This window comes from Zingiber officinale, chromosome 7A (genome assembly GCF_018446385.1).
Source record: "Zingiber officinale cultivar Zhangliang chromosome 7A, Zo_v1.1, whole genome shotgun sequence".
NCBI lineage: Eukaryota > Viridiplantae > Streptophyta > Magnoliopsida > Zingiberales > Zingiberaceae > Zingiber > Zingiber officinale.
The window spans coordinates 105,165,904-105,237,992 of record NC_055998.1 but is presented as its reverse complement, the minus strand read 5'-3'; the positions used below and the strand labels follow the sequence as shown (position 1 = coordinate 105,237,992).

The window sequence follows — 72,089 nt, the reverse complement described above, 5'->3', positions numbered from 1 at the left end:
GTCCGGAGGATGTCCCGCCTTGCTAACTTCGCTTCTGAGGTGCCTTCGTGGAGCTCCAGGAATTTATCCCAGAGGTCTTTAGCGGAGTCGTAACTTCCGATCCGACTTACCTCCTGGGCAGCAGAACGTTGAGCAAGTAAAATTCTGCCTTTCCATTGGCCACAAAATTGGCTTGCTCCTTCTTCATCCAGTTGTATTCCATTTTGTCTTTTGGTGCTGCATATCCATATTTCATTATTAAAAATATATCAAATTTAATCTTAAAGAATACCTCCATTTGGCGTTTCAACGTAGCGAAGTCTCCGTCGAACTTCGGGGGATGAATGTTCACGCCAGCCATCATCTTGATCTTTGTGCTTTTGTCTGGGGTTAGTCCTTCTGAGGTTGTCAGGCTCTGATACCACTTGTTGGTGCAGCGGGGCTGACAAGAGGGGGGTGAATTTCCTGAAAAATAAAAGAGTATACCCTCCTCAAGACTTTCAACTCAAAAGAAAAAATGCAACAGTAATAAAGTAAACTAAATGAAAAAGACTCAGCAATTTACTTAGTTACAACCAAGAAGGTTGTTAATCCAATGCAATAGAAAAAGCTCTGAAAGATCTCCTTCTTTGAAGGCAGAGAAATCTTTTACACACTAGAAGCTCAGAACTATTGCTAGAAAATGAATACAGAGTTGAACGCTTGATTGATGTCTGATTCCTAGGTCCAGGGAAGTCTATCCCGTAGGTCGAAGGCGCCTCTAACTGAGGTCCAATGCGCCTCAGCTCGGGTGAATGGATAGAATTCTATCCGGTCGACAACGGTCATTTTGACCAGGGCTGAGGCGCCTAAAACAAGCATGAAGGCGCCTCCAATACTTGATGAAGGTGCCTTGAGCTTTATTTCCAACTTGCTTTCTCCTTTGTTTTGACTTCCGAAGCTTCACGCGTTTGGGTGATTCCAGCCAACCGAAATAGGGCTCACCCGAACCCAATTTTTGACTTTCTCCTCGAGCAGTCTTCTATCCCGGCTTTACGCCCCTCGAACGTCATGCACGTTCTTCTTGCCTACCGGTGTACTCTTCCGCAGCTCTCTCGTCCTTCGGACGCACCGAGCCCGTCGGCTCCCTTCCCGTGTCGTCCTTCTCACTAGCTGCGTCTTCCACTCGACTTCCTGCGCTCCTAAGTTCCTGCACACTTAGACACAGGAATAAAAAAAAAACAGGACCTAACTTAAACTTGGTTGATCACATCAAAACAACCGCGGGGTCTTACAATCTCCCCCTTTTTGATGTACATCAACCCAAGTTTAAGTTAGGGTAAAAACAGACAAATAGTAATTTAAAGAAATTACAAAACTAACATTTAAAGTCTAAATTTGCATAAAATTTAGTTCTAATTCCAATTGTTGAAAAGCAAAAAAAAATAACCAAAGGTTGTTTTAATTTCCCCTAAGCTTAACTTCTACCTATTTCTCCCCCTTTGATCACAGCAAAAAACGGGGTATAAAATTTTCTAAGTTAAAATTTTAATATTTAAATCATTTTATGAAAAACTTAGTTAAGACAATTTCCAATAAAAATTTCTAATTTCAGAAGAAATCATAACTTGGGGAAAAAATATTAGTTGAGAATATTTCTGAAACAGAAATTTTATCCAAGAAAAAAAAATTCTAAGTTCAAAAATATTTTTGATGAATATCCAAAAAAATATATTTTTTTTAAACAAAAATTCTAAAGCATTATTTTAATTCTAATTTTGATGCTTTATCAAAAAGTTAATTAAATATTTTTATTCTAATATTTTGGCTTCCAGGTCGTAACGAGACACTAGGCCTTCTTGGTTATTGGAGAAACAACCACTTCCTTAGACAAAGCCTCATAAAAAAATTTTAACATTTAATTTTCTCGCTGTAAGCTCTAACTTAAAAAAAAAATTAATCTAATAAAGATTTTGGAAAACAGTAAAGGTTCCTTCCTACTGGATTAACAAAAAACTTAGGGAGTATATAGTTTCTAGGAACTCTTCTAAGTTGTCCCTGATGTTTTCTAATATACCAATTTAATTTTCCATAAGTTCTAAGTTTTGATTTTGGAAATTTATTTAAGCATGCATGATTATTTTTCAATTTTTCAATTTCAATTTTCAATTTTTTATTTTCTATTTTAAATTATCATACATTTCTTGGGGACATGCTTTTGCTAATTTTAATTTCAATTCAGCATTTTCTTTTTCTAATTTTGCTAGATCTTTCGTAAGCACTTTGATAAATTGAAATGACTAAGTAGGGGTTAGAGCACGTACCTTACTTACCTCACTTGGTGATGCTCCCCCTTCATCACAGCTTTCTTCTTCTAATGATCCTCCTCCTTCATCTATGCTCATCTCCGAGCTGGTTTCTTCAAAAAGGTGGTTGGCCATCAGTGCTACTCCCGAAAAGGCTTCGACTTCATATTCCGAGGATGAAGATTCATCCCATGTAGCCTTCAAACTCTTGCGTTTAGAGGGTGTCGGTCTTCGAGACTTTTCCTTGTCCATTTTCTTTAATTTGGGGCAGTCATCCTTGATGTGCTCTTCCTCGTTGCAGTTGTAGCATCGAACCATCCTTTTGTTGCCTTGACTCTTCCTTGACTGCAATCGAAATTTATTAGTTTTAAGAAATTTATTGAAACGTCTTACCAGTAGCGTCGCTTCGGCTTCGTCGATCGACGCTTCAAAGTCGGGATCATCCTTTTCGGCTTATAGGGCAATATTGAGATTCGACTTCTCTACTTGTTTAGGCTCTGCAAGTCGAGACTCGTGAAGTTCGAAAGTAAAAAATAAACTTTCTAAACTACTTACCTCAAAGTCCTTAGAGATGTAGTAAGCATCTACTAAGGACACTCACTCTGAAGTTCTAGGGAAGACGTTGAGCGCATACCGAATAGAGTCTCGGTTCGTTACCGATTCGCTGAGATTTGTCAGTTGCATTATCAGCTCCTTGATTCTCGCTTGGAGTTGCGCTACCTTCTCGCCGGTGTTCATCCGGAGATTCGTCAGTTGAGTCCGGAGGATGTCCCGCCTTGCTAACTTCGCTTCTGAGGTGCCTTCGTGGAGCTCCAGGAATTTATCCCAGAGGTCTTTAGCGGAGTCGTAGCTTTCGATCCGACTTACCTCCTAGGCGGCAAAACGTTGAGCAAGTAAAATTCCGCCTTTCCATTGGCCACAAAATCGGCTTGCTCCTTCTTTGCCCTGTTGTATTCTATTTTATCTTTTGGTGTTGCATATCCATATTTCATTATTAAAAGTATATCAAATTTAGTCTTAAACAATACCTCCATTTGGCGTTTCCACGTAGTGAAGTCTCCGTTGAACTTTGGGGGATGAATGTTCGCACCGGCCATCGTCTTGATCATTGTGCTTTAGTCGGCGGTTAGTCCTTCTGCCGTTGTCGGGCTCTGATACCACTTGTTGGTGCAGCGGGGCCAACAAGAGGGTGGTGAATTGCCTGAAAAATAAAAGAGTATACCCTCCTCAAGACTTTCAACTCAAAAGAAAAAATGCAACAGTAATAAAGTAAACTAAAAGAAAAAGACTCAGCAATTTACTTGGTTACAACCATGAAGGTTGTTAATCCAAGGCAGTAGGAAAAGCTCTGAAAGATCTTCTTCTCTGAAGGCGGAGAAACCTTTTACACACTAGAAGCTCAGAACTTTTGCTAGAAATGAATACAGAGTTGAACGCTTGATTGATGTCTCATTCCTAGGCCCAGGGGTCCTTTTATAGCCCTTGGAAAGTTTATCACGTAGGTCGAAGGTGCCTCCAACTGAGGTCCAAGGCGCCTCAGCTCCGGTGAATGGATAGAACTCTATCCGGTCGACAACGGTCGTTTTGACCAGGGCTGAGGCGCCTCCAATACTCAATGAAGGCGCCTTTAGTTTCATTTCCAGCTTGCTTTCTCCTTTGTTTTGACTTTCGAAGCTTCACGCGTTTGGGTGATTCTGGCCAACCGAAATAGGGCTCACCTGAACCTAATTTTTGGCCTTCTCCTCGAGCAGTCTTCCGTCCCGGCTTTACGTCCCTCGAACGTCACACACATTCTTCTCTTCCACCGGTGTACTCTTCCGCAGCTCTCTTGTCCTTCGGACGGGCCGAACCCGTCGGCTCCCTTTCCGTGTCGTCCTTCTCACTAGCTGCCTCTTCCGCTCGACTTCCTACCTCTTAAGTTCCTACACACTTAGACACAGGGATCAAAAACAAACAGAACCTAACTTAAACTTGGTTGATCATATCAAAACAACCACGGGGTCCTACAGAGGATCCTCAACTGTGACCCCAGGATGGAGGTGATGCTGATGAGGAAGTTTACCAAGGAGAGTTGCTAGTCGTCGAGAAAGAGAGGGTCCTCAGTGAAAGGGTGAGTTGTTGATCAAGCAGTTCTGGTCCGATGCTGACATCAACTCTGGCGACACAGGTCCTCTTCTTCAGCAGATGCAGGCAGGCCGCTTCTTATGGGAGATGCTTATTTGTGGCGGTAAGGAGGAGGTTGTAGGTGGCACTCATGGGGCGAGAGGAGGGCAGCAATGGCCATGGCTATGTAGACATGGATGGCCTCAGAGACTATGCGACCCTTGACATAGAAGTAGCGGAGGGTGTTGAGGTGTGGTTCGGTTGGGGGAAGGGAAGGAAGGGAAAGACCATAACATCCATATCAGAGTAGAGGCGAGCGACTCCGAGGCGCTTGATGGCGGCCAGAAACGTGCATGATCTCCAGCGATGCGGCGGCGTCTTTGTCGATCCAACGGAGGGGGGTTTGGCCATTTCTCACGACATCTTTCTCAATTGCCAACTAAGGGAGGGAGAAAGATGGAGGAAGTTGCGACTCGACGAGGGAGGACGAAGAGAAGAGGGGGAAAAATTAAAGGCTAATTATGAAAAAAATTGTTAACCCCGGAATCATGAAAAATTCTATGCATCTTAGGTTTTCTAATTCTAGGGTGTATTCCCAAATTACTGGCATGGCGGGAATTGCTTATTACTAAGAATCACTCATTACCTAAATCAAATAAGGTTTGATTGATAACCTACCAAGGTTGTTAATAATAACCTTGAACCAAACACATCCTATGGGTTTACTTGTTGTATTGGTATTATTATCTTCAGATATTTAAGCTTTTAATAGAATTTTTCCTTAAAAAAGAAACTAGACAATGCCATTATAATGATTATCACAGGTATCAAAGTTAATGAAATTTTGTTTTTTTTTTGTTATCTTGTGAGAATATCTATTTTGGCTACAACTATTTGTTGGACCCCATGATTATTTTGATATGATCAACCAAGTTAGGTTAGGTCCTGTTTGGCTTTGATCCCTGTGTCTATGTGTGCAGGAGCTTAGGAGCATAGGAAGTCGAGCAGAAGACGCAGGTAGCAAGAAGGATGGCACGGGAAGGGAGTCGACGGGATCGGTGCATCCGAGGGGCAAAAGGGTTGTGGAAAAGTACATCGATAAACGAGAAGAACGTACACGACGTTCGAGGGACGAGAAGCTGGAGCGGAAGCCTGCTTCAGGAGAAGGTCGGAAATTGGGTTCGAGTGAGCCATATTTCGGTGGCCAAATCACCTAGAAGATCGCAACAGTAAAGGAGCAAAATGGAGCTACAAGTGCTGTTGGAGACACCTTCAAAGGCTGTTGAAGGCACCTCCATGCCTTCTGTGGAAGGCACCTTCAATGAACAGTGTGAAGGCGGCTTCCAAGGTTATGGAAGGCGCCTTCAGCCAATCAAACTAGACATTGGCAGTGGATAAAGCTTTATCCACTGCGCCTCGCTGGAGGCGCCCTCCAACCCCTTTGGAGGCGCCTTCAGCGTTCGGATAAGATTTTCCAGAGGCTATAAAAAGACCCTGGACCTAGGAAATATGTATCAACTCTAGCTTTCATTTCCTAGCACATTCCTGAGCTTTTTAAGAGTGTAATAGGCTTCTCCTCCTATACGAAGGAGATCTTTCAGCGTTTTCTTTTGCCTTGGATTAACAACCACCTAGGTTTTAACCAAGTAATTCCTTTGTGTCTTTTTGGTTTATTAGTTACTTAATTTATTTATATAAGTGTGTTGCTAATCTGAGTTGAAGAACGAGGAAGTGTTTTATTTTTCTATTATGGGCAATTCACCCCTCCCCTCTTACCAACCCCGCTACGCCAATAAGTGATATCAGAGTCTAACCGCCTCAGAAGGAATAATCACCGACTGAAACATCAAGATCAAGACGATGGTTGGACCAATGATCTACCTGCTAAAGTTCGAAGGGGATTTCACCTTATGGAAAAAACGTATGGAGGTATTTTTTAAAACTGACTTCAAAATTTTGCTAATAATTAAATATGGTCTTGTAGCTCCCAAAAACCCCCAAGGAAAAGAAAAATAAGAATATCATTGGTCCAAGAAGGAGCAAGCAGACTTCGTAGCAAACGGACGAGCCGAGTTCCACCTACTTAGTGTACTTCCACCCCAGGAAGCAAATCGAATCGGAGAATACAACTCAGCAAAGGAACTTTAGGAGAAGTTCTTGGAACTACACAAAGGAACTTTCGAAATAAAGCTTGCGAGACAGGATGTGCTCTGGAATCAACTGACAAACCTCCAGATGGAAGAAGAAGAGTTAGTAGTACAACTACACAGGAGAATCAAGGAGTTGATCACTGGACTAACAAACCTCGGAGAAACAGTAACGAATCGGGATGCACAAAGGTATGCTTTAAATGCGTTCCCAAGAACACCTGAATGGACATCAATAGTAGACTCCTACTATATATTCAAGGATCTTGAGATAAGTACTTTAGAAAGTATGTTCTCTACTTTCGAATTACACAAATCTCAGTGTGTAGGACAAAGAAAAGGACCGAGTCAGAATGTTGCCCTGAAGGCAAGAATAAACAATTCAGACTTCGACAAATCTATTGATGAAAACGAAGCAGCCCTAATGGTAAGAAAGTTTAATAAATTTATTAGATCTAATAAATTTAAATCGCAGACAAAGAAGGATTACCAAAACAAAAGAAAGGTCCAATGCTACAACTGCAATGAAGAAGGGCACATCAAAGATGAATGTCATAAACTAAAGAAGAAGGAAAAGAAAAAGTACAAAAGACCAACATCCTCTAAACACAAGACCCTGAAGGCCACATGGGACAATTTATCATCCTCTGAGTCCGAGGTTGAAGTCTTCTCAGGACTAGCCCTAATGGCTAACCATCAAGTGGAAGATGAACCAGTTTAGAGATGAGCATTGGTGAAGGGGGAGGATCATCGAAAGAGAGCAGCGATGAAGGGTGAGCATCAGAAATTGAGATAAGCGAGGTACGTGCTCTATCTTCGAAGTAGTCCTTTAATTTTATTAAAATTCTTACTAAAGATCTAGTGAAATTAGAAAAGAAAAATGTTGAGTTAAAATTGAACTTAGCAAAGGTATGCCCTCTAAAATTGTATGATAATCTAAAATTAAAAAATGACCATACATGCTTAAAACCAAATAACTTTCAAAAATCAAAACTTAGAATTTATGGTAGATTAAATTGATATATTAGACATCACCAAGGACAACTTAGAAAAATTCTTTGAGAATATGTACCCCCCCCCCCCCCCCCAATTCTTAGTTAACCCAATAGGAAGGAACCTATATTGGGTTCCAAAGTCTTACTTAGATTAAACATTTTTTCTAAGGCTTTCAGAAAAGATTAAATGTTTACATTCTTTAAAAGACTTTGTCTAGAAGTGGTTGATAATCCAATAACCAAGAAGATCTAGTGCCTCGCCACATCTTAGATTATTGAATTAAATATTTAATTAACAAATTGATAAGCTTGTGAAATTAATTATGATAATTGTTTTCAATGTTTGTCAATTTTTAGAAAACTCCATAAATTAGAACATATTTTAAATTTCTTTTACTTGTTTTTATTAAATCAAGTTTTTTTTTCTAAAACTTAAACTTTCATATTTTTTGATGTGATCAAAGGGGGAGAAATAGGTACAAATTTAGGGGAAATAGGAGGAGTTAGGATTTTATTAAATTCTGACTTTTGCTAACTTGATTTTTCTGAATTTTGATAAATCAGTTTATTTTATACTTAGTGTTGCAATTTCTTTTATTGCAAACTTTTATTTGCAATTTCATTTATTACTACTTGATTGTTTTTACCCTAACTTGAACTTGCGTTGATGCACATTAAAAAGGGGAAGATTGTTGGATCCCGTGATTGTTTTGATGTGATCAACCAAATTAGGTTAGGTCCTGTTTGGTTTTGATCCCTGTGTTTAAGTGTGCAGGAGCTTAAGAGCACAGAAAGTCGAGCAGAAGACACGTCTAGCAAGAAGGATGGCACGGGAAGGGAGTTGACGGGCTCGGTGTATCCGATAGACGAAAAGACTGTGGAAGAGTACACCGGTGGATGAGAAGAATGTACGTGACGTTTGAGGGACGAGAAGCTGGAGTGGAAGCCTACTCCAAGAGAATGTCAGAAATTAGGTTCGAGTGAGCCCTATTCCAGTCGCCAAAATCACCCAGGAGATCGCAGCAGCAAAGGAGCAAAATGGAGTTACAAGTGCTGCTAGAGGCGCCTTTAAAGGCTGTTGAAGGCGCCTCCACGCCTTCTGTGGAAGTCACCTTCCATGGCTATAAGGCGCCTTCGATGAACAATGCGAAGGCGCCTTCCAAGGCTATGGAAGGCGCCTTCAGCCAATCACACTGGGCGTTGGCAGTGGATAAAGCTTTATCCACTATGCCTCATTGGAGGTGCTCTCCAACCCCTTTGGAGGTGCCTTCAGGCTTCAGATAAGATTCTCCAGGGGCTATTAAAAGACCCTTGGACATAGGAAATATGTATCAACTCTAGCTTTCATTTCCTAGCATATTCTGAGCTTTTTAAGAGTGTAATAGGCTTCTCCGCCTACACAAAGGAGATCTTTCTGTTAGGGTTGCAAGGTTGCAAACATAGTCCCATATTGAAAACACATGGAAAAAGATCATGGGTTTAAAAGAGAAAAGATATCTACATTGGCTTGAGGCCTTTTGGGTAGAACCCAAGAGCAAAACCATGAGGACTTAGGCCCAAAGTGGACAATATCATGCAATTGTGGAGATATTTAAATTCTTTTCGATCCTACAATTGATATCAGAGCCCAGACTGTCATAAGGTTTAACCGCCGACTGTGCACAAGAGCTATGGTCTGATTAAGCCATGTGGTTATAATATTGACCTCAAATAAAGAAAGTGGGGGCTCCTATGTTTAGATCAAGAGGACCAGATACCAGGCAGGAAGTTCTAGTTGTGACTAGGCAAGGAAATCCTAGTAGGTCAGGTGGACCGAGGGGCAGGAAGACCTGGTGGGTCAAGGATCGGACATGGGAAGCCTATGGTCCTTTGTTTGAGGGGGGGGGGGATTGTTGGGGTTGCAAGGTTGTAAACATAGTCCCATATTGAAAACACATGGAAAAAGATCATGGGTTTATAAGAGAAAAGATATCTCCATTAGCTTGAGCCCTTTTGGGTAGAATCCAAGAGCAAAACCATGAGGACTTAGGCCCAAAGTGGACAATATCATGCAATTGTGGAGATATCTAAATTCTTTTCGATCCTACACTTTCAGCGTTTTCTTTTGCCTTGGATTAACAACCACCTAGGTTGTAACCAAGTAATTCCTTTGTGTCTTTTTGGTTTATTAGTTACTTAATTTCATTTATATTAGTGTGCTACTAATCTGAGTTGAAGAATAAGGAAGGGTTTTATTTTTCTATTACAGACAATTCACCCCTCCCCTCTTATCGGCCCCGCTGCACCAACACTATTATTAATCAATCCTTGTAAGAGGTATATCCTACTGGGTAGAATTGTTATACTAGAAAACTATAATCTCTTAGAGACATGCATTATACTATGTTTTTACATCTTAATCATCATTGGATCAAACATGAAGCTTACCATTGTTTTAGGTCTCTCATGAGGATGAAGGAGCTTCAAATGATTGCTTTGACACTTTTGTGAGCTGGCGTTGTAGGAGTTAAGCATACTGCAATTAATGAATATATACAAAATGACTTAGTTGACAAAACTTCTTAAACTATTGTCCTTATTTAGTCTTTTTTTTCTATCTTTTTCCTTGTCTTTTTTTAATGTCACATATATAGAGAGAGAGATTTGATATGCTAAGTGACGCTTTATGCGTGACCGTGAGCGATGCGCAGATGTGGCGTTGCCAGTTCGATTTCTTTATAAAAAATATTTCATTTATTTTCTACCCCCTTCGGCCTTCTTTTCAAAACATCACCGAGCGAAATTTCCCAATTTCTAAATTTCCCTTGTCGTTCTCTCTCTCTCTCGCCTTCCTTCTCCGTCATCCATCGGACCACAGGGAAAGTATAGCAAAGGCACCACAAGCTACTTGACTCGCCGCTCTCTCTCTCGCTCTCATCTCTTCCTTCACCAACAACGCCACGTCTGACAGCTGCTGTTGTGCTTACCACCTCTCTCCATTCTTGATCGTAAGGACAACGTCTTTAATTCCTTCCATTTCATACCCAATGGTAATTCATTTCATTTTAATTTGTTATTCCCCATCATGATCCGAACATATATTAGAAGGATTAATGTTATAACGTGCAAGGATGATGCCTGCTACAAATGTCTGCAGGCTATAACCACTTGGAAAGGTAGCTGCTACATGTTGTAGGAGTTACTTCGACAGTTAACTACTACACCTTGTAGTAGCTAACTATCCATGCAGCTGCTATACAATGTGTAGCAGTCACTTGGTAAGTTGTTTTTGTAGCAGCTACATTTTCTAGTAGATATTACCCCTAAAAATATTTAAGTTGATGTCTATCAACTTCATAAAAAATTATTTGAAATTATTTTTGCTGATGCAGCTCATTTGCTTTGTTGCTAAACGTTGCAGCAGCTACTTCGCAGCTAACTATCCATATAGCTACTACAACTTGTAGCAGCTAACTTGGAATGGTGGTCGTAGAAGGAAGGATTCATGCTACGACGTGCAAGGCTGACACCTACTACAAACGCCTGTAGCCACTTAGACATCGAATGTTGCTACAAGTTGTAGCAGCTATTTCGACAGTTAACTGCTACACCTTGTAGCAGCTAACTATCCATGTAGCTGCTACAATGTGTAGCAGCCACTTGGTAAGTCATTGGTTTAGTAGTTACATTTTCTAGCAGATATTACCCCTAAAAATATTTGTGTATCTGTATATCAACTTGGTAAAAAATTGTTTAAAATTGTGTAGCTGTTGCGCCTTTACTTTGCTGCTATACGTTGTAGCAGCTACTTCAACAAATAACTGCTACACCTTGTAGTAGCTAACTGTCCATGTAGCTGCTATAACTTGTAGCAGCTAACTTGGAATGTTAGCTGCTATAACGTTGTACTAGATCTTTCTTTGTTTACACTCAACAAGATATTACTCTGTATTTTCAACCATTAATAGATCATAGCAATCTCAGTTTTTTATTTAGATCAATTAAATGAGGTTCTACACATTATATCAGTTAATGTATAAATAGTTAGAAGCTGCTACACGTTGTAGTAGCTACTGTAGCATGTTGAAGCTGCTACACGTTATAGCAGCTTCTCAATAGTAGCTGCTACACTGTGCAGTAGTTGCTACAGATTAGCTGCTACACATTGTAGCAATTACTACAGAATGGCTGCTACAACACCTAATAGCTACTACTGATCTCCAAATAACCTTTTCTTACCAATTATAATTTTGTAATTATTATGCACAAATATAATGTGCAATTATCTTTTTACCCTCATCGATCAAAGTTTTACTCCGAAACTCATCGTGTGATAAATTTTTTGAAAGAATTTCAATCATCGTAGATCAGCGCCCACACGGTGTCTTCATTAATCAATCTCACCGCGACGACTTGTTTCTCATCCAAATCTTTGCCTCCATCGTAAGTATGGTGTTAGGTTTAAAGTTTTGATTCTTCTTGTTTTGTTTAGGGGTTTGAATTTTTAGGATTTTCATTCATCTCCTCGCTGCTACAATGGGGTTTAATGATTTTAGGGCTGAGGATTGAAGATTTTATTTGAGAGAATAGAGTGTTTAAAAAATGTTTATTTTTGTTGTAGCAGCTATTGTCGTGTAGCTACTACAATGTAGTTAAACCCTAATGATTGATACAACATGGTTAAACCCTACAGTCCCTATTGGCTTCTCATTATTGTAGCAGCTACTTGACTCTAACTGCTACAACATGATCAGTACTCATGTTGTAGCAGCTACTAATCACATTGCACTACCTAGGAGAAATTATAGACATTGTAATGTATCATATTATGGTTACAAAATAACAGTGTAATGTATCATAGTATGGGTGAAAACTAACTGCATTGCAATGAAGGCAACTGAGTATCACTAAGATCTTATGTATTTGTTTGACAGAATTAAATGGAGAGCCAGAGAACTTCTACTTCTCGTGCATATCATAAGAAAGTGCATTGAAAAAGTAATTACCCTCACTTCAAGGTTTTTTTTATCATCACTACACATAAACGACCAGCAGATGGAGTTGATCAATGCAAGCCCATTTGCTTGGGAAGTAGTCATGCCTAAAATTGCAAATATCCAAAGCCTTATACAAAATATGTTTGACAATTGGGGTGTTTAAGTCAGTTATTTCATCTTTCATAATAAGGAGATCAGCTTCACAAGGAAAGATGTTTCACTAATTCTAGGACTCCCAGACCAAGCGATGAAGTAAATTTACAGCAGCATGTAGCCACCACCCCACTATTTCTTCAATACTTCAATAATGTGGAGTGTACACAGAAGGAGTTAGAGAACAAGATGATTTGCCTCAACAAACAACCTTCATCTACTAAATTTGATACTCTCTTTTGCTAATTTTTAATATTATATTTTTTTTGTTTCTATTTTATTTACTACTACTATCAGTATATCTAGATTATTAGTACAATCACTAATAGATTGTGTAAATGATTTTGCTAATTTAGGTATGTATAATTGGTGTAAGGCTATATATGACTATATGAGTCCACAGTTGGGGGTCATTGGTGTGATGCTTTCACAGAGGCCGAAACTAGATGGTCTTGAGGGAAATCAAACTCCCATGCTCAAAGAGTTCACACATCTCCTTGCTATAAGTGCTTCAATTTAATGATAGACTCATAAGATTTATGCAGAAAATTTCATATTTAACTATTTGTATTGTATTACAGGTATGGATGTGTGAACATGCCAGAATAATGGATCCTTACAGACAACATGCTCTTCCAAGAATATGCAGATGGAAGTGGTCAGGCTTTCATGTGGAGACAATAAAGTCTAGGATCACAGAATTACCTGCTGCCAAAATACTTGTTGATTTAAGTCTGTCATACCTAGAGACACATCTGCTCTCAAACGATTCCCTAAAATATGTTGTAAAGAATATAGATCAACAAATTGCTCAAGGGTTATACAATCAGTTTCTAAGGGAAATACTGAACAAGTTCCCGAGCAATTTCCTGAATAGGCCGCTAAAGTTCAGGAAAATCCCCAACAAGTTCCTGAGCAATTTCTTGAATAGGCAGCCGAAGCTCAGGAAATTCCTAAACAAGTTCTTGAGCAATCTACTGCAAAATGTATTCAGGAGAAAGAGACTTGTACAAATTGTGAAGCAAGAGAGGCTAAAATTGTTCATTTAGAGTCTGTGGTTGAGGGCAAGGACCAGCTCATTGCCCAGATGGAGGCCAATATTAGTCAGTTAATTGTTGAGAATAAAATCTATGCTAGTGATTTAAAAACTTCAATAGCTTCCAAGGACAAAACAATTGAGGAGAAGGACATAATTATAGATGAAAAATATCAAATTATAGAAGAGTAAGATAGAAAAATTAAAGATCTTCAAAGTCAGTTGCTTGCCAAGGATATTGTGGAATTACTTACCAATCAGCTAATAACAAGGTTAAAGAGGAGTGCTACAAATAGAATCACATCCCCACCTGTAAAAGAGATTGAGTGTCCTTGGTCAAAAGGATTAAAAAAAGTCACTTACCAAGATAAGCATGAGACAAAGATGGCCAAGGCCAAAGGAGAGGAAAATATTGAGCCTCCTATTAAAGTACAAGAAGCTCCTGTCTCATCTATTGATGTGGTTGCCACATCTTCATCAACTAAACTCTTGTATACGCTTGTCAAACAAAAATCCAAAATCATTAAGGTACGGTTTAGGTTGGTTTAATGTTTTATCTTTTATTCCTATATCACATATAATTACTCACACAAAAAACTTGTCTCTATATATTTGTTCAACAAGTGAAGTCATATTTTAAGAAAAATAAAGATAATGTGGTGGTAGAGGCATTGTTGAAACTGAGTCAGCTCAAATGAGTCAAATATTTGTTGAGTTATACACTTACTGTAATATAAATATATGATGAATTATCTTAATACTTCTATTGTGAACACAAGGATAAATTACATTGGAATTATCTTCTTATTGTCTAGTCAAACAAACATGTCATATTGTTAAATAAAATCAACCATAGCTGATTTAGAAGTTGCTATAACACATATAATTTCCGTAACTACTCCAATTATAGCAGCAATAGACCCTATTGTTGAAAAACATAATTTATGGACATGTTTAATTTTTTTTATGTAGGGCTAAGACAAAGGCAATATGGTTCAACAGAATGATCTCATTGGATATGTCATCTTTCCTATGTGTTCTTGATTGGACTGTGGGCAGAGATGATGATTGAATAAATGCATATTTTGTAATCATTGCAGAGGAAGCCAAAACTTCTGGCATACCTTATTGGCCATCTATATTTTGTCTTGTTGGTTTTGTTGTAAGTATAACACTAACTGTTGATGTGGGAAGCATCAAACGATTGAACATATATTTTGATAATGACAAAGGGTTCAAAGTTAGGTTACTTATTGTCAAAAAATTTTGAATGAGCTTGCAAGAAAGTCCTAAGTATTCTTATGCAAAAGTGTTAGGATGTATACTAAAAGCCTAGCTTTTGGTATAAATATTTATCTAGAAATAAGAATCATATTGGTCAAATATCTACATTTATGATAAATGTAAATTGTTCAATTAATTTATATTGTAGATAACATAGTGTGTGGTGTCACACACAGAGGATCATGTTATCAACACCTTATAAATTATAAACAGTAGCTCACGACCAAGATGGAAAGGAGCAAACCATTGGAAGGTCGTAGTATAATTAGGTATTAATTTATCTTAATTATATAATTACACTAGTACACTTAGAGTGTATTGAGTAGGACCATTAGAGGTCGTTTCTTTTTATACTAACTTTATAAAGGAACAAAGACCTCAGTTATTATGGAAGTATGTGCTCTTAATCCTAATATAATAACAAGCACATATGTTTGATATTTATTTCTTTAATTTATCAATGGGTGAGATTTAGTTTGATAAATCAATAAGCCCGATAAGTTGGGAAATGATATCACTTATAGTGTATGTTGTTGATTATAGAAGGAAACTGTGTCCTAGTGATCTTGGTTGATCATGTCCCCAAGAGGAGCTCATAAGGATTGTCATGTTAAACCCTGCAGGTGGACTTGGTCCGACATGACGATAAGGTTGAGTAGTACTACTCTTGGACTAAGATATTAATTAAGTGAGTTGTCAGTAACTCATTTAATTAGTGGACATTTGACATCTTAAACACAGGGAGACTAACACACTCATAATAAGAAGGAGCCCAAAATGTAATTTGGGATTGGTGCGGTAGTTTAATAATAATTCTTTAGTGGAATGAATTATTATTGATGAAGTTAAGTTGTGTGTTCTGGGCGAACACGGGAAGCTTAATTTTATCGGGAGACCAAAACCAATTCCTTCTCTCAGTCCCTATCGTAGCCTCTTGTATATAGAGATTTATACCCACCACATACCCACCTTCTTACCCATCCAAATGGGGCCGGCCAAGCTAGCTTGGAACCCAAGCTAGGGCCGGCCAAGACCAAGTGGATGAGCCAAGTTAGTGGTCGGCCAAAGCTTGGGTTCCAAGCTTAGGTGGTCGGCCACTAGAAAATTAAAAGGAATTTTTATTAAAATTATTTCTTATGTGGATATCATGGTTTTAAAAAAGAGTTTAAAATTTAAATCTTTCCTTTTATAGCTTTCTACAAAAGATTAAGAAAAGATTTGAAATCTTTCCTTATTTGTAGATTGAAAGGAGATTTTAATTTTGAGAAAACTTTCCTTTTTAAACCATGTTCATGATTTAAAAGAGAGTTTAAAAATTAAATATTCTCTTTTATTAGTTTCTACAAAAGATTAAGCAAATATTTGATATCTTTCCTTATTTGTAGATTGAAAAGAGATTTTAATTTTTAGAGATAACTTTCCTTTTTGAAAATTATCCACATGTTTAAAAGAAAGATTTTAATTTATAATTTTTTTTTACTAACTAATCATGAAGGGATAAAAATTATTGGAGAAATTTTTATAAATTTATGGAAACAAATTAGGAAGTTTTAATTCTTGTTTTAATTAAAACTTTCCTTATTTTGGGGAGAAAAGTGGCCAGCCAAATAATTTGGAGAAGAGAAAATTATTTTTAATTAAATAAATTTTCCTTTTCATGGCAAAAGAATTAAGAAAGTTTTTATTAAAATTTCCTTATTTGCCAAGACCAAGGATTATAAAAGAGGGGGGGGGTAGAGGTGCTTTCATGGTAAACAACTCTATTCTATTCTTCCTCTCTTTTCCTCCTTGGTATGGTCGGCCCTAGGGTCTTCTCTTCTTCTTCTTTTCTCTTCCTCCTTTGTGGTCGGCAGCATCAACACAAGAGCTTTCCATGGTGGCCGGTTCTAGCTAGGAGAAGAAGGAGAGAAAGGAGACTTTGTTTCTAGCATCCCTTGGAGCTTGATGGTGGTGGCCGGACCTCTACTTCTCATGGAGAATTCTTGGTGGCCGAATCTAGCTTGGAGAAGGAGCTTGGTGGTTCTCATCTCGGAAGATCGTTGCCCACACAACGTCCGAGATTAGAAGAGGAATACAGTAGAAGATCAAGAGGTTATTTTTTCTTACAAAGAAAGGTATAACTAGTAATTATTTTCTGCATCATACTAGTTTTCTTTATATAGTTATTTTTGGAAATACCAAACACAAGAGGCATTAGATTCTAGAGTTTTCAAATTTATTTTCAAGTTTGTGTTTTTTCCCTTTGTCGAATTTGTGATTTGATTGTTCTTTTTGGTTAACCTAGAGTTATTTAAGGAATTTAAATATTTGCTTTCCTTAAAAGGCTTTGTCTAGGCGGTGGTGGTTGCTCCCATATCTAAGAAGGTCATGTGCCTCGCCATGCAGTCCTGGAAGCTAATTTTAGAAATTAATATTCAATGGAATTAGTAACGTAGGTGGATTTGGATCAATAGTGTTAAGTTCCGCTTGCGATCCAAATCTAAACCATTAAGAACAAATAAGTTAAATTTGGAATCAACAATGTTAAGTTCCGTCTGTGATTCCTAATTTAACTTCTAAAGAACACAATAGGTTATTTTAGGAAAGGTTTGACACTTGTACAAAAATTTTATATAGTGAAACCGGTACGTTTTCCTATGACTAACCAACAAAAAGTCCTAGTGTAGTTAGGCAGGTGGAAAATCCTAGGGGGTGGTAACCCTAGGTGGAAAGTCTTGGCGGGTCAAGTACTTTGGGCGAAATCCTAGAGTCGAGAACTCTAGGTGAAAATCCTAGTAGAGGACACTGAGCCCCACATCGATCCCTCATCATCTGAACAACCATAACTATCTGAACATTCAGAACCTGCTAGGCATTCTTTTTCTATAGTACGGGTCCTTCCAAATTTGATTTTTTTTTTTTTTTATTTCTATGCCTCTTTGGATTCGCTTCATGAGAAGCACAGTTCCCCACAATAAATGTTGGAGGGGCGCTTCAAATTATCGAATGACTAGTTCAAGGAGGTACATGATCATTTTTAGTTCACAAGGAATTTTCAAGGCCAGGTAGCCGAGTTTGTTAAGGATTACAATACCGACCAGGCAAGAATGAGAGAGTTTATGGAGGTCATGGACATCACTAGACATCAGGTAGACCCCTATCATGAGTACCTTGGTCAGACCCCTAGTATGCCTAGTTTTCCTTCTGGACAAGGTCCTCGTTTTCCCCCCACCACCTCCACTATATTGATTTCATTATGACAATGAAAAGTTAAAGTCCGGGGGGGAGGTGTTTACATAACCTGAGCCCTTTGCATTCCTTTTCTTTACATTTTTAGTACTTTTCATTTATTTTTCTTGTTTTTAGTTATATGCTACATTTTTACTTATTTGATTGTTATTGTTTGCTAGTCTTTATTCAGTTTATTTTGATTGTTGCTTCGACTATCTTTTTAATTACTTTTTGGCATGTCGAGAACATCATTCCTCACTTACTGCTGACTTGTCTAATAGCAAAATGGCAAGCGTGTTTATTTCTTGATTCATATTGCTGTGGATATAATGCTAGTATATTTAGTGTACCTCTTTTTCCTATCTCTAGTAGCATGCAATGAGCTAAGTATTGTATAGAGATAAGTTTAAATTTTGGCCTAACCTTAAGAATCTTACCTTCACTTCACTTAAGCTTGGATATTGGATAACTTTAGAATAGTCATTATTCATTTGAATTATTTAGTACTTTGGTTCCCATGGTGATTTTTTAGATTGCATTTAAGTTACTGGATGACTTCGGATCATGTCAACTCATTTGGAAAAATTAAAATCCCAACATCTGCATTATACTTACATTTGTGTTAGTGCTACACCTTTAAAGCACCAAAAAAATGAATAAGGAATAAAAAAAAATAATTATTGTGAGTGGAAACTAACAATTTATTCCTTTGAGACTGAGTTAGATTACTAAAAAAATAAATGTTATGTTTCTCTTGATTCTGAGTAGTCCTTTGAGACCTTATGCGGTTTAAGGAATATGAACCAAGTGTGTGGCAGGTAAGTGTCTATCACCGGAAATGTTAGGAACTTAATTGGATGACGACTTGACTAGGACAAAAATTAAAGCTTAAAGAGCTTGAGTCATTTATTGTACTGTGCACAAGAACTTATACTTAGGTCATGCTTAAGTTACTCCACAATCATGCTTACCAATAAAACTAATTGATAGAGTTAGAAAGTGCACTAGGGATTATGATGCATTATAGGAGCACATGAATTTAGATTACGGTATTTTGCTTGAGGACAAGCAAAGGTTCAAGTCTAGGGGTGTTATGTGTGTAGATTATATATACTTTTATGCATATTTTGACGCACATTCATGTACTTTACGTATGCTTGATCTATGTATTTTTACACCTCTTGTCATATGTTTACTATAATTACTCTTCTTTGTCAAAAATCTACTTTTTGTGTGTTTTTCTGTTGTCAAGAGCCGCTTTTGGGTGAAAATAGTGCTCGTAGACGATCCGGAAAGTAAACGAAAGAAAAAGACCCTGGTCGTGTGATCTCACATGGTCATGCTAATGAAATAGAGGAGAAGATGGCCATAACCGTGTAAAGCCACATGATCGTGTGGCCTGACTAGAGGAAGAGTGAGACACGACCGTGTGATCCCACACAGTTGTGCCACTTGTCCAGAGAATAAGCAAGACATGGCCATGTGATATCACACGATCGTTTCATTAGGCCCGTGCCCCACACTATTTAAGGGGATCGCTTCCCCTTTTTCAAGAGAGGAAGGCTCTCCCTTTGGGAGATCTATCTTGATGCCAATTTACATCCTTCTCGGGCTCCATTCATCGATCCAAAGTCGTTTCCATCACCTCATCGACTCTGAAAGCAAAGAATTGGATCCGAAGATCTACTCGATTGGATAAGCTTCTTTTCCCTTCTTCTTCTAGTTAGATTTTGATGCTTGTAATTCATATATCTTTGAATCTTTTTCTTCTTGCCATGAAGTAGATCTATTGTTCTAGGATTAAGGGAGTAATTATGGTATGGATTAATGTAAAAACTCATGGATATTCCAATTTTCTATCTAAATGATATTATCATGCTTTGTATCTATTTGATCTTATGTGTATGTATTGTGTTTGTGCTTAACTCTAATGTTTGATTAAATAGTTGTGTATAATTGTTGATCCCGTAGGGAGGATGCCCTAGATTGTATGACCGAAGTGCCCTTGTGACAGGGGTAACTCCTTTCCGGACGTCTAGGACTTCACCTTGAAGAGAGAATCAATTCCCCATAAGGAAGTATGGAATTATACGAAATTACTATCTTTATCGCTATGATTATTAAGTATGAGTGTGTACTTATAATTTATGACTGAGGGGCCTAGTGACAGGGGTGACCCATTATCGGATTGCATAGGAATTATTCCTATTCAATAGCAAGGGATATTGATCCAAATATCATGTCGGCTTAACCACTGCAGGGGAGAACTGGTAATGAATCTAACTTCCTATGAATGCATGTAAATTGAGGATAGGCAAATGGTGGACCATAATCCATTGATAAATATCACAATGAAATTGAACTCCTAGAACATTTCATAAAGTAAGTTTATATCTCTCTTTCCTCCTCTCAGTCTTACTTCTCTTTACTCAAGCCGTAACTTGCAACAAACAATTATTTAGCTAATTCTCCATGAGAAATTTATAGTGTTTATAATCAGTTCTTGTGGAATTGATATATTATTACTTGACGACAACCATGCACTTGCGATAGCATAACAAAAGGCAAATCAAGCGACTGCAGTTGGTAAGTGGATGTAAGCAATTGGAGAAAAGATCCAGTGAAACTGAAAGTGAGGTTTTTATTTGCTAAGAATGGCATTCATATTTCTAAGAAGATGTAATATTACCAAAAAGATTCAATCCGAGAAGCAAGATATGTTGGAACTTATATACATGTATAGTATGTAGGATTTTTACTTTTATATGGACTTAACATTGATCCAAAGTTTATCGATTATGTCTATATAATTTCTATATATTTTCTGTTTAAATTGTATGGCATATTTCTAGTTCAATAGTAAGAAAATTGATCCGTTATATTTTTATTATATTTTAATTGGTGTTATTTATAAGTATTTAATTAAGTAATTCATGTTATAAATATAATAGACAACAGTTTTATAAATAGAAAAAATAATTTTTTATAATTTATTAAAAAAATATATTTTAAAAAATATAATGTTTTTTTATCTATTAAACAAACGTTGTCTTTACTAAAATAAACAATGTTTTTTATACATTGCAAAAGTATAATCTTTGTAAACAAAAAAAATGACAACACTTTTTAAGCATTGTAAAAGCGTTGTCTTTATAAAAAATATAAAAAAATGACAACTCTTTTATATGTGTTGTCTTTGAATGAACTTTTAAAAATAATACTTTTAATAATGATTTTTTAGTCGCACAGACAACGCATACAAAACTTTGTATTTCAATTTTTTTTTCTTATAGTGATTCCATCCTTTGGGGTGATTGACGGTTTGCATAATGGTCACGTCTTTTGGGGCCGTTGGCATGAGTAACAACCGCATCTCTCAGGGCCACTAGCAGCTTGAGTAATGGTCGCGTCCCTTAGATTCTGGCTCGACTTAGATATGACTCAGATTGACTCAGGTTTAGCTTGTCCAGGACCAGGAGTCAACTGACCCGGTCCGAATTCAGGCCTGAATAAGCTATTCAACCTAAGTTCTATCTCGAATCCAACAGATTAAAGGCTATGTTGACTAAGTCATAAAAAGGATGCGTTGACCAGGTGATGGCCCATGCTACGTGGCAGTGTTGTCTCTACAACATCAAGGGTCAACACCAACCTTACATGCATCAATTGAATAATGGTAATTGCCTACTTGTGTGCTAAATAAAATAAGGATCACCACATAACATAAGTTACAAGTATATCAAGCAAATATTTTAATGGTTAACGTATGAGATATTATCATCATAAAATTTAGAGATCGAATTTTGATAAAATCAGGGTAAATATTTTTCTTATGTATTAATCACTATTCCAAAGGTTAGTAGCATTCCATGATTTACCTTCTCCGTGTTGATCATAAAACGAATTGACGGGAGCACTAAGACGAATGTATTCATCTTTTACTACCAAATATATCAAACAAATAAGACTAGAGCAAAAAGTAAAAAAAAAACAGGCATCTCTCATATGGTATCGTCAAAAGGACACCATTTTTTAAAATAATAAGAAACGGATATGCCATCCCATTTTTTCTAAAATAAGTGGTTCTTTGTTCTTACTATCAATTAAAATTGCTATTGCATGAAGCAAAATTACTTTAATATGGTTAAAATTAATACATATAAAATATTATTATATCAAAATATAATTATACCAAGTTGATCAAAATTGCTCTAATTTATTTAAAATTACTCCAATTTAATCCAAACTGTTACAATCTGTAATAATTTTAATCAAAAATTTTATAACGTAAGAGTAATTGATCAAAGTTGCTTTTAACTTGGCAGTTTTGGTCAAAATTAGCTAAACTTTGTATCTTCAATTACAAAAGTGTTTAAATATTATGATCACATATTGAGAAACTCAACACTATTGCAATGCTTAGCAAAATAAAAACTAAATTATTTTTATTTTTTTCTGAATTCACATTCACATAAATAAACTCATGTATCTAGGCAAGTCGCTTCACTAACATTATAAAATTTTAAAGAGTGAACTCTAGACATATGTTCAAGTCATAGAGGAGTCTAGATAAGTGTTGGAGTCTTAGAATGAAGTGAGCTTTAAGTAAAGTTGAAGTTATGAAGGAGTAAACTTTAAACAAGCGAGGAAATCCGATCAGATCAAGGGTAATATGAGATTAAGCAAATAAAACTCTTAATGAGTTAAAGGGTAAATAACATTAAACAATGGGAGAAGTCCTAGAGAATTCGTCTCTAAGCATTGAAAGTCCTGATAAGTCGAGATCAATATATACTAGGTAGATAAGGAAATTTCAAAGGCATAGGATCTCTTGAACTCGGTGTGGTTGTAGCTAGAGTTTTGGTACACCAAATGATGAACCTAAAATTTTAAAGTTTTAGTATGATCGAATTTAGAGGTACAATAGTTGATTGGTGGTGCAATTGAGTAACAACACAATTAGAAAAAGATTTGGTTAGTAGATAAGCAATTGTTTTAAACTCAAATTTGTTGGTGCAATCGTCCTTGATCAAAATTGATCAATTTGACTAAACTCAAGTTGGCTTGAACTTGAGTTTTGATATTTGACAATATGTGAAAGAGAAGTCTTAACTCAAGGTTTGGCAACAGGTGGTCCTAATTAGAGATTAGGTAATGGAGAAGCTCTAGTGAGTAAAGCTAGGCATGAAAGTCCTAACTTGATGTTAGACATTGAAAAAATCCTAGTGACTGAAGTTAGACAGTGGAAGTCCTAGTGGGGCTAGACAGTGAAGACTTAGTTAGGAACTAGGCAGTGAAAGTCATAGTAAAGCTAGACAGTGAAAACCTAGTTGGAAACTAGGCAATAGAATTCCTAGCAAGACTAGACAATGGAAAAGTCTAAGTGGGTCAAAAATTTATCGGACACTTGGTGATCGAAAGTCTAACGAGAAGAATTGGCACAAGATGGAAAGTCCAAGTGGGTGAAGGGTTGACCAGATGCTTGGTGTCGAAGCCTTGGCGGGTCAAGGTTGACCGGATGCTAGGCAACAGGAAGTCCCAACGAGTCACGGATGACTCGAGGATTGGGCAAAGGAACCCTAAACTCGGATTAAGGGAGTTAGGGTTGGGTAATCGATTGACCCAAAGCGATCGATTGAGAGAGTGTCTCCCGAACAGAAGGTGCTGGATTGATTAGAAAGATTGCCTAATCGATTGAGAACTGTTCTAATTGATTAGACTAATTGCATAATTGATTGAGAGTTGTTTTCATTGAGCATAGAAAGGTATTGAATCCATTCAGCATGACCCAATCGATTACCCTAATTGATGGGAGATTTGTTGCGACAATATAGAAGATGTTGGAATCGATTGGGCAATCAATTAAGATCAAATCAATCGATTAGGGTAATCGATTAAGGGTATTTTTGCGACAGCACAGAAAGCCTTGGAATTGATTACAGCAATCTATCAGAGACTTCCTAATCGATTGGTATGACTCACCAATCGATTAGGGATTCAAAAAAAAAAATCGTTCTACAAGTTTTTGAACGATCGTCGTCTAATGTGACAACCAATTAAGGGTAAGTCTAATTGATTAGGAGGTGTCGAAGGAACCCTAAAAAAGGGTTTCGTGAAGATTTAAAGCTTAGTTGTTCACACTGGTTCTTGGTGATTCAGGAGCAAAGTGTTGCTGTATTTCCAAGTCAACATGAGTCATTTCCTAACAACAAGAGTTCCAAACAAGGTGTTCATTATATTTGTATTTATTTCCTTGTTCTTGTTATATTCTCGTGTTATCTTTTTATATTCTCATACTTGAGCTTGTACGAGATTTCTTCGCTTCCGAAAAAGATATTTTCATAATGTATCTGTGAGAATGAGGAGCGAACCCTTAGAATAGTCATCTCAAGAGTGTGAATATCAAGTAAAATAAAGATGTTAACGTTATTTCAAATTTTCCATTACAAATTACATTTAAAAAATAAACGAAGTTTTTCATCCTAACTCTTTATATGTCTTAACAAAATTAAGTCGATTGATGGTGAATTACAAATCAACTTATGGCACCATCGACAAATGACGTGTTCCACTGATGTGGATGATGGCAGTGGCCAAGCTCCACTGCTGTGAAGCCTCCTTCAGAGGGTCACAGCCAAGCCTCCTCTGGCCGCCGCAACCGCGAGTGAGGTCACCACTTCGTAATGCGGCGAGGCCTATTGCAGTGCTGGGAAGCAAGGTCTCATCATTGTAAGGCCACCTATTCTGGATGGATCTAAATCCATTATTTCTTTAATTTTACATCAAAAACTTTTTACAAAAGAAAATATTCCCCAATTTCTCCTTCCACGCTTACAAGTGAATTAGGGTTAGACAAAATAAATCATTTTTATGAAAAAAAAATAATTGATGAGTCAAAATTAAATCCCTAAAACAATTTGAGCAATATATTTTATAAAAAGAAAAATTATAAAGATTAATTCACGCATGGTATCTTTCTAATAAATTGTGTCTTTTTATCTTATTTACGACTGCATAATAATGTTAATGATTGTTTTATATAGAAATATAGGATTGCAACTGAATAGCATATTAGTGAATAAGCTCTATGCATAATCCGACAAGATAACATTTATGTTATATAGGATGAACAAATAAAAAATAAAAAAGTTTTTTATAATATATAGTATAAACAAATATAAAATAAATAAGTTTTGAACATATTTTTATATATACTTAACAAGATAAACAAACAAACTTAAATATGGCATTCATGAACAAACCTAATGAGAAGTTAAGGAACCAATCGATCTAACAATCTTTTATAATTTCATTTACTAATTTTATACTCAGAATACATAAACTATATTACAAATATATTTGTACCTATGTAATAGATGAAAATTTTGTTGGTTATTATTTCTAATTGATGAACTTAATTATAAGTTGTGCATATGAATACAAACCGAATCCATTAAAGTGATCTAACTTAAATTTATTAATTGGACTTTAGGTTATCGAATGTTGATTGAATGTGTATAACCCTTTAGTCCGATCCGTTATCATTTATGGGATGATAACGGATTGATTGTTTATATAAGAAGAGGTTCCCATGGGTTTAGAAATAATCTTGGCAGAACCTTTAGTTCTCCATTGACCTAGAACTTTTTGGCACCGCGTCCCCTAAGCTCCTTGGAAGATCTTTTCGTTTTGCTTCCACTGCTTCTTCTTCTTCCTTAGATATTATTTTTGAACGATGTTAAAGACAAGAATGACTCTTCAATCAGGTTCCTTATATTTATATTTATGTATTACTTTTTTTATGTCATATTTAATTAATGAAATTAGATCTTCTTGTTCTTGTATTTCCTATATATGAGTTCTTCGTGTATTAAAATTAATGCGGCTTAGGTTTTACAAGGATTAACAATTTTAGCTTATTTACAAGGATAACTACATTGTTTTAGTTGAGCTCATTGAAAAGTTGATTTTCATTGTTCATTCATTTTTTTAATAAATAGACTTGAACATAGTCGACTCAACTTAACTTGAGCTCGCTTAGCATGCTAGACAAAATGGTGGACCGCAATCTAATGCTAAAACTACTAGCTTTGTGTCATCATTTATCACCATATGAAAAGTAGTGGTGCCATTATGGACTTGTGTGGTCTTCTCCTGTCTTTCATTCAAGCAAACAATTGCAGCACAGGATCATGATGCTGATGTCCTAACTACCTGTCGGCCACCAGCTTCAGAACACTAACACATGCTCATGGAGACGGAAGCTTCACTCGGAAAGGGGGAGAGAACAAGAGATCTTCAGCTAAATTCTCTTGTGCAATATAATTCCACCGTCAACTAGTTTTTACAAACAAACTCTTCAAGATCTCTCTTCCTCAAGCATGGGAAAGTTTTGCTGCAGCAGCATGTCAGAGGATCAAAATGGAGGGAGTGGCATAGACCTGATGGGAATTCTGGTGCTTGTTGTTCTTGCATTGCTTGCTTTGCTCGCTTGCTTGCCTCCCCGTAGGCGAAAGGTGATCACTCTGTATCCCTGCAGGTGCTGAGAATCAGATCTGGATTGAGGAGCCGCATCTGCTAGCTTCAAGATCTTCGAAGAAGTTAATGGCTAGCTAGCTCTTTGTTCTTGGATGTGCACAATTAGAATATGTTGCTAGCCATATCCCTTGTTAAATAATTGTAATTCTCTCAGCTGTTTAAGTATTTTTAATTCTTGTGTATGTTAAGTAGCACTGCACTTATACAATTCATGCCGAAGTAGATCTGGTGGATGGAACAAGAAGCCAGAATTATCGATGTTTGCATATTCTACCTTTCTTTTAAAGTTAAGTTGCGTTGTTTTTTAAGCTCTAATTAAGTGCTAGTTTCTGTTTTCATGGATATGGATTAAGTAATTGTAGTAAATGATTGATGAGTGCTATGCATCTTCTTGATCAAAAGGATTTGGAACAACTGAATGAAATGGATGAATTAGGACTATACAAGTATTTTGTACATTATTGTTATCTGTTTTGTTGCCCATTAAGAATGATCAAATAAGACATACTTAAACTTTTATAAGCTCTAATGTGTATAGGCTAAATTATTTTATTGTATTTTATTTTATTTTTATGATGGACCAAAAATAAAATAAAATAAAATAATAAAGATAAGGTTGCCCTAATTTGAAACTTTGTAAACTCAACTCTAAATTCTATGCTATTAATTTTTCTTAATGATTAACCATGAGATCTTCAATATGTGTCCGTTGATTTCTTCCACATTATGATTTAGATGAAGTTGAAGTTTTTGAATATTATGATAGTTTTCTTGATAATTGGAAAAGAGAGTTTTCAAAATTAAATTTTTACTTTTGAAATTTGTCATCCTAACGACCCCTTATGATTATCCTATATTATTAGGAGGGAGTAACTAAGAAATCTAAATTAGTCATCACATAGAATGGAAAGATAATTTCTCAAATTTTACTGGGATGTAATGAATTTTAGTTGTGGATGGTAGCACATTCTTTTGAAGTTGAAAGTATCGGGAAGATTTTCTAATTTAAAGGAGTTCGTTTCTTTTAAATTTTTGAATCTTACAAAGTGGTTGGATAAAACCCCATCAATGTCTAGAAGAAAAAGGATAAGAATTGTGTATTAAGTTTACCTGACATGAACTTTCAAGTAAATATTTAAGGAAGTGGTTAGATAACAATCTAGATTGGGTTTGACCCGATATTCTAGTCTTGGATTTGCCCATGACCTTGTTGACCATCAATCATCACTGACCACTGACCACTGACCACTAACTACTCACCACCGCCCATGACCAACCACCAGTGATCATTGTCGATGACCTACCACCAGTGAACAGCATCACCTGTTGATTGACATTGATCAGATGTGACTAGTGTTGACCAACAACCGATGACCAACAATCAGTGATCGAATTTAAAGACATTGATCACAGATTGTTGATATCTACGTTAACTAGTGACAATTGATCCATGTTGAATGACACTGGTTGGTACAATTGATTTTTGATCAAGGTTGGTAATTGGATTTTGATAATTGATAAAATATATTTGATGATAGAGAGATATCAAACAAAAAGGAAAATTATTGGAGAAAGAGATTGTTAATGCAATCGACCTTGGTCCAGTTGACCGAGATTGATTTAGGTTTCTATGGTTGACCGAGAGAGTCAAGGTTGATCGGATATATGACAATGAAGAAGTCTAAGTGAGTCGCAATTGATTGGATATTTGACAATTGAAAATTCAACTGAGAGTTAACAAGGATAAAGTCCAAGTGTATCATAGTTTATCAGAAATTTGATTGTTGAAAATCAAGAGTTGACAAGGATGAAGTCTAAGTGAGTTAATAATGATCAAACACTCGACAATAGTAGAAGTTCTAACAAGTCATTAAAGATCGGATGTTAGATGTGAAAAGGAAAATCTAAATAGGTCAAAAAAGACTAGATGTTTGGTAATAATGAAATCCATATAAGTAAGGATCGTATGTTTAGACATGAGACGAGGAGTGCAAATAGATCAAGGAGGATCAAATGTTTGACAATGAAGAAGTCTTTGTAGATTAAGGTTGACATAATATTAGCCATGAGATGAGAAGTCCTGATAGGTCGAGGTTGGTTGAATGTTAGGCATATAAAGTCTCGACAGATCAATATTGATCGGATATTAAGCGGGTAAAATTTTAATAGGTTGAAGTCAATCAGATACTAAGTAACGATGAGACCCCAGTAAGACAAGGACGAGACTCTAGTAAGTCGTGATTGATCTGGGTCTCTTAGCATAAGAAAATTTGATATAAATAATATTTTTAACGATATGAATGATTTATCAACCGATTGCTTGGACATTATATGTCAACTATTGTTAATAGTATTTTCTACGATAATATTTTCCAATCCGAAATTGAACAATGAGGATGAAGGGACTATGATGGCAATAAACAATGAGGATCAAGAGCCTCACAAATGAGGAAGATCCATTCACGTTGTACTTTACTCTTGTTCTTCCACATGACTTGGAAGAAAATCAAGCCCATCAAGGTGTTTGGTAAGAGAAAAATGCAATAGAGATTGTTTCATAGAAGAGCCTAGAACTATAGACCGAAGGCACTGTAACAACAAACATGAGGATCAAGAGCCTCACAAGAGAGGAAGATCCAATCAATAGAAAACGTGGGTCAATCGTGTGCAAGGACGGAGCCAAAGGGGGGAGATGGCAGTGACCCCCTCTTCAATTTCTAAAGATAAGAAATGTATGAAGTATATGAATATGGGGTGAAAGAGAGGTGAATGGGAGGCAACGACATGGTTGTCTCCCTTCAACATAAACGCATACATTTCGTCCCCTCGATATGAAATTCTTGGCTCCGTCCCTCATCATGTGAGGATGCCCAGAGTTAGTATATACCCTTTGCCAAATTAGAGCGGAAGATAGGCTAGTCAATATGCTTTGCTAAGAAGGTAAAAAACCTAAAGGGCAAAGGGATTACAATAACAAACACGAAGATCAAGAGCCTCATTAACGGAAAGATCCAATCGATGGGAAATGAGCACTACCTTTTTGGAAGGGATTGAGGAGGTCCAACTCCCACCAAATCTTCAACCACCAACATTCCACACTATATAGAATGTCTCAACTGATCGTGAGGAACATCAACGGGATTTTCTTGGCCCAAATCACACTCTACAATTATTTTACTGCTAACTAGTTGGTAAAATTTTGTAGATGTTCTTGTATCATATTCTTTTAAATATACATCTTTTGGGGACCTTTCCAAACAAAAAGAAGTCTTACTAAAGCTTATATCTGAATAAAATAGTTCAGTCGTTTAGGACTTGCTAGTGAAAGATGATTTCATCAGTTCATGTTAATCATATCTTCACTAGTAAAACAAGGTCATTGATTCGAAGCAAAGGTATTTACTTCATTAACATTGTTGTCAATTTTTTTTTTCACAACTTGTGTTTCTACAAACACAACTCTAGAAGCAAATCTATACTCCTGTGGTAAATGTACAAAAACATACAACCCTATATAACATCAGCCAGATAGCTAAAAGAAGTCACAGGAACAAATGCAGCACTGGTTTCAAATGCATGACAAATATAAGTTGATAAAGGACTTTAGTACAAATCAAACTCCAAATGCATATTTTATGGACAAAATCAAATGGCATTTTGTTGTACCTTAAGCTACAAAATCCCTACACAGAAATGTGCAGCAACTTGCACATGGAAATGCCTATATATATCCTAACTGGAGACCTCTACAGTTTATAATGCTTTCTTTTCGTACTTTTTAGTGTGCCATCTTTAGAAAGCTACCAGAAGAAATATATAACGTGAATGCAGCAACACTGAGAGCATCCAACTGTATGCACAAGAAAATTCAGCACCATAGTGAAACCAGTGATGCCTCAACTCCTGACTGGCTAACTCTGACCATATCTTTCCACGGATGTATGGTGCACAGAGTGGCATTCAAATGAATCGATCTGAGATGGCCTCTAGTCATGCGTACCATCGAAGCTACCTGGTGGATTCTTGCGTTGTCTCTCCCTCCAATTTTCACCCCATACTTTGGCCTCTGCAACGGCTTGCTCTCTGAGAAGATCATGGTCATAATTCTTGGGGGAGTCTCTTGCTCTCCCTACATGGACAGGACTATCCATCTGAGACCCCTGTCCGATCCCCAACTCTTCCAAACCCCACTTCCGCCCCGAGCCACCACCAGAACCATCTCTGCCAACTTTTCTGCCCCTATTTGCTCCTTTGACTTCTCTTTGCCGAAGATCTGGAGAATTTCCATGTGAACTGAGGTTGTCAGAACCAGCCCTAGACCTTGGGGTTTGAGGCTGAGTATTAGAGGCATTAGGATCATAAATTTGTGAAGCTAAATATGAAAGTGCAGTCACAACATCCCCAATGAGTGGGCGAGTAGCTGCTTGCTCCTGCAAGCACATGGCGGCAACAGCCAGCGCCTGATATAGGCTTCTCATTGGATACCGGCCTTGTAGCAATGGGTCAGCCATTTTGGGAAACTTTCGACGATCTTTAAATAATGGACGAGCCTGTAAGCGATGTTAAAGAGTACATGTATATTAATAAAGAATCAAATATTTTCAATATATTATAAAACTATAATATCTAAAGTTAAGAATCAGGTTCCAAGCATCATGCCCTTAACATGACTCGACACTAATATCATACTAATAAACAAATCATGATAGCAAAGCATGGTTTTGTTGTGTAGTTTGAGAAAGTGAAAGGACATACCCATGCAACAAGATTTTGTTCTCCAGAAGGCCGACTGTTATCAATCGCTTTCCGACCAGTAATTAGTTCAAGAAAGACGACACCAAAACTATAAACATCAGATTTCACTGTTAACTGTCCCGTCATAGCATACTCAGGGGCACAATATCCATATGTTCCCATCACTCTTGTCGATACATGAGTCTTATCTCCAACAGGACCAAGTTTAGCAAGCCCAAAATCAGACAACTTTGGATGATATCCTTCACCCAAAAGTATGTTTGATGACTTGAAATCTCGATAAATGACAGGAGGGTTTGCCTTGTCATGTAGGTATTCCAAACCTTTAGCTGCACCAGCTGCTATCTTCATTCGGATATTCCAATCAAGTGGTTTCTTATCAGTTGGGAGATCTGCACAGCAGAATGGAAGAGAAAATTTAATATCATAAAGCTGATTTATCAAGATCTCAATCATTTGCTAATTTTATCATGACATCAGTTAAAAGTAACGTAATAATTTCATTATCATGTTCTCCAGAAACAGAGAGAATTTAAAACACATACATATAATTGGAAAACCCTTTCTGAGGAACTATCAGCAGTTCGCGCCTACAAGTATAAAGAAAAATATAAACAAATAAATTGATAGTGTATATTCAGACGCTTCACAATTGATCATAAATCTTAATTTAATTAGAGCATGCCATGTTTAAATGAATTTTTTAGGAAGATTGAATCCAACAGAGCGATTTAGTAAACCTTACTATGAACTAATTGAAGGATATTTTAATTCATTACTATGATTTGCTTAAATCAAAGCAGTTTTTCATTTCCTTTTCTCGTTTTTCTTACTGAAATTCTCCTCGCTAATGAAAGGTTTACAAAAACAAGAATAGAAAGATACACAAAGAAGGTTTAACCTGAAATAATACAGCATAACACAATGCTTAACCCATTGTAGTAAGTTTCCAGAAAGATAAAGAGACAGCAAACAAGAGTCAAGGAAACAAAGCTATTCTAGGGAGCAACTCAAATCTTCAGTCAGTGAAGTCAAAACTAACAGCAACCCATAGACATTGAGAATGCATGCACATCTGAAGATTTATCAGTGAGGTCATTGAATTACATGAAACAGAGAACAAAATACCGGTAACAAGAGTGGCATGGTTAATTTAAAAAAAAGAAAGAAATTGAAGAAAAAAGGCAATAATGTAAACTGCAATATGGACCTAATAACCTAGAAAGAAAACATATGAAGATAACATCAGCTAATTCCTAGCAGCCTAAAGTCTAAATACATGGAAGAAATATACATTAGCCTAAATCGATAGTTATTGTACAAAAATTTGACAGCAAAACCGATCAAAATTGTAAATTACACAAACTGTGGTAAAGTCAAAGAAGCATGCAGGAAAAATCCAATTACATGAACATACACTCCATAAAAATTGAACAGTGCACAGCAGTGAATAGAACCCTTATTAATGTTTTGGTCATCATTTTACTTGTAAATCTACTTAATTTGTTGACCGCATAGACAATATCCGGACATGTGCAGTTAGTGATATACATCAAACTGTCAATTATCCTCGAATATTCCAATTAGGATACAGGTTCACCATAGTTCTTAGCTAAGTGCAAACTTAAGTCCATCGGTGTTTTTACAAGAAAAAGATCATATACATTAAATTTTCTTAGTACTATCTCAATATAATGAGATTGTGAAAGGATAATTTCATCTAATGTCTTATTGATCTTAATCCCGAGTATAACGTCTGCTATACCCATTTCTTTCATATCAAAGGTTTTGGTCAACATCTTCTTAATAATCATAATTATATCATGATTACTATCCATGATGAACATATCATCTACATATAGATAGATAATGACAAACGAGTCGAGTGCGCCTGTGATATATATGCATTTATCACACTCGTTGATTTTAAATCCATTTGACAACATAATTTTGTTCTCATGCCACTATTTTGGTACTTGTTTTAGCCCATATAGTGACTTCACAAGTCTGCACACCTTATTTTCTTATCTTGGAGCCACAAATCCTTCAGGTTCCTCCATATATATTTCTTCTAATTCACCATTTAGAAAGAATGTTTTCACATCCATTTGATGTATCTCAAGGTTATGTATTGCAACAATAGCAATGAGTATTACTAGTGAATAGGTATCAAAGAAGTCAAGGCTTTTCTTTTGTTTAAATCTCTTTGCCACTAGTCTTGCCTTGTACTTTTCAATAGTTCCATCAGTCTTATATTTCTTCTTTAGAATCCATTTACATCCTAAAGGCTTGATTCCGGATGGAATATCCACCAATTTCCAAATATGGTTTTGCATGATGGAATTTATTTCACTATTGATGACTTCTTTCCAAAAGAGAACCTCGAAACTTGATAAGGCTTCACTTATTATCCTTGGTTTATTTTCCAACATATAAATCATGAAATCAAAACCAAATGAATTTACCATTTTGGCGCTCTTACTGCACCTTGGTTCTTCATTTTTTCCAAGATTATCCTTTCTCACAGTTTCGTAAGTTCTTTTATTTGAACTTTCTTCTTTCCTATCTTTACAAGGAAAGATATCTTAAAAAAATACAACATTCCTTGTTTCAATTGTTGTTCCAACATGAACATCAGGAATTGTTGATTTGTTCACTAAAAATCGATATGCACGCATATCCAATAAAAATACAATCGATTATTTTTTGTCCTATCTTGGTTTGCTTTGGCTTAGGCACTTCCACTTAGCCAAACACCCTCACACTTTCATATATTTATAAGAAGGTTTATGACCCTTCCATAACTCATAAAGAATTTTATCTTTCCTTTTGTGAGGGATTTTATTGAGAATATGGTTTGCCAATAAAATAGCTTCCCCCCACAAATTCTGAGGTAAGTCAGAACTTATCAACATAGCATTCATTATTTCTTTAAGAGTTCGATTCTTATGCTCAACAATTCCATTTGATTGAGGAGAGTAAGGAGTTGTCGTTTGATGAATAATGACAGAGTGCACAAGATTCATCAAATGAACCATCATATTCTCCTCCCTGATCACTTTGAATTCTTTTAAATCGTTGACCAATTTGATTCTCAACTTCATTCTTATAATTTTTAAATGCTTCTAAGGCTTCATCTTTGTCTTTCAATAAATACACTTAACATTATCTAGTGCAATCATCAATGAAAGTAACAGTACTTTTTGCCTCCTCAAATTTGCACAAATTTTAAGTCACATATGTCACTATGAATTAATTCTAGAGGGGTCATGTTTCTTTCTACTGAATGGAAAGACAACTTTGTCATTTTAGCTTCAACATATATTTCACATTTATGTGTTGGATCAACATTAAATGTTGGCAATAAATGGAAATTCACAAGTCGTCACAAAGTGTATTAATTTACATATCCAAGTCTAACATGTCATAAATTGGAACACTCGACCAAATAAGTAAAATTTATAATTTTATTGTCATTGAATTCAGTGTATAGCCATTACATTCATTTTGAATAAATCGTTCTCCATAAACCCTCTATATAGGAATTGACCGTTTTTTGTCAATACATATTTATTTGACTCAAACACTAGCCTGAATCCACCTTTGACAAGACCGACCCTAACAATAAATTCTTCCAAATGTCGGAAATATGAAGCACATCAATTAATATCACTTCTTTGCTTGATGTCATTTTTAGTACCACCTTGCCAAGACTAACAATGTTGAAAGTTGCAAAATTGCCCATGATTAGTTTTCTCCCATTAATAGGGGTATAAATTGAAAACTAGGTCTTGCCAGAGCAAATGTGTCGTGTAGCGCCAGTACCGACCCACCACTGCCTTGGATTATCCACCAAGTTGGCTTCAAATACAATGGCAGGTCTAATTCTGACATATCTATTGGCACTGACTTATCTTCAGTCATATGCACTTGAGTGGCTTTCTTTGGACGTCGACAGTCTTTGGCCTTGTGATTCGGTTTGCCGCAGTTATGGCATGTTCCTTGGAACTTCTTGATCCTCCCATGGCTCTTCCCTTTGTTGGAATATTTTCTTTTCTTGCCAGTGTTTGGTTCCATCGGACTTGTCTTTGCAAATATATGTATTTTTATCGATTCTGATTGCTTGCGAATGTCTTCTTCAATCCGCAGTCTTACAATCAGATCCTCAAGTCTCATCTCCTTTCGCTTGTACTTTAGATAATTTTGGAATTCCCTCCACGAAGGTAGAAGTTTCTCGATTATCATGACTGTGAAGACCCGATTTTGGACATGGTAATAGACACTAGTGGGCATACCTTTGAAGGTTAAGTCAGGTCAGACTCCTAGAAATCTTAATACCATAAAAATTGAACCCAAGTTTATGATTACTTTGTGTCATATGTCGGTTTGGATCTTAGGGATTTCGAATGTTGGGTCTAGTTACTCATATGTTTCTTCTATGCTCTTCATTATGATAATTTAATGAGTCACATGTGGAGCTCTTATCTATCTATGATTTCATGATGGTTTATAGTTTTATCACGTTGGGTGACTAAAAAAAAAACTGTTGCTAGACGGTTACTTTAGTCTATGTATGGATCCTTCGTGTATAAAACCTAGAGGGTCGCACGCATAGCACGTAGAAATAAACAATGGCATTGGAAGCTAGTCGAGATCAAGATCAAATATGGATTTATTTGGTACAAAGAAGAGAGAATTCGAATAGCCATAATCATTATGATTAATGGAGAATTCGAAAAGTCATCATAATATTAATTAATGGAGAAGTTGAAAAGTCATCATAATGAAGGTCATAAATGAAGAATTTATGGAACATATAACTCTTCATCTTCTTAATTAATGAAGATCATAAATGATGAATTAATTGAGACTTTAACCCTTCGTATTCCTTGGAGGCTATAAGTAGCCATACTCGGAAAGACACAAAGGCGAATTCCTTCTCTCCGAGTCTCACTCGTCAGATTCTTCTTCGTTTTCTTCTACCGGAAGAGATCGGTAGTGCTTCCAAGACTTTGTCGATCCAAGAGGCTAACACCTAACGGATCGTATCAAGTTCAAGTCTCGTAAAGTTTCTGTCCAAAGCCAAAGAAGTTGCTAATTCTGTAAGTGGGCTTTTCATTTCGAGTATAGCTACGGAATATGTTTATATTTCATTATTTTATATTACAAGTTCATTTCTTTTTGTTCCAAGATGCACTGTTATGACTCAAATTAGATATGATAACGGAAATTTCCAAAAATATGATAAGATATGACAAGTTATGGCCTAATGCGGTGGGTAATAATAACCGATATATGGCCCTGATGCGGTGGGTAATAATAACCGATATATGCCCCTGATGCGGTGGGTAATAATAACCGATATATGGCCTCACCCCTTAGAGGAATTACATATAGGGGACTGATCAGTAAAAGGAAATTTCCGAAAACATGATAAGATATGACAAATTATGGCCTTGATGCGGTGGATAATAATAACCGATATATGACCTCACCCCTTAGAGGAATTACATATAGGGGACTGATCAGTAATACCATGGAAAACAAGATGATTAATACCATGAATTCTGAATGTTTTGTTAGAAGTATATATTTTTGTTTAAGTTATGTTTCTATCATGAATTCTGAATGTTTTGCTAGAAGTATATGTTTTCGTTTAAGTTGTGTTTTTGTCATGTTTCATGAAATATGTTTTCGTCATGCATTCCGAATGTTTTGCTATATTTTGTATTCTGTCATGCTATGTTTGATCGATCCCACTTACTAAGTGTTTTCCCAAGCACTCACCCCCCTTACTCCCATCCCAGATAAAGACGAGGAACAAGTTGAGAAGGAGAAGCAGGAGATGTTTTGGGGTTGGTAATGAAGCCGTGTCCAAGTGATTCGTCCTTTTAGTTCATGTTATCCTTATTTGTACGCTTTCGTTTTTGGATTGTAAAGACAATATTTTCGTTATATTATTACTAGTTTGGTATACACTTTATGAGGCTTGTTGTTTTCGAGTATTTATATTCGCGAGCAACGCCGGTGTCACGCGCCTTGGTCACGGGGCGTGACAGTGACAACTTGTAAGGACTCATTCATTGTCATGCCCTTGGCATGCAGATTATGTAAGATCAACTGCAACTCTTGAACATGAGTTGTCACAGTCTTGAAATCAATCATCTTGAAGTCTAAGAATATACCGACGATGAATTTTTTCAATCTGACATCTTCTGTTTTGTAGTTCCTTTCAAGAGATTCTCATAACTCCTTTGCAGTGGTCATTGGAATATACACGTTGTATAATGTGTTATCCAAGCCATTGAGGATATAGTTTTGACATAAGAAGTCACTATGTCCCAGGCATCATATGTCGCCCTCTTTCCTTTATTAGTCTCGCCTTGAGATATAGAGGGGGCATCTTCACGTAAGAACCTCACAAGGTTCGACGTGGTTAGGTAAAACATCTTTCGTTGCCACCTCTTGAAATCTGTGCCTATAAACTTCTCCGATTTTTCGCCATGCACCGTTGGAACAGGAGCCGTCAATGATGAATCATCAAGATTGCACAAAGAGATTCATCTTAAAATTGTTGGTGTCTGGTGGTGGTGCAATCTAAGCGCGGGTAGAATGATGATATGGCACCGCTTTGGCGAAGTCGAGACTAAAGTTAAACTCTATTTCTATAAGACGAATTTATCCCGCACATGGTGCTCACAGAATACGACAATCGTCTGCTAAGATATAACGACTTTATCTTGCGATAGCAGCACTACAAATCACAAGACCTCCGAACCGAAAAAGCTTCTCAAACTCTCCAAATGCAAGTATAGAATGCAATGCTTGCTTTGAATTGGAATGAATTGAGTGAGTGAAATGATAAGAGAGGAGTCTTATTTATACTAAGTGAAAGGCTATAAGAACCTTTTGGTTCAATTAGATCTCAATCATCCAACTTGAATTGGATGGTTTAGATTGCATCCCTTCCTAAGAGATACAATGTCTCTTCATTTGGATGTCAATTAATGTGTTCCTATCTGAAAGCGGGAGATGGTGCACTGAGCATATGGTTGCAACGTTGACTGGGGCAAAGACCTCCGGATTGAATCAAAAACTATAGGTCGATGCGCTAAGCTCCCTGCACAAACTTAAACAAGCCAACAGAACGTCAGCGCCAATAACCAGGGAAGGGGTCCCTAGCGAAGGCTCTCCGACATTTAAGTCAATGTATTGCCCGAGTGGGAAGTAGAACAGTAGATGAATAGTAGAGCGTATGTGAACGTAATAAAGAGTTTTTTTTTTTTTTGCATACCTTGTCATCGTAGAGGACCCCTTCATATATCACTTCTATAACCTCTGCAATCATGAGATGACAGGAAATGTTAGGTGTCAGAAATTATCGAGTAAAAGAATATGTGCAGCCTGGAAGGCATATAATCACCATCCGAGGAATATTCCATTACCCGTGTGCACCCTTTCTATAACTAACATCATTAATGAGGCGATTGGAGGAATATGCTATAATAAAGTGTCGGATAACGGAAAGTGTAGAGTAACATTTGAGGAAGGTTCTATTGAATGCTCATGTTATAATGGAGGAATATTTTCTAACACATGATTGTTATTCTATGACAAACTGTTGTGATTCTCTGACAATGTTACCTCCTGAATATATTTCCGCCGGATGTTTAGCTAAACCAGTCATATATTAGCAGAGGATGATAAATGGAACCCTGAGTTCTGTAGGTTGATCAACCTTTTAGGACTGCCCTGATCTTTATATTATATGAGGTCGGAGATCTGATAATATAGTAAGGGAGGACCAAGTCTCCCAGGTCCAGGCGGTTCCATGACCGACCGACCATTTATAGGGATTCAGGGCTACTCGTTCCTGAAGAGCGGGATGTTGACCCTTGAAAGGCCCGACCAGAACTATCAACCAGCCAGATATCTTCTGAGATTTGCCTTGTATACTTTGTGAAGACCAAAATATGGAGCTAACCTTAGTCGATTTTATGCCCGGTCGCCCATATGTAGAAGGACGAGGGAACGAACAGCGAAAGCCCATATACTTGTCCTGCCATATATTTTTTGCCGAGAAGTGCGTAAGTTATGTTCTAAGTGGAAAGTTAGACTACTGAAACTTGGACAAATATATTCCACGGTCTTATGGCAAACCGGTATATTACTGAACGGACTTACCAAACTCAAACATCCCAAGGGTCAACCATCTATATGCCAAGTATTCTATTATCAGCACGACACACCAAGTTCCTTTGGCTCGGCCGATCTTAAGGACCGGTCGACCTTGTCTTGGGGACTTTTGCGATGAGCAAGCAGTCAAGCCCCTTGAAAGGCGGACCATTTGATTACCACCTCCCTAGGATTTTGACTTACCACCTTTTCTTGACTTGGACCACCACCTCACCTTGACTCTATCTTCTACGTTAGCCTAGGGTCCGCATTTAACACTTTATATCACAATGGTTGCGATTGAGTCATCCAAAGGGCACTTATTCCTTCTCAAATCGACGATCCAAATTTTTCCATCTTGATCCAACAATTTGGATTTAATTCTCATTCATATTATGTTTCCAACATAAAGCACCTCACACATTGGTTTATTCATGTTTTGATCTTTATATAGCTTTTTTCAACTTGTTTCTTCTAGATTTCCATGAGTACACAATCACATTTAAGAATTTCAGATATCAGGATTACTAGTCCCAATCATTAGTCTATGTTCAGCTAGAATGATGGTTGTCCAAAACTACCACATACCTGTTTTCCTTTAAACCAATCATGTTTGATGTCAAGCCCCGATTTCCTTTAAACGAATCATCTTTGATGTCAAGCGATGGTGTATTTACTAACTAACGCAATAGTAGAGTCTAAGTGTAATTTCATGCATACTAGAAATTAATTTATTTAGAATTTCGAATTTATAGTTGATTGTGATAATTATCCTAATTTAGGTGTCAAAGTTTTAAGTAAAGATTGGTAACCTTAAATTTGATAGAAAATTTTTTAATATGGTTAGAGTTTAATGGGTATCTTTTACAATGGCAGGAGTTCTTTTTATTTTTATTTGATAAGATTATTGTGTTTTTCAATTAATGGTAAGTCTTTCCTAGTTTAGTTGATATTGAATCTGTAAAAGTGGTGTCATTTTTATATAATATTCAAGCTTTGATTAATGAAATTTCCGCTTTAATAATGTCTTTGTGAGGTTTTATTTTCTCGTCAGATAGTTACCACTTAGCTTCATCAATTTTTGTCCTAATTTTTGTGGTTCATCAGTTCAATATTGGTGTTGCAATAATGAATATCAGAGTTGAAAGCTAGTTGTTCAATTTAGGAACTAGTTATCCTCATTCCCTAATTCCATCTCACAAGTCAAACTAGTCCTATACCTTCATGCCAATGTCATCACTTGGTTTTTAATATTATAAAACTCCTCTACCCCGATCTAATCGTTATCCTATGATTTCCTTTTCCTTTATCTTCCATTGGTCACCATCTCATCATCCTCTTTCAGATCCGTGATGTCATTATCCAAGGACCTCTTTTTTCCCGTGCCACTGGTGTTACGGGCAACATTGTCCCTCCACTCCTCACTCCAAACCAATGTTATCACCATACTCTCCAAAGCACCAAAATCATCTATCAACATCGCCTACCACTTGGTTCCCTTGTCATGCTGCCACAATCGCATCCAGATACAATGAGCACATAAAATGCACCTCTGCCTCAAAACTCAATGCCACTTCAAAGCTCGCCCCTTAAGGTGATACCAAACAACCTCCTCAGGAAGCATCTCTACACCATTACTCACCCTTCGATCAAGCCACATCATCAATATCTCCAACCACCCACGACAATCATAGTTCACCCACGAATTGACACCACTTTGTCCTCCTCCGAACTTCTTATGCATGCACCAAGCTGTGTTTGGAGACTCATCTAGCATTCACACCCTATCAACATCTGACGACTTCAGCAGCAAACTTGCAGCTTCTCAATGAACTGAGCCCGCTTCACATCTCCTATCAGTGAGAAGATGAACCAAATCTCAACTTAGGAACCAATTTAATTAGAACCAAAATTTTGCAATTTAGCCTACCTACTTTGTAATTTCACAAGTTAGTCCCTTACTGTGAAAAGAAAAAAAAAAAGACAGTGAGGAAAAAATAAAGAGAGAGAAGTTATAAATTGGGATAAAATCGAAGATTTGGATATGCTCCACAGAGATTAACCCCTTCACCCGTTGATGTTCCTGTCATGGCTACTTCAACATAGGAACATCTCACCATCATCTCAGTATAATTGCTTTATTTACTTGTACTTGTTTTTTATATTTTATTTAGCTTTACTTGCCTTAAAATGTCAATACTTAGAGGAAATGTAATAACTACCACAAAAGATACTTGAGATGTAGATTTTAGGAGTAGCATGCATTCTAATGATTCTAATGGTTATTATTCCTCATACACTCTTCAAATTCAGGAATAACATATACATGAAGTTACAATAACATTATCTGTAGGGAATAGTCGAATTAATTTTTAAAACATAATAATTGTTGTAAACCTAAGCTGAACTAAATATGTTGGAGTTTAAAAGGGGAAAATATCTATATATATATATGATGGGGGTAAGAATATAAATAATGCTATTTTGGGCTACATAAGAGAATAAAATTGGCGAGCTTCATAGTCTTATCATCCTCTTAGGGATTTTACACTCAAGCGTATACTTGAGCTAACTATTTGATAACAAAGTAACCTATAAAAGAAATAAGAACTTAAAGTAGTCTCTTAAGTGAATAAAAACGTGATTGAGAACATCTAGAGAAACTAACAAGTAACAACTTATACGGAAACAATAAAATGAAAACGGTGAAAGCTTTAACCCCTATTTACTTGGAAGGACGAAAATAAGAACTAGAGAATGTTTTCCACGAGGAAAATTTTTCAGCATTTATTTCGTGAGAAAGAATGGATCACTCATCCTTTCTGTTGCTTACCTATTATAAAATAATGGCAAACAGATTTAAGAATTCATTTCCAAATCATTTTCTAGAATTTTTTATTTGCCCAAATCAGACGGAACGAACATTTCCTTCCTCCATCACAATTTTTTTTATTTGCCCAAATCAAACAAAGTGACCTGTGTGGCCATAAACGATTCTACGGCGACCCTACGCGAGTGCCCTCTTTCCTTTTCTTTTTTTTCTCTTCCTTTTCCCTATGGAATTCTTTTCTTTTCCCTTCTTTTAGTTTTATATTCTCTTCCTTTTCCATAAGAATTTTTTCCCACCTTGGATTCCTTTCCTTCCTCAATTCACACCCCAAAGTAAACAAAACATAAGTCCAATGATGTGACTAGGGCTTTCATGCTCAAGAGGAACTTCGCCCATTTGCATGCTATGAGATATATTGGTCCAGACAAGGTTTAAAATTCAAAAAATATTAGAGTTTAGTTCTCTACCTGAACAATACAATTTCGGAATTGTATCATATCGTGCCAGTAAAAATTTAATATGTATTTAATTAAATTAAAAATAATAATATGATTAATTTTACATAGCATAAGTTGTATCTTTTATTTCATTGCAATTAAGTATTCCTTCGTAGTTATAATTTACTTTTTTTTATAATTATTTACTTACAATTATAATTGATTATTTCTTTAATTTACTAATAGTAGATTTATAATTATAATTTAATGACAATTACAACAACAACGAAACATTTATCCCACTAAGTAGGATCGGCTATATGGATCACCTGCATCATTAAGCTCGGCCCCTTACTATATCATCAATTATATTTAGGTCGGCTATATAACATTGGTTAGCATAATTGGTACCTACATGAGTGGTTGCTCCAATAGGTCTTGGCGTCAATTCTCAACAGGTGGAAAAAAATATCTAGTTGGATGTCTAACCTCCCCATGCAAAGGGTCAGTGCACTAGGGCAAATGTCTCCCATGATTTACCCCTTCTAGAAAGTATGGGGTCACCTTAAAGGGGTCGCTAAGTGACAGTTTCACCTTTTCTTCAACTATATTTAAATAAATTTTATCATATTTTATTATTGCTAACTATGTCTTCTTTAATCTCCGTCTTTCTCAATTAATGTGTATTTGTCACAGTCTCACATTGCCTAACTAATACATGTAAATATTATCTTAAATGTATCTTTCGTAGTTTCTCTCAATGAATACAACCTCAACATTTTCTCTAATGTTCTTATTTCTTATCGTATCCATCCTCATATGTCCGCACATCCACCTTAACATTCTCATCTCTATCTCTATGACTCTCATGTTTTGCTAGTGTGTTCGCTTTATACCCAACATTCAACTTCATATAATGTAGTAAATATAAGCTTCATTTTATAGAATTTCCCTTTAAGGTTTACCAGTATATGATCACAAAGAACATCATTTCAACATTTTGCTTGTATCTTATGAAAGCATCTCTATCAACCCCTCCGTCTTTTTACAAAAATGATCATAGATACTTGAAAGTTTTAATTACAAGCAACTTATCATCTCCTATCTTAATAATTATCTTATAACATCTATTACTACTAAACTTAAATTTTAAATATTGTCTTTACTAAGTCTAAAACCTTTAACTTCAGCATCTCCCACCAAGATTTAAGCTTAACATTTGACTCCTTAACGAGTCTCATCGGCCAAAATATTATTTCTACAAACAACATGTATCATGGTAATTTATCTTAGATGCGTCTAGTGAGTTTATTCATAACTAGTGTAAAACAATATGGCTTAGAGTTTATCCTTGATATAACCCTATTTTTATAGGAAACGCTTTAGTTAATTCACCTAGAGTCTTCACTCTTGTCATTATATCATGCATATCCTTAATTGTCTCAATGTACATTACACTAACACCTTTATTTTCTATAATTCTCCACATAATTTCTCTTAGGACTATTTTTCTATGTCAATGAATGTCATGTGTAAATCTTCCTTCTTTTCTCGACACTTTTCAATTAATTATTTAAGATGTATAACTTCTATTGTCGACCTTTCATATATAAATCCAAATTAATTTTTCAATCGCCTTAGTTTTCTTAATATTTTTCTATTATTTCATGGTATGACTCATTAACTTAAACCCTTGTAATTCACACAATTTTATATGTCTCCTTTATTATTATACAAGACTAAAGTACTTACTCTACTGATGAGTCATTTTCTTCATTTTTAATATCAAATTGAATAACTTTATAAGTCATTCAATACCCTGCTTCCCTAGACACTTCCATATTTCTATAAGAATATCATCTGATACAATTGCTTTTACATTTTTCATCTCATTTAATGCCTGTTTTACTTTTGAAATTTGAGTTCTCCGATAAAAATTTAAATGTCTATGCTCTCTCTGACCTACTTAAATTTCCTAAGTTAAATTGGACACCTAACCCTTCATTAAAAGTTAATGAAAATATCTCTTTCATCACTTCTTTATCTCCTCATCTTTCACTAGTATCCTATTAGATTGATCTTTAATGCATCTAATTTGGATAAGATTCCTCATTTCCTCTCGCTTTAGCTATTTTATAGATGTTCATTTCCCTTTTTTTTTTGTATCATGCTGTCGATTCAAGTGTTTGAAAGCTTTATTCTTAGTTTAACTCACTGTTTTCTTAGCCGCCTTCTTGTCTACTACATACTTTTTTTAAATTTTGTTTGTTCTTCCAAGTGTACGATGACTTATAGGTTGTTCTTTTTACCTTCAATTTCTTTAATTATTGTCTCATTCCACAACTAAGATTCTTTATTTGGTAGTGTATGTCCTCTTGACTCACCAAGTACGCTCTTGACCATTGTTTTTAAATTTGACGTCATCTTATCCTATGTTGTATTCGAGTCACCGTATATTTCTTATACTTGTGCTTGTATCCTCTCCTTAAATATACTCACCGAGTACACTTTTGGTCACTTGATCCTAAGAGTCATGCACACTTCTACTAATATTATACTGTGCGCAACTAACATCACTAATCTATGTTAGATAATTAAGTTTTCTCCAGAGATACTTTACGATCTTTACAAATTTTTCTATCCTTCTTCCTAGTCATAAAAATAAAAATTAATTTACGACTTATGGTTTCCACTTTTGAAAGTAATCGGGTGTTATTCTCTCTTTTTTAAATCATATTATTTATTATATGTATATGCTATCATGAAATCAAATATGGTTTTTTCTTTTTCATTTCTTATTCTAAAATCATAGCCTCTATTGCACACTATCATATTCTTCTTTTCTTACTTTTACATGCTCAATTAGATCTCTTATTAAAATTATATTGTTTATACTACCACATCTAGATCTTCTCAAAATATATATTTAATGTCTTAATCTAATCCTACATGAAGTGCATATATACTAATTATATTAATAGATACTTTTGTTATTACTATTTTATGAGTTATAATCCTATCTCCCTTCCTAACTACTACTACTACTACTTCGTTCTTTAACAAACTATACATCTACAACAATTCCTACTTCATTTCTCATTTTATTCTTTCCTCCATATTATAACTTAAAATTTGAGTTCTTTATTATCTTTGCCTTCTCTCCTACTCATTTTGTCCCTTGAAAATATAAAATATTAATTCTTTTTCTATTATTTATTACTTTCATTGCTTTGCTAATAAGTGTTCCTCTATTCCATATTCCACGTCTAATTCAATTGGTATTCTTATAATATTTCTTCCTAACTAACATATGGTGTGAGAATTATTGCATATTTAACAATATATCTAAGTTCTCATGCAAATATAGCGGAGCAGGCCTTACCAAAACGTTGCAATCACACCCCGCAACACATTCTTTCATTATCACAATAGTTTGATGAATTCATATATAATATTTGCTTAAGTTTTAACGTTGGCTTACAATCTAAAACAACCCTCCTTTATCCGAGCTTGGGACCAATCATGATAGAGTATTCGCCTGGGGCGAAGTTTAATTTTAATGACAATTACAAGGAAATATTTATTATGAGATATAAGTGAATAATTGCATGTAAATAATTTATAGATATTTACTTGTTAATATAATTATTTGTTTAATTTATTCATAAGTAGAACTATTTAGTTATAAATCATAACAATAATAAATTAAATTATTATTTACTGATATAAAAATAATAATTATTTACCTATAAAATATAGCATTAATTAAATAATTTGATATTTACTAATATATAAATATATTATTTATTTATAACAGTAATAAATTAAATTGATATATGATTTATAAAATGTAAATTAGTGTTATGATTTATGCAAACAATCTTGTGAGCCCTGACACTGAAGCCCATTTGCAATCCATAACTTGCAAATTCACAATACGAATGTCAGAGTCAATATCGGCAACAATGGCCTCCAAATTTGTGGCAAATTACAACCAAATCCATGTGCATGCCCACTTGAGTTCTCCTACAAGATTATCTAGCTGATTCATCCACAAGTCGATCAGAAAAATGTTAGTGCAGCGGAGCCGACAAAAGGGGGTGAATTGCTTGCAAACTAAAATAAACCTCTTCTCATTCTTTTGATTTGATTAGCAGCACAATAATAATAAATAGAATAATAAAACTAAACAAAAAGTAAGAGGACAATCTATTTACTTGGTTACAAACTAGGTGGTTGTTAATCCAAAGCGTTGAAGAAAGCTCCACTAGAAAAACTCCTTTGTTGAAGGCGGAGTAGCCTCTTATAGACGTTTACAGCTCACAAAATGACTAGGAAGTGAATACACGACTTATAGTTCAGTTGTTATTTATTTCCCAACTCCAGAGATCATTTTATAGCTCCTAGAAAATCTTATCTGAGGGTCGAAGGCGTCTTCAAGAGGGTTTAAGGCGCCTTCAATCGGTTAAGTTTTATCCGTGCGAAGATAAAACTTTATCTTCGCTAACGGCTATCGAAAGGCGCCTTCAAGGACTGGAAGGCGCCTTCGTACTGTTCATCGAAGGTGCCTTCCAAGCCTTTGAAGACGCCTTCAGCACTGTTCACAGAAGGCGCCTTCAAATCCTTTGAGGGCACCTCAGCACTGTTCATCCGGAAATTGTTAACTTCCCTTGTTAATCATTTTTCGCTTCGTTCGCTTGGATGATGCTCCGGCCATCCGAAATTGAGCTCACCCGAACCCAACTCCGGTCTTCTCCTCGAGCAGCCTTTCTCCCCGGCTTCTCGTCCCTCAAACCGTCATGTGTGTCCTTCTCGTCTGCTACTGTACTCTTCCGCGCACTTTGTCCTTCGGATGCACCAAGCCCGTCGGCTCCCTTACTGTGTTATCCTTGTCGCTAACTGCGTCTTCCGCTCGACTTCTTGTGTTCCTAAGCTCCTGCACACTTAGACACAAGGATCAAACACAACAGGAGCTAACTGAACTTGGTTAACCACATCAAAACTACCCGGATACTTTAAAAAAAACCTTCTTCAGTTGAAATAACCCTGAAACTACAAGGTATCTTTGTGAAACTCTTGACACTTTATGACACATGATAAACTCTTGACACTTTAGATGATAGAATGAGTACTAAATGATTTGTGTTTTTATGCGAGACACAACTTTTACTTGGATGTCAAAGAAACAACCTATTGTCTCACTTTCTACTTGTATGTACATGGTTGCAACTTCTTGTGTTTGCCATGCTATTTGGCTCATAAATGTATTGAAGGAGCTAAGTTTATCACAAGAAGAGGCAACTAAGATTTGAGTTGATAACAAGTATGTAATATAACTAGCAAAGAATTCAGTCTTCCATAATAGAAACAAGCACATTGATGCACATAATCACTATACCAAAGAGTGCATCATAAAAAAGGAGGTGCACGTGGAATACATAAAGTCTCAAGATCAAATTACCGATATCTTTACCAAGTCGCTCAAATTTGAAGACTTTATCAAAATGCGAAGTTGCTTGGAGTAACAAAATCAAGTTTAAGAGGAGATATTGAAATTAAACTTGATTTTGGACTATTAGGCTAAAATGAATTGGATTAAACAAGTAAGCTCTTGATCTAGAATAACTATGATCTAGAATAGAGTAGCATATTTTAGAATGTTCCAGAGAATTATCTATAGTAGTAGATTATAATGGAATAGTTTAGAGAGTTCTAAATAGGATTTAATAGCCATTAGATTGAACATGTGTTGACATAATCTTAACCATTGGTTAGGAGGTGTAACTAGTATAAATAGGGGTGAACTTTCATTTTATAGCCAAGCCAAGATTTCAATACAAGTTCAAGTTCTCTTGTTCCCTCTTCCATCTAAGTGCAATTCCTCTTCCACAAGATTTTCATTCAACATATTGTGGAGATGCATACAGTAATGTTTTCTCATTCGTTGGAAAGCATTAAGGTGACCAAAAAAGAAGAGAATAAGTCGAGGTTTAATTTCTTAAGTATCAAAAGGAGAAACAAAATACACCAATACCTCACTTATAGTAAGGGGCAACCAATAATGAAAAAACTACATTGAACAAAGTGGATGGCGCAATTGTTCCCTTCGCTTAGAAATGATGACCTAATAAAAGTGCCCTTTGGAGTGGTTTTCCGTGGAAAAGGAGAATGATGTAAAGTAGGAAGAAGCTTAGGAATTTAATTCTTAATAGTTTTAGACTTCGTAAAAATGGAGAAGGATAGCTTTTATTTGGGAATTATCTTTATTTAGGAAAACTTGGATTCCTTTTGCTACAAATGAGAGATGCTCCTAGGAGATTGTGCCAATATTTGATCCTTGCTTGTGCCAATGGTTTTTCTCATAATGTTGTTAAGTTCGTCTTTGACAACTTCTCAATTTTGCATTTATATTCCCAAAAGTTGAGTTTTCATAGTTTGCTCCTTGTGAAATGAGAGAAATGGTATATCATATCCATATACATTTTTGCCAATATAATGCCTCTTGAATTGTGCCAAAAAAGGCACCCAATGTTACTATCCCCGGTGCCTTTTCTCTGGATCATAAAAAAACATTTAATTGAATCACAAGATTAGACTTCCAAACAGCCATCAAATTATTTGACCCCCTCTAAAGAATGTTCTACATGATATTAATTAGAACTTAGACTCACATATTAAAATTTGTTCATGCTACCGCGAAATACCAAACAAAGTCAATACAATCATAATGAAATAGGAATGCAAGATATCCATTTAACAAATGATAAATCTATTAAAACTTTCATTGGTACATGTCGCTTAGTAATTACTTGAGCCTCAAAAACTTGTTAGCCTAGAAAACAACTACCTTATCTACTTCTTCCCACCACATTGCCAATTCTAGTGAGATACACGAGCAACACATGTCGACACCAAGAATAAAACTGTATTAAGTAATGATTATTGATGGTGGTGGTGGTGATGATGATTTAAGAAGACTTTTCATCGAATGAGAACTCTTTTTAACTTCTAGCATTGTCATCCATCTTATAACTTATTATTTACTAAACGGTAGTCTGGTGCACGAAGCTCCCACGAATATAGTCTCAGGGAGAGGTCTATTGTACATATCCTTACCCTGCAAATGAGACTGTTTGAGACTATAACTCGTGACCTCTAGGTCACACGGCAACACTTTACCATTGGCCCTCCTTCAAAACTTATTATTTACTATAAACAAGTCAGGTCGTCAATTTGAGTTGTGCCCGCCAGATAGGCACATCCCATCAAATAATTTGAGCGGATTGGGTTATTAACCCATTTAAAGGTAGGTTCAAGTGGGTCGACCCGCCTAGGCCCGCAATCTGTGTGGATCGGCCTGCGTTGGGCTTGGGTTGGCCCACGAGTTGAGGAAATGCTGATAGCTCATGCACCTTGAACTATCCTTGAGGTTGATGTGCGTAGATTATATACTCTTTTATGCATGTTTTTACGCACATTTACATACTTTGAGCATGCTTGATCTATGCGTTTTTATACTTCCAGCTTTCCTTTTAGCATATTTACTCTTTTGGCTCGGAGATCTGCTTTTTGTGCATTTTCTGTACACAGGAATCGAAATTGGTGAAGATTAAGTGTCCTTGAGCAAGCTTGGAAGTAATTGAAGGGAGAAAGAGCATCGGGCCGAGTACCATACATGGTCGTGTGGTCCTAACAAGAAGGGAAGAGGACATGGCCGTGTGAATCCCACACGGCCGTGTCTTGATTTGAAGAAATCAGAGCAAAAGCCCTACATGACCGTGTAGATCTACATGGCCGTGTGGAGTTTCCGGAGGCCAAGCAGATGGTGGCCATGTGCACCACACGGCCGTGTGGATTTTCCAGAGACCAAGCAGATGGCGGCCGTGTGCACCACACGGCCGTGTGCACCACACGGCCGTGTAGCATTTCCAGAGAGCAGGAGGGTCTTGGTGCAACATTGGCAGGGAGGGAACTGGACATGGCCGTGTGGATCTCACACGGCCGTGTCGTGGGGCCGTGTGGCGCCCGATTTCCTCCTCTATTTAAACCTTCCTTCATGAATTGAAGGGGATCTCTCCCCTTTGGGAGAAGGCAAGATTTGGTGGTTTCCTCCCATTCTTGGGAGCATTCCTGGGCGATTCTAAGGGAGATCTTGACGATTTCGACTCGGGAGCGAGGATTGGATCCGAAGACGAGGCTTCTTCGTAGATAAGTTTTCTCTTTCCCCCTCTTCTTGGTTTCTTGGATTGGGGATTTAAGAAATGCTTGTAATCTTTATTTCTTCGGGTTTTCTTCCTCGATTCATGGAGTAGATCTTGTATTCTAGGATTAAGGGAGTATTTGTATGATGGATTGATGTAATTTCTTATGGATTTGCCATTTTCTTGTTTCAATGACATTGTCTTGCTTGTATCAATTAGATCTTGAATGATTAATGGTGATTTGTGCTTAATTCTCATTCTTGATTGATTGTTTGGATTTCTTGTGGACTTTGTAGAGATAAACTCTCACTCGATCATCCGAGGGATCCACGTGACAGGTGCAAGCCCGTGTAAGGACGTTTGAGAGATAATCTTGAAGAGGAAATAGGAATATTCAAGAGAGTAGGATGGATTTTGTGATTAGTTTCTTGTATCTTGATAGATTAATAAGTTGTGGGCTTCTATGTTGATATCCGAGGAAGGCATAGTAATAGGTGCGCTTCTGTGTAAGGACAACGTAGGTTCACATCTAATTGATCATATTTAGATACATTTCTCAGTCCTTAGCCGGTTATCTATTGCAAGAGAGAACCGGCAACTTTCTACAAGTGTTTGACAATTGAGGGAAAAGAATTGGTGAACCATTTACATTCAAGAAATCTTACAAAGAAACCGAAACTCCTAGAATCTCCCTTTATCATAACCCAAAACACTAAACTCTTGTTTGTTGATCTTTAATATTAGATTTGTTTACCCTTACTTTGCATTTGAAACGATTGGATAGTTGTTTAGCTAATTCGCATTGAGACATTTCTAGTGCTTATTCCAGTCCCTGTGGATACGATAATCTTTTATATTACTTGCGACATTTCCGTACACTTGCGGATCCGTTGCCGAGGACTGCGCTATAACATTAGGAATTATCAATTGAGTTAGACTAAACATAACTTTTCTTTCTTTCTTTACATTTTCATAGTTGTAACTTTAGAATTCTGTTTCTATAAGTTTTTCTTTTCTTGAATAACATTCTTGACAATTCTTTTTGTTGCAATTCTAATTCTAATTCTAACTTTACATTCTTGATTTCTAGCACTCTAATCTAACTTTTCTCTGTTTTCTCTTTTGATCTAGTTTCTTTCTTCTTTTCTTTTGTAAACATATCTTGCAATCTTTAGCATATGAATTATTCTAGACATTTTTCTTTTTCCTTTTATCTTTTCTTTCTTGTTTTCATTATGCACTTTCTTTCATGCAATTTAAATTCTGCATTTTCTTTCTTGTTTTTCATTATGCATTTTATTTCTTGTCTTTAATTCTGCATTTTTAGTTTTGATTGTAATTTTTTTTTAGATATCTAGAGCACTAACATGTCAAGCAGGGCTTCAAGAGAATTTTTCACACCCATGAGCGTAAGATCTTCCATTGATGAATATTATGGTTCAGAAGATGATCAATTTGAGTTTCTTTGTGGAGTGTGTGGTAGCACATCTCATCCAGCTGCTATTTGCCATTTTTTTCAAAAGACTGCTATAACTCCGGAACTTCAGTGTTTGGTTCAACCTCGATATCAAGATACATATGAGCAAGTTCCTGATACTTATGGCTATGACTGGGAAGATCATCAAATTCAATACCTTCAACCCCAGCTAATTTCAGAGCAGAGTGAGCAGTCATTATTCCAGCAGCAGATCTCTGACCCTCCTCAACATTATAATCACTTTTGGATGAATCAACAAAATTTGGACTACAACTACATACAAAATGTTGAGTATACTTCCCAAGTAAATCAGGGTTTGTCAAAATTTCAGGATGATTCTTCATTAGATGGGCCACATCGTTCACAATTTGATGAGCCAATTGTTTGGGAGGACTCCCAAAACTCAAATACTCTTGCTCCCAATCAGATGAAGACCACAACACAAGATTCTGAAGAGCTAATGGTACAACGGGGAATCTTAGCTTTACGACTACTACTACAAAATTCCAATAAAGTTGTTGATTCCTCTATTGATGATATTGATGTTAGTGGACTCTTCACTACTTATGATGATGATGTGATGGATAAAAGTGTAGGGACATGTACTATGGAGGATATGTCCCAAGGATCACCTCCTTTGGTCACACAACCAATTGATACTATGGAATGTGTAAGAATAGAATTGGTTGATGATAATTGTGTAGGGACTTATGCAATGGAAGCAAAGTGCCAAGAATCACCATTTTCAGAAGCACCACCATTTGAGTCTGAGCTAGAGACACTATATAATTTTGAAGAAGTCACATCCCATTGTTTAGAACTTTCAGGTACATCTCAACAATGCAAGGTTAGTATTCTTAGTGATCTTTTAGAAAATTTCATAGATGTACCTATAATTGATTTTGTTGGATGTGATTCATTTTTTGATACATACTCAATTCATACTAATATGGTTCTGGTTCCTTCTTATATAACATGCTTGTGGGAGGTTTGTTTTTCTTTTTGGTGTGAAGGTTTTCAAGAAGCCAATAATTGGAAGCTCATACTGAACCGTCTTCGACCACCTGAAAGAACTTTAAAGAAGACGAAGATGGAGAGGGCGATACATCACTTTTTAACTCCAATATTGAAAGCTCCCTCCATAATAAGAGCCCTTGGTAGGAGGGTTCTAAAATATCTTACCCCTCCAAGAGCAAGATTTAGATGAATCTAATGAGTTTGGTCGAGCTAAAGACCTTAAACAAGCGCTTCTTGGGAGGCAACCCAAGGGTTCTTTTAGTTAGTTTTGATTTGGATCTAAATTTCTTTTAGTTTGATGCATTCTTTTGATTTTGTTTTCAGGTTAGGTGCAAAACGGAGCTCGGTCGTGTGCTATACACGGCCAGGCAAAAGTTGCAGAGAAGGGAAGTGCTTAGGCCGTGTCATCCAGACACGGCCGTGTAGCATCTTCCGAGGAGAAAAGGATCTTGGCCGTGTCTCAAACACGGTCGTGTAAAGAATCCCGAGAGGAAAGATGGAGAGGCCGTGTCCCAGACACGGCCGTGCGAGGAATCCAGAGAAGGAAGAGGGGGAGGCCGTGTGGATCTACACGGCCCGTGTAAAGAATCCCGAGAGGAAAGATGGGGAGGCCGTGTAGATCTACACGGCCCGTGTAGGAGAACTATTAAAGTCTTTCTTTTACCTCACACGGGCAGATCTTGGCCGTGTTCCGCACACCCCCAACTCTCCAAAACATCTTTCTCTCTCCCAATCTCTTAAAAACTCCTCTCTAACCTCTCAAGATCTCTTAGATCCGGATTCTCCTCTTCACTTTTCATCCTCCTAACCTAAGATCCTTGCTCTTTGAAGTTTTGTTCTTTGAGTTTCATTCTTCCAACCCTAGATAACTTTTCCCCTATCTAAACTCATCAAGATGTCCAACATTTTGAAGAAACTTCGCAAAAGAGGTGGTGGATCCAGTGGGGACAAAGAGGAGGAGCCATCAAAGGATAAGGGAAAACAACCAGTGAAGGGCAAAGGCAAAAGGACTTCACGCAACGAAGGTAATGACAATGAATTCAATATCGTGTTTAGAAATGATGATCAAGTAACTAGATTTGCAATTCTTGTCAATAGAAAGATAGTGTGTACTAGATATATGGACCCAACTGTTCTTGATATGCTTGGAATTAGGGAAGATGTAGATTTGATGATTGGTTTTTTAGATTGGGGTGATATTATGTACACACATTTGCCTACATATCCTCGTCTTGTTTTGGAATTTTTAAGTTCATTGGATGTCCATTTTACTAATGAAGATGATTATTTTGGAAAAATCTCATTCAGACTAATGAATCAAGAATTTCTATGGACATTTAGTGACTTTAATTCTTGTTTTGGAATAACCATCGGTAGCCCTCGTAGGTTTGATCCAAGGTTTAATTGGAATCATTTTTGGAATGCAATAACTGGGTTAGGTCAACCTTATGAGCCTTCAAGAGTTAAGGCCTCCAATATGCAAAACCCCATCTTTAGGTATCTACATAGAGTCATGAGTAAAACTATTTTTGGTAGGGGAGAGAGTGATGGGGTGGTTAAAAAGATAGAGCTTTATGCTTTATGGGCTATGCTTTATAAGGTTGAATTTGATTCTGGTTTTCATTTTGTTCAAACCTTATTAAGATCTGCTAGGGCATCATTGGGATCAATTGTTTTTGGTGGTTTGATTACCCGAATAGCTTATAATTTAAATCTTGATGTTGATGGGTTGGAAATAATTCATGGTAATGACATGATTGACATTGATGCATGTCTTGCTATGAAAATGATCGTTCGGGATGAGAATGGTTTCGCGTTTCCTAGGAGGAGTGGTTCTCCTTTACCCCTTCCTTTTCCTGAACGAACTACTATTCGTAACCCAGCTAATTAGGTAATTTCTGAGTTGGATTTTGAGGATAACCCTTCTATACCTGGAGACACTGAGCCACATCATGAGCCCCCGTCATTTGGACACCCGCAGCCTTCTAGTTTTATGGAGCCTGCTAGGCATTCTTTTGCATATGGCACGGGATCTTCTAGGTTTGATTTTTCAGATTTTCGTGCGTCTCTAGAGTCACTTCATGAGAAGCAAGATGCCCAACGAAAAATGTTGGAGGGTCGCTTCTCTTTATCTGATGATCAGTTTAGGGAGGTACAAAATCATCTTCAGTTTACGAGGAATTTTTAAGGTCAAGTGGCTGAGTTTGTGCAGGATTATGATACTGATCAGGCTAGGATGAGAGATTTTATGCAGAGCATGACACTTACTAGCCAACAAGTAGATGTTTTATATGAGTATCATAGATCTTTGGGTGAGATTCCAGGTTTTCCTAGTTTTCCTATTGGCCAACCACGTCGTAGACCCCCTTTTCCTCGTCCACCTCCACCTCCTCCACCATATTGATTTCATCAGGACGATGAAAAGTTTAAGTCTGGGGGGGGGTGTCATGTATTGTTTAGTTTGGTTTTCAGTTTTTAGTTTTTGTTAGTTTTTCATATTGGTTCTTATTTTCATTGCTTGTTGCTTTATTTTGCTTGTTTTTGAAATAATCATGGCAAAAAAAATTTTGAGAACATCAAATCTTCACTTATATGCTTTCTTGGATTCAAATGAAATGTTAGCACGATTATTGTCTTGATTCATGATGTTTGAATGATGCTAGTAGTAAACTTTGTGTAGTTCTTTTTTCTATCTTGGGAAGCATTAATAAGCTAAGAATCTTATGGTGATGAGTTTTAGTTTTGGTTCGACCTTAAGGATTTTATCATCACTACACTTGTGCTTGATGCTTGAATAGTTGATGTCATTGAAATAGTCATGATTCATCTTGTTTGCTTAGTACTTGGTTTCCATGGTGATTTCTCAACTTTCATTTTGGTTACTGGATGAGGCTCAAATCATTAAAGCTCATTTGGAAAAATCAAAATATCCCAACATGTGTGCTAAAAGTACATTTGTGAATAAGTTTTGCACAATGCAAACACTTATAAAAAAAAAAAAAAAAGGATTAAAAAAATAGTTGTCATGAGTGGAATCTAGCAAGTCACCCTTTTGAGACCGAGTTAGGTTACTGGGGAAATGACTGCTTAGCTTCTCTTGAGATTGAGCACACCTTTGAGACCTTGGGTTAGTTGAGAAATATGAACCAAGTGAATGGTGAGTAAGTGTCTATCACTGGTTACTTGTCTTTCACTGGAAACATTAGGAATTCAAATTTGATGACGACTTGACTAGGACATGGATTGAAACTTGAAGGGTGTTGAGTTACTTTTACACTGTGCACAAGATTCTTATGCTTGAACCATACTTTACTTGTTTCCATGATCATGCTTGTTATGAAACTTTTTGATAGAATTAGGAAAGTGCACTAGGTTTTATGAATGTGTTGTAGAACATATGAATTTAGACTGCAGCATTTTGCTTGAGGACAAGCAAAGGTTTAAGTCTGGGGGTGTGATGTGCGTAGATTATATACTCTTTTATGCATGTTTTTACGCACATTTACATACTTTGAGCATGCTTGATCTATGCGTTTTTATACTTCCAGCTTTCCTTTTAGCATATTTACTCTTTTGGTTCGGAGATCTGCATTTTTCTGTACACAGGAGTCGAAATTGGTGAAGATTAAGTGTCCTTGAGCAAGCTTGGAAGTAATTGAAGGGAGAAAGAGCATCGGGTCGTGTACCATACATGGCCGTGTGGTCCTAACAGGAAGGGAAGAGGACATGGCCGTGTGAATCCCACACAGCCGTGTCTTGATTTGAAGAAATCAGCCCCTACGGGCGTGTAGATCTACATGGCCGTGGAGTTCCTGAGGCGCGGATGGTGGCCGTATGCACCACAGTGTGGATTTTCCAGAGACCAGCAGGTGGCGGCCGTGTGCACCACACGGCCGTGTAGCATTTCCAGAGAGCAGGAGGGCCTTGGCCGTGTGCCCCACACGACCGTCCAGCATCGGCAGGGACGGATCTGGACATGGCCGTGTGGATCTCACACGGCCGTGTCGAGGGGCCGTGTGGCGCCCGATTCCCTCCTCTATTTAAACCTTCCTTCATGAATTGAAAGGGGATCTCTCCCCCTTTTGGGAGAAGGCAAGATTTGGTGGTTTCCTCCCATTCTTGGGAGCATTCCTGGGCGATTCTAAGGGAGATCTTGACGATTTCGACTCGGGAGCGAGGATTGGATCCGAAGACGAGGCTTCTTCGTAGATAAGTTTTCTCTTTCCCCCTCTTCTTGGTTTCTTGGATTGGGGATTTAAGAAATGCTTGTAATCTTTATTTCTTCGGGTTTTCTTCCTCGATTCATGGAGTAGATCTTGTGTTCTAGGATTAAGGGAGTATTTGTATGATGGATTGATGTAATTTCTTATGGATTTGCCATTTTCTTGTTTCAATGACATTGTCTTGCTTGTATCAATTAGATCTTGAATGATTAATGGTGATTTGTGCTTAATTCTCATTCTTGATTGATTGTTTGGATTTCTTGTGGACTTTGTAAAGATAAACTCTCACTCGATCATCCGAGGGATCCACGTGACAGGTGAGGACGTTTGAGAGATAATCTTGAAGAGGAAATAGGAAAATTCAAGAGAGTAGGATGGATTTTGTGATTAGTTTCTTGTATCTTGATAGATTAATAAGTTGTGGGCTTCTATGTTGATATCCGAGGAAGGCATAATAATAGGTGCGCTTCTGTGTAAGGACAACGTAGGTTCACATCTAATTGATCATATTTAGATACATTTCTCAGTCCTTAGCCGGTTATCTATTGCAAGAGAGAACCGACAACTTTCTACAAGTGTTTGACAATTGAGGGAAAAGAATTGGTGAACCATTTACATTCAAGAAATCTTACAAAGAAACCGAAACTCCTAGAATCTCCCTTTATCATAACCCAAAACACTAAACTCTTGTTTGTTGATCTTTAATATTAGATTTGTTTACCCTTACTTTGCATTTGAAACGATTGGATAGTTGTTTAGCTAATTCGCATTGAGACATTTCTAGTGCTTATTCCAGTCCCTGTGGATACGATAATCTTTTATATTACTTGCGACATTTCCGTACACTTGCGGATCGTAACAGAGGTCCCTTGGCACTTCTCTCATGTTCATCAAAGCTAAGAGCACACTTAATGCTCTTTTGCAGTGTAATGATGCAATTGGGGCTACTAGATTGGTTTATAAATGGTAAGCTTTCTTAACTTGCTTTGACAGATTTTTATGAGTAATAGATGTTAAATTCATTTTGCTTCATGAAAAATCTCTTCACTGGATGAGCAACCCGTGGCCAATCTAAGCCCGCCGCAAACTTTTTTATTTTATTTTATTTTGTAGTGGGTCCGTGGGTTGGCCCGTCTAACTCACAATCCGCCTTGAGTTGAGTTGGGGATTTCCCAACCCTCCAAGATAATAGGTCGGCCCGCCGAGCCAAATGGTCGACCCACCATGTGTCAGTCCGCCCCACCACGAGTCAATCCGTCTAACAGCTCTATAAACAAGAAATACAGCTTACCAATTTTATTGCATTGTTCATATATTTACTATATGAATAATTACATTGAGCTACTTGATATTAGAATGATAAAAGTCAACATATATGATAATTATAAAAGCCACAAATATTTATCTTTTGTTAAATTAAAAATATAACAATCCTACATTTTACGTACAACCCAAACCTATGAACTCATCATTGTTCCCAAGCACCATCCTAGTCCTCACAATCTTAACTGCAATAAAAAATAACTATGCACTCTGTAGTTCGGCATTTTGCTCGAGATCCAAGATTGAGTTTTTGAATCTTCTGAACAAATGCAAGCTCTCCAACTACAAAGATCAGTAACATGGACCAAGATAGTTGATATAAATATATGTTACCATGGGCCTGCATAGTCATTAGAAATATGTGGTATGGAGAGAGTAGGCAGATCAAGGAGATGGTAAAGAAGCAATAAGTGGAATTTGAAGAATAATCAACCTGTTTACTTTAAGTGATGAACGTGCCATTATAGATTGTAACCAAATAAGTCAGAAAATCCTTTTGCCAAGTCCTAATCTAACTTCAAGCAACATTTGGAATTCAATGTCGCAATTTGAACTCAAAAAACTTATCATCAACAAACCCATTTCACAGTTTTAAGCATTCATTTAAAAAAAAAAACATTACTAAGATCCTTATTAGTAAGATGATGGTGGTATGAGTATTAATTGTACTAATCATTTAAAATCTGAGTATCACCTCAAACTAGATCTAGAACTACAAGCACAGTAAAGCAGGAAAGTGAAGAATCAAATAGGTAAATCACAATACCATGCAAATGATCTTCTAGTGATCCAAGTGGCATGAACTCATAGACAAGTAACCGTTGATCTCCATCAGCACAATAACCAATTAGATTGACAAGATTGGGATGATGCAAAAGACTAAGCATAAGGACTTCAACCAGGAACTCTCTGTTCCCTTGTAGACCATTTCTGTCAAGTTGCTTTACAGCAACAACCTGAAAAGTTCTAAGTCAGCTTTATGTTCAATATACAGATTCATGCATGGCTTGTTCCTTTAATGCTTCAAGAATAACTTACGCATGCAAAATATATCAAACTTTACATCAAAATAATACTAACCTGTCCATTTTCTAACCTTCCTTTATATACACGACCAAAACCCCCCTCACCCAAAAGGCAATCTTGTCTAAAGTTCTTAGTAGCGGCAGCAAGTTCACGAAAAGTGAATGTCTGTGCTGCAATATTCCCAGCATTGCCTTCCTTTGGTATTGTTGTTTCCTTTCTAGAGTTTGAATCTGTCCTCGACTTTGATTTATCTATTACAATAAGCAAAATGAAATAAATAGTAAATAATTTAATCGTCAAACCCAAGCAAAATCAACAATTTAATCTCGAATAACATAACTTATTTTCCAAAAGGCAAGGAGAAAATATCTCATTAAGCTCGATAGAATAAAGTATTATTGATTCGAAATTAATTATTGGGTGCATTCTACAAATATACAAGCACCATAAATTTTAAAGTTAAACTCAGAGTGTTGTTTCTAAAGATTAACCAATTCGTAGTGAAATCTAGTCATTTCTTTGTAGACTAGATATCCTTTTACTTCAGAAGGAGTGATCCATGAGCATGTCAAGGAAAAAAAATGGCCATGAGAGATATTAGCTTTTTCTCCAAATCATGTGTAATGCCTAGCACAAACCAACGAATGTCCAACGCATTCAACATTTTTCCAGATGAATGTTCAAACGACAGCCCAACACAAATCATCAAGAGAGTCCACAGATCCAACCAAAGAACGATCCAAACTAAACGGACGATCAATCACAAAAATTTAAAAAAAAAAAAACCAAGAAAACGCATCAGATCCATAAGTCCGACAAGCAACCATCTTTTTCTCCAAAAAAGAAAATCCCAGTTTTCTCACTCAAAATGCCGTGATGAGACGGAGGGGCGGCAGAAGACTCCTTACTATCTCCTCCACCTTTCCCGAGGCTCTTCTTCTTCAGGCCCTCCTTCCGTGATCCAAAACATAGGAAACAATCCATCAGAAACCACCGGACCAGGATAAAGTCACCCCTCCGAAACCCCAAAATTTGCGGATGCGCCGACAGCTCCGCCCCGATTCCACCCGACTGCGACCGAGCGGCTCGAAATATCGGCGGTGGATCAGATCAGCGGCCTGCGACAGGTGGAGAGAAAGATCAGGGGAAGGGAGGCGGAAAAGGGGGCAGAGCCAAACGGAGAGAATCCCGAGCTGAAATTAAATCAGCGAGAAGAGCTCAGCAGCCTGTGAGGCAGTAAACTTGTCAGGTCGCCACTTAATATACTGGGGGGCGAAAAGGAAACTACTTTGTTGAATTGATTCTACCCAATCTATACCCGTAAAAAGAAAAGAAACAATTCAAATAACACCTTGCGTGGCATAGCGGTATCGCTTTGGGTACCCCTTAAGAGGTGTTAATGGGAAGAGAAACTATTACTAGCTCTTTTGTAGTCAACAGCCACAGCAGAAGTTGTGGCCGTAGATTTAGCTAATCGTACGACGCGTGAATATTGAAGCGGTAATATTCGAGGCCGCGGATGATAGAGATAGCTAATGGGTACGTGGGTTAAGATGGGGAATGGAGTATATGTTTGAAGGAAATTTAAGCCATAAAATATATCTAAGTAGCCTTAAAATTTTTGGGAAAAAAAAAACTTACATTTTTTTTATTTATCCGACTCAATCGGAATGTGACCTGACCGATTCGATAAAGCACAAATGGATTTGGTGGACGATCTTACGTCATAAATAATTCAAACTATTCAAGGATAAGGCGTCCTTAGTAAGATTCGAACTCTCATTTCCTATAATAAAATCACTCCACTATGGACAATCACATCATAACAACGAAAGCAAAAAAGACTATAGTTCGATGAAGAGAATTTCTTCTTTTGATATGATCAACTATCCAAGGAATACCATGTGTTAAAGGATTTGTGAGAAGTTACTCAGTGAAAACCCCTTCAATACTTAAGTCAGGTTTGAGAAAAAAGAGTGGTCAAATATAGGAGATAACAAAGGATCATGTTATCATAATTAGCATTAACAGTTAGTATGTGCACTTATGTGTCAAGATATTTTTTATATATTTTGTGGATAATTATTTAATAAATATAAGAATTTATCATTAATTATTTACTTTTCTGTACGTATATGATTAATGATAAAGTCCCACAGATTAATAGGTATATTAATCTGAAAACAGTCCTTGATCGGATAGATATCTAGAGGGGACATTGATATCTAGATCAACGCTGAGTATGACTAGGTCGAGATAGACCGAAGGGATGGATATCCAAGTTGTACTTGGGGGTGCCTTGAGTTTAGAGGTACACTGGACACGACCCGCTCAAGAGAAGACCACATATTAAGCATCATTGGTTATTCCTCTTATGAACGAGTATAACTAATCTTTTGACTTAAGACTTTCATTTATTCTATGCGTGGAGTTATGTGCTTTGACGCCGTTAAAAGCAGTCTTTAATCAGATTATGATTAATACGGTAGTTAGGTGTATGACAAAACGTACAGAGAATAGTGTTGAGTCAATAGAGGATTCATCGCTCTCTTGGATTAGGAGTTAACATCCTGGCCGCTTGATAGAGATATTAGTGACTCAAAATTCATGGCCATGGGAGGAATGATTTATCATTCAAGAGGTGTCTATTATATCTTGGAAATCAAGTAAAACAATTAATTTGGTAATGATGCATAATGTATCAAATTAATTGGGATGTAGGCTTTAGATGAAAAGATTGAATTACACAGTAATCGATTCATAGTGGTTTACAGTTTATGACTAATATTAATTTTATCGCGTTGGGTGGCTAAAAACTGTTGCTAGACGGTTACCTTAGTCTGTGTATGGATTTACACTGCCTTCGTGTATAAAACTTAGAGGGTTGCATGCATAGCACGTAGACATGAACAATGGTATCGGAAGCTAGTCGAAATCAAGATCAAATATGGATTTATTTGATACAAAGAAGAGAGAATTCGAATAGTCATAATCATGATGATTAATAGAGAATTCGAAGAGTCATCATAATGATAATTAATGAAGAATTTGAAGAGTTATCATAATGAAGGTTATAAATGAAGAATTTATGGAGCCTATAACTCTTCATCTTCCTTATTAATGAAGATCATAAATGATGAATTAATTGAAAGTTTAACTCTTCGTATTCCTTGGAAGCTATAAATAGTCATCCTCGGAAAGAATCAAGGCAAGGATTTCATTCTCTCCGTTTCTCCTTCGTCAACTTCATCTTCCATTGGAAGAGATCGGTAGTGCTTCCAAGACTTTGTCGATCCAAGTGGCTAGCATATAACGGATCGTGTCAAGTTCGTGATCTAGTGCGCGTGGATACCGCTAGAGGAGTCACATGTGGGGCTCTTATCTGTCTTATTTGTCCGTGATATTATTCACACCTATCGAGGTCTCGAGGTATGTTTTATATAATTTTGTGCAAAACTATATGTACCACGAAAGATCCATGATTCATTATATGTCTTTCGCTGCGCTCCAATCCCAATAGTGGTATCAGAGCCAGGTTCGTGGTTGAATCATATAGTACGAAGCCGATTCTTCAAAATTTATTTGAAGAATCAGTGTTTCAAGAGATTTCAAAGAAATCTTAATTTCTTTATTGCAAATTATATGCCGTAACATTTCATGATAGAAATGAATTTTGTATAAAACCTGTAAAGTAATACATGTTACAATTTAGATATAAATTCCTTATGGCATAAGTAGATTAACATGTTAACATCTCCGAGACCTATTTGTCTTAAAAGACTAAGAGGATTAATGGAGATAAATCTCATAATGAGATTGTGCAAATGCACAAGAAGTTAATTATGGTGAGACATTTTTAATAATTATAAAATCCCTTAAATATATTAAAGTCAAGATTTGTTAAATGCCCTCCGCTAATAACTATGATGATAGTTAGAGTTTTTACATAAGTCGGTACAGCTCAGCTGTGGGCTCGTGTCAAAACATATATAATTTATCATGATTATTAGTGGGTTGACTTAACTCAAATTCGTTGACTTGTTTAGCTCAGCTAAGGTTAACTGATTTGAGGGGCAAGTGTTGAGAATATAAGGCTCAACAAGAATATATCGAAAGTCACATAGATTTGTGATTGGCAAGTTAAGGCCTACTTGATGAATGTATCATGTAGGTACAGCTCAGCTGTGTGCATTTTATATGATTCAGGGTTTCGGTCCTATTAGGAATTGTTACCAACTAATTCTCGATTCTGATAGTGAGGGATGTTGGACTTGAATAAAATAATAGGAGTTATAAAAGACCTTTATTAAATAATTCCACAAATATTAAAACTCTGCTTTAAATTTTAGATGGCAAACACAAGTACATTATCACTGCGAAGCATTCTCGAGAAAGAGAATATCCTCCTCGGTTCCAACTACCTAGATTGGTATAGGAAATTGAAAATCGTCTTAAGACATGAGAGAAAAATTTATGTGCTAGAAGATGAACCACTGAAAGAGCCTACACCCGATGCTTCAGAGGAAGATCAGTCATATTATTCACAATATATGGAAGATGCACTGGATGTGCAATGCATCATGCTGTCTTCTATGTCTCCCGAGTTGCAGAGACAACATGAGAACATGAGTGCTAGGGAGATTGATCAGCACTTGCGTGAGCTCTTCCAAGAGAGTACGAGAGTAGAGAGGTATGAAACCTCTCGAGCACTATTTCGTACCATGCTGGAGGAAGGAAACCAAGTTGGGTCTCATGTACTCAAGATGATCGGGTACATAGAGAGGCTCGAGAACTTAGGTTCCAAGTTGGACCAAGACTTGGCTGTTGACCTAATCTTGTCGTCACTACCTCCGTCATTTTCTCAATTTGTGTTGAATTTCAACATGAACAACATGGACAAGAGTTTGACTAATCTGATGGTAATGTTGAAAACCGCTGAGAATGATATGAAGGTAAATCCTTCACTACATGCAATGATGGTCAGAAAGACCAACAAGCGTTCTGGCACCGAGAAGTTTAATCCTAAGGCTAATGCAGTGAAGAATCCTAAATATCAAGCTCAAAAGAAGCTTAAAAAAGGGATGCAGGTACCCCAATCCGATGAGAAGGAGGCCATGTGCTTCCATTGTGGCAAGAAAGGTCACTGGAAGAAAAACTGCTATATTTTCATGAAGAAGAATGCCAGTGGAGCGGATGCTTCAGGTATCTTTATGATAGAGTGCAATCTTTCTGTTTCTTCATCATGGGTCATAGATTCTGAAAGTAGTTCTCACATTTGTGCGAACATGCAGGGTCTAAGTGACTGCAGACGGTTGTCCAAAGGCGAAATGGACCTACGAGTAGCTAATGGAGCGAGAGTTGCTACGTTAGCTATAGGAACATATTCAATAAATTTGCCTAGCGGACTTATTTTGAACTTAGAAAATTGTTATTTTGTTCCTAGTTTCTCAAAGAATATCATTTCGGTGTCAAGTTTAGACACCAAGGGATTTGTATTTCAATTCAAGGACAAATTATGTTCCTTTTATTTGAATAATATATTCTATGGGAATGGTTCATTGAATAATGGTCTTTATGTTCTTAACTTAGATGAACCGATCTATTGTATTGAAAGTAAGAAACAGAAATTACATGACTCAAACTTAACATACCTCTGGCACTGTAGACTTGGTCATATAACCCAGAAACGCATCGCTAGACTACTCAATAATGGGTATTTGGACTCTTTTGAATTAGAACTCATAGATACATGTGAAGCGTGTTTACAAGGAAAAATCACCAAGAAGCCATTCACCAAGATAGGTGAACGGGAAAGGAACCACTAGAACTCATACATAGTGATGTTTGTGGACCATTGCAAGTTCAGGCTAAAGGAGGGTATACCTACTTCGTGACTTTTACTGACGATTTAAGTAGATATGGATATGTCTACTTAATGAGACATAAGTCTGAAACTCTAGACAAGTTTAAGGAATTCAAGAATAAGGTAGAAAATCAACTTGGTAAGAAGATTAAGGCCCTTCGGAGTGATCGAGGTGGCGAGTATCTAAGCCAAGAGTTCATTGATTACCTAAAAGAGTGTGGGATAATTTCCCAACTTACATCTCTTAGGACTCCAGAGTGGAATGGTGTTTCGGAAAGGAGAAATCGCACACTCATGAATATGGTTAGATCAATGATGAGTCATGCAAGTCTTCCAATGTCATTTTGGGGCTATGCCTTAGAAACAACAGCATACACACTTAACCGAGTTCCTACCAAGACAGTAGATAAGACTCCTTATGAGTTATGGTTTGGAAAGAAACCAAATTTGTCTTATCTAAAGATATGGGGTTGTGATGCTTATGTGAAGAATGAAAATTCTAATAAGCTTGCAGCAAGATCCATAAAATGTATGTTTGTAGGTTATCCCAAAGCTACAATGGGATATTATTTTTATCTCCCAAGTGAGCATAAAGTTATTGTTGCTCAATATGCTACTTTCTTGGAAAAAAAATTTATTTCTAAAGAAAATAGTGGGAGTAAAGTAAGTCTTGAAGAAATTATAGACTCTACAAACAGGTTGGAAGATGAACAGTTGGACAATGAGACAGTGCCACAAGCACAAGTGTCTCCTTCATCCGGGACTGCTCAAGAAACGCGAGATCAACGTAAGTCTACAAGAATACACCGAGAGCCAAACAGATATGGTTGGTTGGTAACCCAAGATGAGGAAGTGCTACTCATCGAAGATGATGAACCGTCGACTTACGAGGAAGCAGTTGCTTCAAATGATTCTGAGAAATGGCTGGAAGCCATGAAATCTGAAATGGACTCCATGTACACCAACCAAGTTTGGGAGTTGGTTGATGTGCCAGTTGGGGTAAAACCCATAGGGTGCAAATGGATCTTCAAGAAAAAGATTTACATGGATGGGAACATAAGTACATATAAAGCTAGGCTTGTGGCAAAGGGTTTCAATCAACGTCATGAAATTGACTATGATGAAACATTTTCGCCCGTTGCAATGCTTAAGTCCATTAGAATTTTGCTAGCTATAGCAGCTTACAAGGACTACGAGATTTGGCAAATGGATGTTAAAACTGCTTTCCTAAATGGAAGGTTACAGGAGGAAGTATATATGGTACAACTTCCCGGTTTTATAAAATCCGAGAACGCCAATAAAGTATGTAAGCTCAAGAAATCCATTTATGGACTAAAGCAAGCATCTCGGAGTTGGAATCTGCGATTTGACGAAGCCATTAAAGATTTTTCTTTTGTCAAGAATCCAGAAGAACCTTGCGTTTACAAGAAGGTTAGTGGGAGCAAGATTACGTTCCTAGTGTTGTATGTTGATGACATACTTCTTATAGGCAATGACATCCCTAGCCTAGAATCTACCAAGACTTAGTTGGGAGAGTGTTTCTCAATGAAAGATCTTGGAGATACAACCTATGTCTTAGGTATTAGAATATACCAAGATAGACAAAGCAGGTTACTAGGGTTGAGTCAAGGTGTATACATTGATAAAATGCTGAATAGATTTGGTATGCAGGACTCCAAAAGAGGATATTTACCAGTATCACATGATGTGCATCTTTCCAAAGCTGTGTGTCCAGGAACACATGAGGAAAGAAGTAGAATGGACAAGATACCTTATGCTTCGGCTATAGGGTCCATAATGTATGTTATGATATGCACTCGACCGGATGTCTCGTATGCATTAAGCATGACGAGTAGATATCAGTCAGATCCTGGAGAGGGTCATTGGACTGCGGTAAAGACTATCCTCAAGTATCTTAGAAGAACAAAGAACATGTTCTTAATTTTTGGAGGAGACGAGGAATTAGTCGTCAGAGGATATACTGACGCAAGTTTTCAAACAGATCGGGATGATCCGAAGTCGCAACAAGGATATGTGTTTTGTCTGAATGGTGCAACTGTTTGCTGGAGGAGTTCCAAGCAGGAGACAATTGTAGATTCAATAGCTGAGTCCGAGTATATAGCAGCTTCAGAGACAGCAAAGGAAGCTGTGTGGATCAAGAACTTCATAGCGGAGCTTGAAGTGGTTCCTAACATTGTTAATCCAGTTGTGTTATACTGTGACAATAATGCGGCCATAGCACAGGCAAAGGAGCCAAGGTCTCACCAACGATCCAAGCATATACTAAGGAAGTATCACCTCCTTAGGGAGATTGTTCATAGGGGTGATGTGTTGATTAGCAGAGTAGATACCAGCGAGAATATCGCAGACCCACTCACAAAGGCCTTACCTCTACAGAAACATGAGACCCATGTGAGGAGCCTAGGACTGAGAGTCCGTAGTGTTTGGCAATAGTGCAAGTGGGAGATTGTTAGTGTGTGCACTTATGTGCCAAGACACTCCTTATGTATTTTGTGGATAATTATTTAATAAAGGCAAGAATTTATCATTAATTATTTACTTTTCTGTACGTATATGATTAATGATAAAGTCCCACAGATTAATGGGTATATTAATCTGAAAACAGTCCTTGATCGGATAGATATCTAGAGGGGACATTGATATCTAGATCAACGCTGAGTATGACTAGGTCGAGATAGACCGGAGGGATGGATATCCAAGTTGTACTTGGGGGTGCCTTGAGTTTTGAGGTATACTGGACACGACCCGCTCAAGAGGAGACCATATATTAAGCATCATTGGTTATTCCTCTTATGAACGAGTGTAACTAATCTTTTGACTTGAGACCTTCATTTATTCTATGCGTGGAGTTATGTGCTTTGACGCCGTTAAAAGCAGTCTTTAATCAGATTGTGATTAATACGGTAGTTAGGTGTATGACAAAACGTAGAGAGAATAGTGTTGAGTCAATAGAGGATTCATCGCTCTCTTGGATTAGGAGTTAACATCCTGGCCGCTTGATAGAGATATTAGTGACTCAAAATTCATGACCATGGGAGGAATGATTTATCATTCAAGAGGAGTCTATTATATCTTGGAAATCAAGTAAAATAATTAATTTGGTAATGATGTATAATGTATCAAATTAATTGGGATGTAGGCTTTAGATGAAGAGATTGAATTACACAGTAATCGGTTCATAGTGGTTTACAGTTTATGACTGATATTAATTTTATCGCGTTGGATGGCTAAAAACTGTTGCTAGACGGTTACCTTAGTATGTGTATGGATTTGCACTGCCTTCGTGTATAAAACCTAGAGGGTCGCACGCATAGCACGTAGACATGAACAATGGTATCGGAAGCTAGTCGAAATCAAGATCAAATATGGATTTATTTGATACAAAGAAGAGATAATTCGAATAGCCATAATCATGATGATTAATGGAGAATTCGAAGAGTTATCATAATGATAATTAATGAAGAATTTGAAGAGTTATCATAATTAAGGTTATAAATGAAGAATTTATGGAGCCTATAACTCTTCATCTTCCTTATTAATGAAGATCATAAATGATGAATTAATTGAAAGTTTAACTCTTCGTATTCCTTGGAAGCTATAAATAGTCATCCTCGGAAAGAATCAAGGCAAGGATTTCATTCTCTCCGTTTCTCCTTCGTCAACTTCGTCTTCCACCGGAAGAGATCGGTAGTGCTTCCAAGACTTTGTCGATCCAAGTGGCTAGCACCTAACGGATTGTGTCAAGTTCGTGATCTAGTGCGCGTGGATACCGCTACAGGAGTCACACGTGGGGCTCTTATCTGTCTTATTTGTCCGTGATATTATTCACACCTATCGAGGTCTCGATGTATGTTTTATATAATTTTGTGCAAAACTATATGTACCATGAAAGATCCATGATTCATTATATGTCTTCCGCTGCGCTCCGATCCCAACATTAGCATCATAATGCAAACGTACTTTTTTCTTGTCACACACGAGTATCATTACCTTATATAAAAATAGAAGAGTAATGAAAAACTATATCATCTCTTTCCTAAGAGCATATCTCAATTTCCTAATTTCTCAATTTCCCAACTTGATAGCTAATAATCCACTCAGACTCGACTCCCAGCCACTCGGACTCGGCACTAGGAAATCCGACCTAGGAACATCTGGCACACCTCTTAGGAGCACTCGATAAATGACTCAGGTAGGACACTTGCTACCTTCCTATGACTTGACAGCATGAGCACTCGGTAGCTCAGGCACTCAGCGCCCCGACTCAGTACTTAGCAACTCGAGCACTCAACATTCCAATTTGGCAACTCACTTGGACAGCACTTGGCTTTCCACTCGAATTCAGGAAGCACTAAAGTTGCTCAGACCTCGTAGCACTCAAGAGCACTTCTCTACATCCAAGACATTCATCGATGTTTGGCAATCCAATTGGACTCGACTCATATCAACGCACTTGGACTAGGTAGTCTGGCAACTTGACATCTGACTCGATACTATGAGATCTAACTCAGGAGCATTCTACACACCTCTCGAGAGCACTCGACAACACGAGCATTCAGCAGCTCGGGTACTCAGCATCCTGATTCGATAACTCACTCAGGTGGCACTCTACTTCGCACTCGAACTCGGGAAGCATTTGGGCCACTTAGACCTCGCGATGCTCAGGAGCACTCGGTTGCATCTAATGAGATCCCACTTGGACTCAGTAAGTCCACTTGGTAGTCTTGTAAATGATTATGAGATCATCTTAGACATCCTAGCAGCTTAGCTTCATCAGTCACAATTGTTATTAATTCAAATCATCTTAACAGATAAGTCTGAAATTAAAATCTTATATAATTTTCAGTTCAAAATATCTTCCATATCTCCAGTACAGATTGTCTAATGATAATTTCTGTTGGTGTTTATTTTGATTAGGAATCACCATGGACTGAGGAGAACTTCAAATTTTTTGAAGGGAAGGTACATATCTCAATATATTGCGCCTTAAAATCCCTTAAATGTGGCATCTGTAGCTATGGTGCGCTTGTCCTGAAAAGGTTGAATGATGAATTCATGTTCGAGAACCATTAGTTCACTTTTAAATTTTTTAATGAAGGTAATAAAGATGGATCTTAAATTCAGTAGGTGCCCCAGGTTTTGCCTAAACCCTGGTGTGGAGCCTTTTGTCTGTAAGACATACTCATTTTATAGGTTTGTGTTTATGTTTTACTGAATCAAGAATTTAAGTCGATCGATTGACAAATATTTCCCTTAAAGGACAACTTCAATATGACCTTACAAATATATGCAATTAAAAAACATTTTGAGTACATACCTAAAGTCCCTCTAGCACATTTTGTGAAGACAATATGCAATGAGGGTGCAGCTGTGGATAGTTGCTAGGGGCATGTCTTCTTTGATAATTACAAAGTTTAAGACCAACATCAACGTACATTAACTACAGCTTCATGTGTTAGTTTATGTATAAGGATATATACATAATAATAATGGGATGAAAAGAAGAAAATTTATTAGTATAGAAGTTATCTTTTCCGTATATGTATAAGGATATATATCTAATACTCTATAAATATAAGAATAAATAATATGAAATCCGATTCGAATATGAGCTGTTGTCATCTCTAATAAAGATGTTTACATGGGTGAGAAGATAATTCTAAAAAATGTCAAAGGTGATCATGACTTAGCATACAACTTTCTTAGGTATTGAGAGTCATTAATGTGTCACAACGTTTACACATATAGACTTTACAATCAACCATCAAATCATTTTGAAAGGTTTCTTTAGTTTTTATTACCATGCAAGAGTGTTTAGAACACGTACATGTCTTTCGAATATGTGTAATACATCTAATCAACGAGTACATGTCTATGCTTTTAATGGCTATGAACTTGCCCCCAGGGGCTGGATCAGTTGGTAAGTGATTGGGAAGTTGTATCATGACGCAACGGTTCGAGTGTCGACGGTTGCAATGTGGGATAATATCCCCGTCTGCCGGCTTAAAGCCTCGAACCCCAGCCACTTGTCAACC

General features: G+C 36.8%; 1 protein-coding gene and 1 long non-coding RNA gene across 3 annotated transcripts; one reads left to right on the top strand and one right to left on the bottom strand.

Moving 5' to 3' along the window:
• The first annotated feature begins 26,307 nt into the window (after positions 1-26,307).
• Positions 26,308-27,044, top strand: LOC122000343. The gene is made up of 2 exons (XR_006117092.1): positions 26,308-26,624; positions 26,708-27,044. It is a non-coding gene; the product is annotated as an uncharacterized LOC122000343 (long non-coding RNA).
• Positions 27,045-30,296: 3,252 nt separating this feature from the next.
• LOC122001943 (receptor-like cytoplasmic kinase 185) lies at positions 30,297-61,399 on the bottom strand. Of its 2 annotated transcripts, none has more exons than XM_042556935.1 (5): positions 61,034-61,399; positions 60,225-60,421; positions 59,911-60,100; positions 31,462-31,853; positions 30,297-31,256 (listed from the first exon to the last, which is right to left on the bottom strand). In XM_042556935.1, exons 1-5 carry the CDS (start codon positions 61,152-61,154, stop codon positions 30,693-30,695), a joined length of 1,464 nt encoding a protein of 487 aa, XP_042412869.1. In that variant the 5' UTR covers positions 61,155-61,399; the 3' UTR covers positions 30,297-30,692. The 2 variants fall into 2 exon arrangements, with proteins under 2 accessions (XP_042412869.1, XP_042412870.1); XM_042556936.1 differs by having other exon boundaries at positions 61,079-61,399.
• Positions 61,400-72,089: the final 10,690 nt, after the last annotated feature.

Bases quoted from the DNA above. Each gene is read 5' to 3' on its own strand.
- LOC122001943 (XM_042556935.1), bottom strand. From the start codon at position 61,154: ATGGATTGTTTCCTATGTTTTGGATCACGGAAGGAGGGCCTGAAGAAG. The intron at 60,422-61,033 runs GTGAGAAAACTG...TTATTGTAATAG, and splicing joins GTCTCATCACGGCATTTTGA to ATAAATCAAAGTCGAGGACA. The intron at 60,101-60,224 runs GTTAGTATTATT...AGAACTTTTCAG, and splicing joins GAAGGTTAGAAAATGGACAG to GTTGTTGCTGTAAAGCAACT.